Genomic DNA, 72089 nt, shown 5'->3' with positions numbered 1-72089 from the left:
TACACACGGTATCTTGAATATGCCTCCATTCCACAGTTTACGTTTGTGACCTAACACTGAATTACTTACTGCAAAATATAAACTGGATTCAACGAAAATTTGTATACCAGATGTAACAAACTCAACACTGAATAAAATAATGGTTGACACTAACTTGTAGCACCCGTCACTTAAGCTCCTGATCAAAAGCACTAAGAATGAAGCCTCGAACACAGTAGGTTATAGGTGTTTAATCAGTAAGTGCGTTAAGGGGCTTTCACACATTCAAGAGTCGGATGAAGAATCATTGCAAGTTGCTACTCTTGAGACACTCTTGCACTCTACTCCTGACAATTCCTCTATAGTCCTATGGACTCTCGGCAGTGTCTCGGAACTCCTCACGCACTCCTGATGTTTTTCATAAGTTCAAAATTTATCAAGAACCGCTACAATTTATAAAAAATCCTAGCACATACCTAAGACATTCATGACTACTCTTAGCGACTCGTAGCGACTCATAGCTACACTCAACGGATTCTTGTATCAAAAAACCTTTGCGAGTTGCTAACTCCTAAAGTACTAAGCTCGTCAATCGAGCTTTTTGCTCAATTTCTTAAAAGGACGAGCAACGTCGATCGTGCAACATCCACAAAGAACTGGCGGCAGCTGGCTCCACCCCAGCTGTGACGTAGATGGCTTCTAATCAGTCAGAAGTAAGTGTTGGACACACCGGAGGGGGGACCCAGGCCCTAACCCAGGCGGTGGGGGGTGTACCCCCACCTCCCTCTCACCACGTCCCTCTACCACACTACCTTGTTACTACCCTACCTCCCACAGTTCTTACCACCACCGCCACCCCTCCCACACCCTCCTCAGGCATTCCCCCCTCTTCCATGTGGATCCCCCCATGTCCCCCCCCCCGTTATCTGGGGGGAGGGTATTTCCCCCCTACCCTCCCTCCATGTCCCTGTACTCCACTGGGGCCCTTCCTTTGTGTCTGGTGGTTGTCTCCTCCCATCCCTCCATCCCCATACACCCCCTTCTGGCCTTCCCACCTCCAACCACCCCCATCCCCACCCCCTAGCACCCAGTATCTTTACCTCTCCGACCTCGAATATTTTGCGTATTTTTTACGCTTTATGGCGCGTGTTTTTGAATCATTACCTGTAATTTATTCATATTCTTGCATACAGATACGCACACCACAATTGTTTTAGCTATCTCTATTCGAAACACACTCGAAAATGAAATTTTATACTATGCCGACGCATGCAAGGATGTTGGAGCCTTCAAAAATGGAACGAAACGAAACGAAAACTAGCTAGATTTGACAGTTCGGAGGGGAGGTAATGAGGGAGGGGTGGTTAGGCGAGGGGAGGGGAGGGAAGGGGAAAGAGGGGACTGGAGGTATGGGGAGGGGAGTGGAGGGGAAGAATTTACTATTTATCATATTTTTATTGGGGGGGTTCATGATCATTTTCCCTAGCTAGATTTGACAGCTCTGCGAGGAGGGGAGGGTGGAGGGGATAGGGGGAGGGGAGGTAAGGCGAGGGGGGAGTAGGGGAGGGGAGGGGAGGGGAGGGGAGGGGAGAGGAGGGGAGGGAAGGGAAGGGAAGGGGGGGAGGGAGGGGATTGGAGGTATGAGGAGAGGAGAGGAGGGGAGGATAATTTTTACTATTTATCATATTTGTTTGAAGGTTTGTCACCATTGTATTTTTTTCTAAGCATATTACAATAGTTTATAACATCTGTACACACTCCAAAAAACTGATTTTGGTGATTTTTGTACGTATTTATGTGAAAAAAACAGGTGCGAGAGGCCTATTTTCTTTCTCGCCGGGGCTGTGACGGGTAACTATTATCAACTTTGACAGGCCATAGCTCGGTAACTATTGGGTCTAGGAGGGTGGGGTTTGCGTTTTCAGGTGTGTAAATTAAAGCTCTATAAATCAGGCATAAAACTTTTAACCTTTGACTTCAATTGTAAAGAGGTGAACTGGGAGGGATGGGACTCAGGAGGCAGCGAAGATTCGTGAGGCGCTATATTATTAAATATAACAATGAACAATGTGATGGCACAATGGGTCAAAGAAGAGACACGGTTCCGAGGGGAGGACACACCAGCAAGACTGGATTTACTGTTTACCAAAGACCCCGATGTAATAGAATCTTTGAAATATCTGCATCCTATTGGAAAAAGTAATCATGTGGTCATTGAGGTCCAGATGATAACAGGGAACGTGGAGCCAAGAGACGAGCTTTATACGCAAGGAAGATACAACTTTGGGAAAGCAAACTTTACAGGATTGAGAAAATTTTTCGAAAATGCAGATTGGAGAAAATTCAGAGAAACAAGAGAGATACAGAGGAAGTGGGATAGTTTTTCTAGACCTCTATAATTCGGGAGTGGAAAAATTTGTGCCAAGAGTAAGGAGGAAAGAAAACAGGAAAAAGGAGTGGTTTAATAGAAAGTGTATGATGACAAAAAGAGAGAGACACGGCGTGGAACAAATGGGGAAAGAGAGGTAACAACAGAACGAAAGAAGATTATAAAAGAACTAGAAATGAATACACAAGAATACGCAGACCAGTAAACTATGCCTCATGCTACCATAATCATAATTAGATCCCAGTGCCTTACACCCTCCCCTAGTGAGAATCATTTCTAACCTCTCCACGCGCTTAGAGACCTTGGGGGAGGTGGAGGAAATTGAAAAAGGTATAACAGACAAATGTAAGGATGAACCCAACCTGTTTTATAGATTTTTAATGGTAGACTGTAACAAAAGGAAGGAATCACCAAATCGAAAGTAGAAGGAGAGGTCTATAAAGGTGCAGTAATGCAAGCAGAAATAATGAACAAATGTTTCCAATCAGTTTTTACTAATGAAAAGGAGTTTGTGGAAGGGGAGGGAGTGACTAGAAATGTATTGATGAAAGATTTAAAAGTGGAGGTACAGGAAGTGTATAAATTACTGGAAACTCAAGATGTAGGGAAAGCCCCAGGACTAGATGGAATCTCCAATTGGGTACTGAAGGAATGCAGAGAACAACTTGCGGATAAGATTCACAGATTAACTGTGTGTTCTCTGGAAGAGGGGAAAGTGCCTCAAGAATGGAATAGGGCAAATGTGGTACCAGTTTATAAGGGAGGAAACAGGGAAGAACCCCTGAATTATAGACCAGTGTCTCTAACTGTAATGTCAGGTGTTTTAGGCTCGGCTTCCCGTTCCTTAAACGCCTAATGTGTAGCGGGGTTCTCTTTTGAGACCGGCGCTTAGGATAAATAAGAGAGAGGCAGGACACAAAAACTCCAGGCAATAACCTTACACGTGTATTACTCAGTCAGACAAGGGAAACAGCAGATGTTACAAACACAATATTCTGGTCGATTATAAACACTTATATCTACTGTAGATAATGTTATTAGTATCTCACAGGATACTATTGGAGAATAGTGTGAAATTACACTTCAGGCAGAGTATTCTGGATTAGTATTTTTTTTTTTTTTGTAACTGACTCTGGGAATAGGCTTCACAGCCTGATTTCAAGGCCCAGTAGTCCTCCTACGTACCGCACACCTCTACATGTCACCACTTCGGCGCTAACACCCATCGTCCATACTGAATACATGCTAGGGCTGTCTCATATAGGACTGATGTATTGGTATTAGCGGGGGTATTTTTACGACATGTCGGCGGGTCTTCTGGTAGATCAGTAAAGTCTGATTTTTTATGAAATTCAAATCCTTAAACTGTTCCCTGCCTCTAAGGGATTTGAACCCGGGTCCGTCAGGACTGCAGGCCAACTCTCTACCGATTGAACCACCACCTCCCCCAAGGTCTCTAAGCGCGTGGAGAGGTTAGAAATGATTCTCACTAGGGGAGGGTGTAAGGCACTGGGATTTAATTATGATTATGGTAGCATGAGGCATAGTTTACTGGTAGCGTGTTCACTTTGTTATTTTCTAGTTGCAAGGGACTTTTGGTTAATCATTATTACAAACTCCATGGCTTGGTATTGCTCTTATTGCTGTATGATGATTAGACTGTGTTGGACTTTCTCACTAGCACTTAGGTTCGTGAATAACAATTCACTGTTCCACCTTGTCACTAATAGACCATTATTATTCCACTGTGTCTATTCTACTTAGAAACACTTGGGTCCATTACTATTAATTCACTGTTCTGCCTCGTCACTGTTTCACTACAATACTGGTACAGTCACTGTCACTATGGGTCATTGGGCAGCAAGAGTGTGGCGGAGAGGCAACCCAGCTTTACTTCTGCCGGGGCTGGGGCACCACCAGGGGAGGCCATGCCGAGGGGGCATGGGATCACATGCAGGGGCATCTGCTCTCGTCCAGGGCTGCAGGTGGCGAAGGGGCTCATACTCTTTGGGCTGGGGACAGGAGTGTGGCCCTCAGGACTGGGGCCAAACAACTGCCTGAATTCGTCCAGGCTCCTGACAGAGGTGGAGGTCCTCTGCCGTCGAGGAGTAGGGAGTTCCTGCCCGGGCGTTCTAGGGAGGGTCTGGGGTTCCCGAGGGCTGTGGTCCCCAGGGCTGGGTGGCGCCGACAGGGAGGGGCTGTGGCACCGGTCTGCGTTGGAGTCCGTCAGGTGGGTCTCCTCCAGAGCCAGTTGTAGGGAGCAGAGGCTGGGGGAAGCTGTTGGGCCTCTCCAGTACTCCTCTACGCCCTCTGCGTCGGAGGTCGGGGAACTCGTGTCAAGCTGGGGCGGTGGGGCAGCTCTCTGCTGCTTCCGGCCGTGGGGCCCGGCTACTGGCGGTGGCTTCCCAGGGGCGCGACTACAAGGTGCCAAGGCCCGGCTACTGGCCATGGCCTGAGAGGGAGAATAACTGCCAGTGAACCCAGAGGCACCTTCGGAGTGGCTACTGGGCTTCTGACAAAGGCGGGAGCGGCTACAGGCCGACTCCGGCAGAAGAAGCGTGGAGCAGCTACAGGCCGACTCAGGGGCAACACCTTCGGAGCGGCTACCGGCTGTCTGACGAAGGCGGGAGCGGCTACAGGCCAACTCCTTCTGGAGGGGTGTAGAGAGGCTACAGGCCAACTCAGGGGCAACACCTTCGGAGCGGCTACCGGCCATCTGATGAAGGCGGGAGTAGCTACAGGCCAACTCCTGCAGGAGGGGTGTGGAGCAGCTACAGGCCGACTCAGGGGCAACACCGGAGCAGCTAGCGGCCGTCTGACGAAGGCGGGAGTGGCTACAGGCCAACTCATTCAGGAGGGGGTTTGGAGTGGCTGCTGGCCGTCTCCGGAAGGACACCTTCTGACGAAGGTGGGAGCGGCTACCGGCCGTCTCCTCGTTACCCTCAGGACGGCTACAGGGCGCTTCCTTAGCGAGGGGCAAGCGGCTACTGGCCATCTCAAGAAAGAAGACACCTTCAGAGAAGCTACCAGCCGTCTCCTGACGAAGGTGGGAGCGGCTACAGGCCGACTCCTCTGGGGTGCTGGCAGGAGCTGGACAGACAGCTCCACCCCTAAGCTGGTTGGTGGAGGCTCGCCTGGAAGGTAGTGCAGTATTCCTACTATGGCGACAGCGGGCGGGCTCCGGGTCATAGGGGCATGCGGCCCGGGCTGACTTAGGCCATTGTTGCACCGAGTCTCGGTGTGCTGCTGCTGCTCCTCCGTGGGCTCCTTGTAGGGGTGTCCAGGAGTTCACGCGGGCACTATGCTGTATTCCTTGTGAAGGTGGCTGGATATTCCAGGGGGCACTATGCTGTATTTCACTAACCAGCATGGTCGCGAAATTGTGCGAGAGAATTCTGAAAGATAATTGGATAAAATATCTGGAAGAGATGAATATTCTGGCTGATAGTCAGTTTGGATTCAGAAATGGAAGGTCATGTGTTTCCAACTTGTTGAGCTTTTACACAAGAGCGATTGACATGCTACGGGAGAGAGATGGTTGGGTGGATTGTGTGTATTTAGAGTTGGAGAAGGCCTTCGACAAGGTACCCCATAAGAGACTAATGTGGAAACTAGGGCATATAGGAGGACTGAAGGGGAATCTCCTGGAATGGATGAGAGACTTTTTGAGAGACAGACAAATGAGGACAGTAATAAAAGATAAGATGTCTAGATGGAGGGAAGTAACAAGTGGCGTCCCACTGGGCTCGGTGTTGGCGGCAGTAATGTTCCTGATTTACGTAAATGATATGGTAGATGGAGTGAACAGTTTTGCTAGTCTATTTGCTGATGATGCAAAGATTTTGAGAAAGGTAGAGGTTGAGGAGGATTGTAAAATGTTGCAGAAGGATCTGGATAGGATACACGACTGGAGTCGGATGTGGGAAATGAAATTCAATGCAAAGAAATGTAAAATATTGGAAATGGGTAAAAGTACCAAAAGGCCATCACTGAAATATTTGATGGGTAATGAACCAATCACAAAATTGAGAGAAGAGAAAGATTTGAGAGTGCTGGTCCAGGACAGTTTGTCACCTGAAAAACATATTAACAAGACAGTTAGAGACGTATAAACTCTTGACGAACATAAGAGTAGCTTTTCATTATATGGATGAGGAGATGATGAAAAAAATTGATAGTGGCCATGATCCGGCCAGGTTAGAATAGGCAGCAGTAGTGTGGTCCCCACACAAAAAGAAAAATATAAACAAGATTGAGGGAATACAAGGAACAGCAACCAAAATGGTCCTCAGTTTGGCAGATCTGTCGTACAGAGAGAGGCTGGAAATGTTGGATTTGCCTTCCTTAGAGGAAAGCAGGAAGAGAGGCGACATGATTGCAGTGTTCAAAACCATAATGGGAGTAGATAAATTTGACAAAGAAGATCTGTTTGTATGGGATAAGAGAGTAACAAGAGGACACGGAGTGAAACTGAAGAAACCAAGCTGTTTGAAGGATATCAAGAAATGTAGTTTTCCTTATAGATGTATAGAACTGTGGAATAGCCTGGACAAAGAGATCGTCCAGTCAAAAAAATTAAACGAGTTTAAAGCTAAATTTGACTTACTGAGAAACAGAGACGGGACCCCATGAGCGTAGCTCATTTCCTGTATATCACAATTAGGTAAACACACACACACACACACACACACACACACACACACACACACACACATACACACACACAAGGACGCTCGCACAAACAGGGAATGCGGCTTTTATTGCATAAACAGCTTGTGAATCACCCAAATGATATGAGAGAATGGGGGATATGACTGGGCAGTCGGGGATCTGTTGAAATTAGCAATATCTATGCATCACAGATACTTTTGATAAAAATCACACAGATGAAAATGATACGGAGCTTTGCATCCCAAGATGCACAGCAAGATTCATATCTGTTGCTGGGCAGACAATAATGTGGTGCAAAATAAAGGCTACTTGCAACCATATACTTAATTTCGAGTTCCAGTTTGCTTCATAAAATAAGGTTTTTCCAAGTGGTAAATAGGCCATAAGAAAATGCAACTACCAATCATTCAATCCCCCTACCCCCGTACACACACACACACAAAGGCAAATTATTGCAATAGCAGTTCATAGGTGTTGGAATGTTTTCAAATATTAATTAATCAGCGGTAGATGGCAATGAGATCTTCATCACTCAGCTAAGAGTACCTCCCCCTACAACTAGTTAAACGTAACTAGAATAAATTAACTCAACAAAATATATTTATAGGACGGCACATATACAAGATGCCAGGCTGATGGAGATCTGAAGCATCATGGGAGGCAAACAGGATGCATAATGCTCTGAGTGCCGAGCAGAGTGTGAAAAGTAAAAGGAATATTAGAAAGCAGGAGTACAGAAAACAGAGGAAAATTAAGTGGACAAAGGAATGGACCGCAAATATAACATTAATTTCGTAAGTTTAACCCCTCCCGTCTGGCAGATGTTTTCGTGAGCGCTCCCCACAGCCAGGCATTCCCAACAAAAATCAGCAAAATCGTCTATCTTTAAACCTTCATATCTCTGTTAATACTTAACCAGTTGCAACAAATAAGATTTCACGTTACTCACCAATCCTTTGACTTCAAGGTGATGGCATCAGATGGTCCGAGAAATGCAGATAGGGAGAGTGAGTGAGTGGGGAATGAGGGTAATTTTTGGTGTTTTTTGCCGGTGTCCGTATGCGTGGAGGAGGTACAGTGACACAACAAAGGCAAACACTAGCCCAGCACACTGATATCACTTCGATGACATTTCCAGGATACCAAAATCCACTACAAACACTGTTTCCATGAATATTTTTTCATAATCGGTCATACTGGGTGAATGAAGGTCAGTCATAGTAGCAACGACCTTGAACTCACGCTGCTCGTCTTCCTCGTTACAGGCAAACAGACAGACTCTCTCTCTCTCTCACACTAGGCACCGAAGAGATCAGAAGCACGCCGCCACCGCTCCATGTCTGGCCAACTTGGCCAGTGGCATTACCTAAATTAGCATCTTTATATGAATCAAGCTCTGTACCAGGTTAGACTAAATGGTATTTTAATATAAAAAAGAAGAAGTTTTAAGTAAGACTTGTTATAACAGAAAAAACAAAGTAGCGCAAGAATGCGCACAATCAGCTGATCATTTTAGTCTACAACTGCACCAGGGAATGTAAGTACATTATGTGCTTTTAGTACTGCACAGTGACTACATACTTTAGTAAAGCAAATTTGGAAAAGAAAAGGGATAAAGGTAGAAAGCAGGATGATGATTTCTATCAAGAACTAGTTGAAATGGAGACTCACAATAAACTGGTGGACCGAGTACACAGACTAGAGATGGCTTTTCAAAATGAGATTGATGAAAATAAGAAACAGATGCACTTGCAAAAGGAAGAAATAGAAAAATTAGGAAAGGAAGTCAACAAGAAAGACACAATCATAGATGAGTTAACAGTAGAAGTGGGTACACTTAGGAGGAAAATTAGTGAAATGGCAAGTGCAGTAGTCAACCATGAGAGTAATATGGAAGAGTTCAAAGATGATACAGAGACAATTAGGCAAGTAAGCAGTCTGATAGACAAGAGCAATGATAATGAGGAGAAGACAACACAGGTGAATGAAGCTGTGCAAAGTTACAAAAATGATGTGGAAACCACTTATGCTGAAATGGTGAAAGTAAAGAAAGACTTAGAAACAAGGGTGGAAGAAAAAAACATTAAAAAGGAAGTGAAAAGAATAATCCAAAACAATCCTAAGTTAGTCAGAGATTCAGTGGATATCAACAAATCTATAGTAATCACTGGTATAGAAGAGGAAGAAATAAAAAACAAGATCTCAAGAGACAAAAAGGAGATGGCAAAAGTACTGAGCATATTGAAAGAAGTATCAGATGAAATCTGTTGTAAAGGCATAGAGGAACACAAAAGGTTAGGGATATATGAGAGAGGCAAGTCAAGACCTCTAAAAGTAACCTTTCAGAGTGTAAACACCGTGGAGGAGATACTAAAAAATGCAAAAAAATCTTATGGAAAAAGAGGAGTTCAAAAATGTATGGATAAAAAGATGCCTAACACAAGAGGAACTGGAATTACTGAAAGAGAGGAGGGAGGAAGCAAAAACAAAAAATGAGGGAGATCAGAGGAGAAGAAGAATACATTTTTTTTTACAAAATAATTGGATTGCAGGTATGAAAGTGGTACATAAACAGGAGGGAATAGAAAAGAGGAAGGTAGTAGGACCAAGTCATGACAAGTATATAAACAAGATGATTAAGTTGATGTACTCAAATGTGGATGGAATGGTATCTAAATTATAAGAGATGAATGATTATGTCAGAGAAAATGAACCACATATAATATGCCTAACTGAAACAAAATTAACACCAAGGATATCAAATGACACCCTAAACTTAGAGGAATATAATATATGGAGAAGAGATAGAAACTTAAAAAAAAGGAGGAGGAAATTTAATATTAACCAAGAAAAATCTAAAAGTCAAAGAAATAGAACTAGATGTACCCTCACAAGTAGAACTGATTGCAGTAGAGATCAATACATCTGAAGGGAAAGTAATTGTAGCCAATTTGTATATGCCACCTAGATCAAACACATGGGAAAGAGACGAATATGAGGACCTGGCAGAGAGTACAATCCTGAGTTTAAGAGCATTCCTACATAAAATGGAAGAGAAATTGGAAAGAATTGTACTAACTGGAGATTTTAATACAAATATAAATTGGAATACTCTAGATATAAAAAGCCAAGAAAGTTGTTGGGACGAAAAGCTCCTGGATCTTGTGCAGAAGTTTTTCCTAATGCAACATGTAAGAGGAAGCACCAGAAAAAGAGGACTCGATGTACCCTCTGTGCTAGATCTCATAATTACTAGGCAAGAAAACGATATTGACAATTTAATATATCACCCTCCATTCGGCAAAAGCGACCATGCAGTACTAAATTGCAGCTCCAGGATTGCATATGACTTAGTTAACAGCAATGAAAGTTACAAAAAGAGCCTAAACTATAAATAGGGAAAGTACCATGACCTAAAGAAGTACTTCTTAGAAATTGATTGGGAAAAGTAGCTTAGAGGACAAGATTTAAATGCTATATATAAAATATTCTGTGAACTTTATGAAATAGAAGTCCAGAAATACATCCCACAGCACAAAGAAGCAAAAAAAGAAAATAAAGAAATGGTTCAATACAGAATGTAAAAAATCAAAAGAAAAAAGAGATTTGTTGTGGAATAGATACAGAAGACACAATAGTGAAAAGGCATATAATAATTACAAACAGGCAAAAAATGATTATACAAGAATAAGGAGGGAAGCCCAAAAACAGTTTGAGGAGGATATCATAAATAAAAGTGGTGATCAACCGAAGCTATTTTACAGCTACATCAGAAGCAAAATCAAAGTAAAAGATAAAATACAATCCATAACGGACGAGGGAATCACCTATACGCAAGAGAAGGATATTTGTGAAGCACTGAACAAGAATTTCCATTCAGTTTTTACAGATGAAAAAAAAATTGAGAGGGATTATGTGGAACATACATGCCCACACATACTACCAGATATACAAACATCAGAAAAAGTAATACAGGAGGAGCTAAGGAAAATATACAAAGGAAAAGCAAATGGTCCTGGTGAAATTTCCATGTTGGGTGCATCGTGAATGTGCAAAGGAGTTAGGTAAACCATTATTTTTAATTTTCAAGAAATCCTTGAGTTAACGTAAACTACCTGATAATTGGAGGAAATCAAACATTGTTCCCTTATTCAAGAAAGGGAATAGACAAAATCCACTCAACTACCGACCAGTATCACTAACCAGTGTTGTAAGCAAGGTATTAGAAAAGCTTATAAGAAAAGCTTGGGTAAATCATCTAGATTCTAAAAGAACACAATATGATAACAGAAAGACAGTTTGGTTTCAGAAAAGGAAAATCATGTGTTACTAATCTTTTGAGCTACTATGACAGAGTACGGTAACAGACACATTACAGGAAAGAGAAGGATGGGGGGACAGTATCTATTTAGATTTCAAGAAACCATTTGATACAGTACCACACCAAAGACTTTTATGGAAACTGCACCATCAAGGAGGAGTTCGAGGCAAACTGTATTGTTGGATGCAAGATTTTCTCATAAAAAGACAAATGAGAACAGTACTAAGGGGAAATTACTCATCGTGGAAAGAAGTGACTAGTGGAGTACCACAGGGCTCAGTGCTGGCACCAATCATGTCTTTAGTGTATATAAATGATATAGACAATAACACTGGAAATGAATGCTATCTAAATATGTTTGCAGATGATGCAAAAATACAAAGGAAAATTACTAACATAGACTCTTGTAAAGAGCTGCAAGAAGAATTAAATAAACTTCATGAATGGATAATACCTGTACATGGCAAATGGAATTTAATGTGGACAAGTGTCATGTAATCAAGTTTGGTAAAAGTGGAAAAAGACCTGATTGGAATTATACGTTAGGAAATAAAACCCTACACACATCAGAAAGAGAGAAGGACCTAGGTGTGATTATCAATAACAGACTATCTCCGGCTGACCACATCAGTGAGAAGGCACGGAACATGCATACACTGCTTGCAAATATGAGAATAGCGTTCACATACATAAATGAAGACATGCTAAGAAGGATAATAACAATATTCATCAGACCAACCATGGAGTATGCATCAGTAGTCTGGAGTCCTCATCTCAAAAAGCACATAGACAAGATTGAAAAAGTTCAAAGGGCCGCTGCAAGATGGGTACCAAGCTTAAGGGATCTAAGCTACGAAGAAAGACTAAATAAACTGAATCTACCAACACTACAGGAGAGAAGGAAAAGAGGCGACATGATTATGCTATATAAATGCATATCAGGGAAGGAGAAAATAGATATAAATGATTACTTAACTTATGGAGAAGCATCAGCAAGAGGACACTGCAAAAAACTGCATAAGAAAAGAGGTGATAAAGACGTAAAGAAATTTAGTTTCCAAATGGAGCAATTGATCAGTGAATGCACTACCGAATGAAATAGTGTGTGCCAAAATAATTCACAAATTTAAGGATATGTACGATAAATATGGTTTAAGACACGGGACAGTATGAGCTTGACTCATTCCTGTAAAGATACAATTAGGTAAGATTTAGGTAAGAACACACACACACACACACACACACACACACACACACACACACCCACACCCACACACACAGAAATGTATGTTAGGCTAGGATTGTTGCTCGATTCTGGCATTGGTGAGCGAGTAGAAGTCTGGGTATTGTATCTCCTAGAAATAACGATATTACTACTAGAAGTACAAGTACAACTACCACTACAACAACTAATACTAATACTACAACTACCACTACTACAAGTAAGACTACCACTAGCACAACTACTATTACAACTACCACATCTTCTACAATTACAACCACACAACTACCACAACAATTACTACTGAAAAAAAAAAAAAAATGTGAACCAAGTACTGGTAGTCATTTACTTCCCACAAACAGAAACACTTATCACTGTGTCTTTCTCTTTCCTTTGAGTTATACTTTTTTCATCATAAGAAATATGTATAAACAAATGGTTTCCAAATAAAATAAGGCTGCGAGTTTATCATGAAACATTACTACTGCCCCCGTTATTCACATAAATATACGCAGAGCAGTGAAATCATATTTTCTGTTTCAACAAAAAACAACATACCGGTATGTACAAAACTAACTTATTCATAATACTCAGACTCCTACCACTCGGTCTTGGCGTGGAAATCAAATAAACAGTCTGTACATGGTGCAACCTCACATTTAGCACACCACCACCCCATCATACGGCATTGCTGTGGTTGGCGATATGAATTGGCGCAAACATAGCAATGCCGGAAGGTTTCTCTGCCTGCAGGTGTGCGATGTAATATTTCCGTGAAATGCCTGCTGAGGTAGTCCCTGCACTGCAGGCAATGAGGAAGCATTGGCCATCCTTTCCCAAAGGCACTGCGAAGGTGGAGTGCAGGACCTTGTACACTGTACACTGTGCCTGTTTCACGGAAGGATTGACCTCCCCATACCCTCCAGAAGGCCGTAAATTACATCCTTCTTGAACTGTTTGAGGGATGTGCTGGTCTTTGTAACATCCTTGCACAGAATGCAGGCATTCAGTACACAGATGTCCAGTACATGTAAGAATACCTTCTCATACCACTTACACCTCCTCAGACAGTCGATTGTGCCGATCTGCATATATGATTTATGACGAGTCGCATGTTCACATTATAGTCCATAACAGCATCAGGGTTGAAGACTGTCTGCCTTGTTCTGTCTGCCTGTGCCAATCAACTTACCTTTTGGACCGTGGAGAGGACATTCATCTTTCTCTTATCATGCCAGTGAATTGCCAGGAATTTACCTGATTGCAAGGTCCTGCACTCCACCTTCGCAGTGCCTTTGGGAAAGGATGGCCAATGCTTCCTCATTGCACGGACAGTGCCACACGATCCAATTTGGTGTTCTTGCAGGGACTCTGCAAGACTTGGTGCCGTGTAAATATTATTAGTGTAAAGGATATGGTTGCCACCGAAGTACCTGTCCATTAGTTTCCTGACCACAGAGCCAAAGAAACCATTGAGATCGTCCTTCGACAACACCGCATCACTCTCTGTATGCACAATGAAATCAAGCACATATTCAGTCTTGCAATCACACAAGACAAAAAACTTTATTCCAAAACGATGTCTCTTTGATGGAATGTACTGAATGAAGGCAAGACGTCCCCTGCACAAAACAAACGACTCGTCAATAACAACCTTCTGAAATGGCCTGAAGAAGGATTGAAATTTTTCCTTCATCATCTCCAGAATCGAGCGAATTTTCCACAGCCTATCGTTTGGATGTGGGCCCATATTCATGGAAAAATGTAAGTACCTCAGGATGTCAAGATATCGGTCACGTGGCATATACTTACCGAATACTGGTGTCGCAGCAATATCGTCCACGAGCCAATAATCGTGTATGTTATGTTTTCTAACATGAGGCATCAACAACGTCAATGCTAGCCAAACATACATTTCTCTAACACTTGTTGCACTCCATTCCTTCATTTTCGCACTCTCTCTCAGGTGTGAGGTTTCAGCCCAATTGCAGCAGAAATCCCTGAAACTGTTCACTTCTTTCACAATGAACTCCATCACTGCTGTTGTGAAAAAAGCAAGGAAGAAGTCCACTGCAGAAGAAGCTCTGTTGCAGGGAAATTCTGGCTGCACACCTGCGTTTGTGTCATCAAACACTGGTACTTCACGCTGAAACCCCGTCCCTTCCTCCTATACAAAGGTTTCTAACCTACCAGTCCGTGGCTCCTGTCGTGTCTGCCGTGCACGTGACCTGCCCCGTCCCCTGCCACAGCCCCTAGCATGGCGGCGTGGTAGCGATTCCGCTGACTCACCACTAGATGAGGCAGGTGATGATGCTGGTGACAGTGATCATGATGGTGATGGTGTTGGTGAAAGGTGTCGGCGGGCACGTGCCTGCCAGTGTGCACCTGCACCAACAACCAGTTGGGCCAGGTCGTGGTGAAGTGGCACGTGGTGAGGCAGGCCGGCGTGGTGAGGATTGTGGTGAGGCCTGAAGTGAGGCAGGTAGGCATGGTGATGCACGTGGTGAGGCTGAAGTGAGGCAGGTTGGCGTGGTGATGCACGTGGTGAGGCAGGTCGGCGTGGTGAGGCCTGTAATGATGCAGGCCGGCGTGGTGAGGCCTAAAGTAAGGCAGGTCAGCATGGTGATGCACGTGGTGAGACCTGGAGTGAGGCAGGTTGGCATGGTGATGCACGAGGTGAGGCAGGTCGGCGTGGTGAGGCATGTGGTGAGGCCTGGAGTGATGCAGGCCTGGAGTGATGCAGGCCTGTGTGGTGATGCACGTGGTGATGCATAAAGTGATGCAGGCCGTGTGGGTGAAGGCGGTAGTGATGGTGTATGGGTGGAAAATTCCACCCTATGCCGCTCTCGTGGCCGGCGGCTCGTTTTCTCCTCCTGCCAGCCTCCTCGCTTCCTTCACTCTCTACCTCCCCCACCACTTTCTCCACTTTGCGTATATCACCCTCTGCAGGATCATCAACTACACCTGATCCTTCATCATCAGAAAAGACTGATGATCATGCAGACGGAAAATATCGCCGCACAGTGGAGAATTCATGGTCACTCTCCTCCTCTGACACATGTTTTTCACTAAATCTGGTTCTTCAGAGGAGGAGCCACTTTCCCCACTCACAGTTGGTGATAATGGTACATCTAACTCCCTCCCTATTGCACTATCACTTAGGCCTTTCCTCTGAGGGCCTTTGGACTTCATAGAAGTGGAAGTCGGAGGGCGTGGGCAGTCGGCTGAAGGTCGGGACATGGGAATATCTTTATTCATAGGCCAATCCATCTCAGAAGTACACAGCAACATGAATGTGACTGGGATGCGTGCAGGAGGATTGCCAGCGGGTGTGGGTGGTGAGAATAACCAGCTGAGCGGTGACTCAATCGGTACAGAGGTGGTCTGCAGTCCTAACGGACCCAGGTTCAAATCCCTGCTGAGAAAAGTTTAAGGATCTGAATTTCATTAAATCAGACTTTACTGATCTACCAGAAGACCCGCCGACATGTCGTAAAAATACCCCCGCTAATACCAATACGCATCCTGCCTGTGACAGCCTTAGCATGTATTCAATATAGACAGTGGGTGTTAGTGCCAAAGTGGTGACATGTACTGTAGAGGCGTATGGTGCGTAGGAGAACTACTGGGCCTTGATAGCAGGCTGTGAAGCCTATGCCCAGAGTCAGACACATAAAAAAAATAAATGGCGCAAGTTACTAGATCACATATACATGACCCCCGGACGGCCCTGGAAAGACATGTATACATGTCATCCAGACGGGGTGGGTTAACAGAATATTGCATAATACTTAATCGACAGACATACAGGTCAAGATATGTTCACTTATGACAATGTAACATTTATTTAATGGTACACTACCCCTGAGGGTAGGGGGGTTTTCAAGAACATTCCCCCAGTATCCCTGCTTGTATGAGGTGACTAAAAGGGTTGGCAGAGGGTTAGTGCCCCTCCCCGGAAAACAACTAACTAAAAAGATGAACAAGAAGCCTCAGACAAGGACTGACCAAAAGATGACGACCAAGGACTGGACAAAGGACATGGTACGGATCACGACGTGGAATGTAAGGGGTGCGAATGATGAGGTGAAAGAGAGAGAGAGATTGTCCAGGTGCTTGAAGGTGCAAAAGTGGATGTATTAGGAGTAACTGAAACTAAATGGGGAGGAGAGAGTGTGAGAGAATGGGAGTATGGATGGGGTATATGTGCACGAGTAGGTGAAAATGAGAGAGCAAAAGAAGGAGTGTGTATTGTTGTGAGTAAAAGATGGAAGAAGAACTTAAGAGAGTATGGATCAGTTGGCTCAAGGATTGTGTAAGATTGAAAGTTGGAATACAAATGTGGATGATTGTGTGCGTGTATGCGCCAATGCAAGATCGTGCAAGCAGAGTGAGAGAAGAGTTCTGGACAAATGAGGAAGTGTGAATGGAAACGTTTAGAAGGAATGAGTGTTTTTTATTGGTCATAAGAATGATAGAGTGGGGAATGTGAAGGTAGATTGAATAGTTGGTGAGTGGGGTGTGCCTGCTGAGATAGATGAGAATGGCAGTGCATTAGTGGACATTTGTGCCGGGAGGGGGTTGATGATAGCCATTACCCTCTTCAGGCACGAAATGATCCACAGGTATACATGGTGAGTGACGAGAAGGGTGGGTGGTAAACTGAATGAAGGGAAGGCAATGATTGATTATGTGTGTGTGGATGAAAGGATGCGAAGATGTGTAATGGATGCAAGAGCATATAGAGGTTGGGGGGGTTGACTTTCTGACCACTACTTTGTGGTGGCCAGACTCAAGATGTAAGTGAGATGGAGAAATAGAAGAAGGGAAGGACAGGAGGAAGGAGTAGTTGCAAGGAGAGAGGAAAGGTTACAAGAGGATGAGAAAAAGGCAGAATATAAGAGAGAAGTGGAGGAACGATTGGGTAAATATGAACTGGAGCAGATGGAGGACATGGAAGATGTGTACAAGATATTCACAGAAGAAATACATGCAGCATGTGATGTGGTGTGTGGGGTGAAGGGAAGGCGGAAGGGGGGTGCAAGGAACACCATCATGGAATGAAGAGGTGAGACAGGCTGTTGCACAATAGAAGAAAGCATACAATGAATGGATGAGAAATAGGGGCGTGGAAGAAGTTGAGAGGCGGAAGAGAGAATTATATGTAGAAAGGAAGAGAGAGGTGAAAAGATTAGTAGGAGAAAGAAGAGAGTGGATGAGGAATTTGGAAGGAATTTGAGTGTAAAGTTAAGGGACTGTAAGAAAATGTTCTGGAAAGTGGTGAAGAGAGTAAGACAGGGTGGCAGTGAAGTTAGTAGGGGAGTTAAAGATAAAAATGGTAGATTACTAGTGGAGAAGGAAGAAAAAGTTAGCAGATGGATAGAACACTTAAAGGAATTGTTGAACATAGAGAATGGAAGTAATGCGAGTGTATGTGGCTAGGGAATGGCTGGGAGAAGGAGGGAGGTGAGAAGACAGGAAGAAATCAGTAGGATAGAAGTTGTGGAAGAAATGAAGAATGTCAAATTGGGGAAAGCCCCAGGAATTGATGGAGTGTGTGGTGAAATGCTAAAGCATCGGGGAGAGATAGTAGTAGAATGGATGTGGAAGATGTGCAGATTGGCCTGGGAGGAAGGCAGAGTCTTGGAGGACTGGAAGTCAGGTATAATTATTCCCTTGTACATAGGAAATGGGGAAAAAGAAGTGTGTGGTAATCATAGGGGCATTTGTCTTCTTAGTGTAATAGGAAAAATGTATGGTATGATACTTGTTGACAGAGTTAGGGAAATAACAGAGGATTAGTTGGAGAAGAACAGGAAGGCTTTAGGAAGGGAAGAGGTTGTGTAGATCAGATATTCATTCTTAGATCTTTAGTGGAAAAGTTTCTAGAGAAGGGAAAGAAGTTGTATGTGGCCTTCATGGATTTGGAGAAAGCATATGACAGGGTGGATAGACAAGGATTGTGGAAAGTATTAAGAATATATGGCGTAGATAGGAAGTTGTTGAAAGTTGTGAAGAGTATGTATGATGGTGGTAAGGCTGTAGTACGTGTGGATGGTGAACTGAGTGAATTTTTCTCTTTGAAGGTTGGGTTGAAACAGGGATTAGTAAGAGAGGGTAGTGTTTGGAAACTCCCTGTACTGTTGTTTGCAGATGATACTGTGTTGTTAAGTGAAGACGAAGAGGAGTTGCAAGGCTTGGTGGCTGAGTTTAGGAGAGTGTGTAAGAAACGGAATCTAAAGGTGAATGTAGGGAAGAGTTAAGGGATGGGCTTCGAGAGGGGTGAAGTCAGTGAATGTACAGTGAGGTTGGATGGTGAGGAAATGGAAAATGTGGGTACGTTTAAGTGCTTGGGGAGTGTGATGAGTAAGGATGGAGATTTGGAGGGTGAAGTGCTTGAAAGGGTACAACAAGGAAGAAAGGTTGCTGGTTCCTTGAAAGCAGTGGCAAGAAACAGGAAAGTGAGCATGGAAGTGAAATTATTCTATCTATCTATCTATATACCTAGGCTGCTTCCCCCAAGGAAAGGGAGGTAGCCGAGACAGGACGACACACTCCCCATTTACTCATCCATTCAAACACATTCATTCACATCTTAGCCCCAAAGGGGAGAATGAACAGATCCTCACCGCACCACACCGCACAAGGGTCAACTGCGCAATGCAATCAGTGACATCCGCAACAGGGCCCGACAGCAGAACTGGTTTACCCCTGCCACATCATAACAGACCCATCCCCTTACCCGCACCTGACCTGACTAGCTGATCAGTTATTACATGACAGTATTGTGATACCAACTCTAACGTATGGAAGTGAAGCTTGGACGTTGTTGGAAGTACACAAGTCAAGAGTGAGAGCAGTGGAAATGAGTTATTTAAGAGATGCCTGTGGAGTCACATGGAGAGACAGGCTGACAAATGAGGGTATAAAGAAGCGTTGTGGTGTGGATGTGGATGTGATAGGAAGAGTTAGGAGGAACACACTGAGGTGGTTTGGCCATGTGGAGAGGAAGGAGGGTGAGAGACTGACGAGGAGAGTGTATGTGAGTGAGGTGGAAAGGGGGAGAGGATGGAGGAGGCCGAGGATGAGATGGAGGGATGGAGTGGAGAGGTATATGAGAGAGGGAGGTGTGAGTTGGGAGCATGATAGTGAAATGACGGCTGACAGGGCGACGTGGAGGCGATTTGTTTGTGGCCACCCCGTACGGGATTAAGGCGTCTGGCAATAGATAGATAGACAGATTAATGCTTACGACATTTTTATTTAAAAGATGCTGATCTAACGACTATTGTGGATTAGTTTGTTTCATTGTGTGTGTGTGTGTGTGTGTGTGTGTGTGTGTGTGTGTGTGTGTGTGTGTAGATGCCGGTGCACACTCTTTATGCACATCAGGATGTCTCATCGAGGTTATCATATGATTTACTTTCCCTTTACGTGTGCAGTCTCTTCAATTGAATTTATGTAATTCACAGTTTTACAAAGAGCTGCATATCTTTGCCTACAAAATTCCCAGCTAAATTTGCACTGAAGGACTAACACACATTAATTCAACAGCTATACTGTGTTCGAGGCTTCGTTTTTAACGCTGCTGATCAAGAGCTTATGTAACGGGTGCTACAAGTGCCAACGATTATTTTAGCCAGTGGTGTGTTTGTTACTTATGGTATAAATATTTCCGTTCAATCCATTTTATATTTTGCAGAAAGTACTTAGTGTTAGTTTTTTTTTTTTTTTTTTTTTATAACAGAACAGAGGAAGGAAAAACAAATGAAAAAAAAAAAATCCATACACCAGATTACTGGTGTCCTCTGTTTATGAAATATCTGTAACGGTTAGACTTGAACAGCAGTAGGTTGAAGTTTGGAGGGAAACAACTCTGGGGAAGCGAGTTCCAGAGAGATGTAGTTCGGGGAATGAAAGAATTCTGATAGACAGAAGTTCTGCAATATGGCTGAGTGACATTCAAGTCTTGAGTGCTAGCAGATGTCCGTGTAGCATGAGAGAAGGCATGGAGAGGTGGCACCATGGACGCAACTTCGTCTGAGCATTTGCCATAAAAATATCTGTAAGATAATGGAAGGGAGGCAACATTCCCTTCTTACTGTTAGGGGAGATAGTTTTTTTTGTAATGGCAGGGTTGTTAATGTTCTGAATTTTTTAGGTGTTTTAATGCAACCTCTCCACATCCATTCCACAAGGTTGAGCAATATTCGAGCTGAGAGTGCACATGACTCTTATAAATTGCTAATTGCTTGCTCGTCAGTGAAGAAGTTATCTACTCTGTATAATAATCCAAGTTTCTTTGAGGCGGTTTTAGCAAGTGATCTAACATGAGAGGTCCAGCTGAGGGCATTGTTAAGTGAGACACCGAGAATTTGGAGATGGGAATATTAGTAGCACTGAAGGTAATATACGAATCTGGCAATCTCTGTCTATTAGTAAATTGTATATACAGGTATTTAGTTTTACAAGCATTAAATGCGACAAGGTTCTTTTAAAACCATTCACTGATTGTAGATAGGTCTTGATTTATGGAGATGGCTGTACTGAGTTGAGAGGTAATGATATTAGCCTTTGTAAATGGGTGTCTGAGTGTGAATGAACTATGTAGTGTTGAGTCATCTGCATATGACTGGATGGAATTGTGGGTGACAGATAAGAGATCATTAATATGAACCAGGAACAGGGTTGGTGCCAGAACTGATCCCTGCAGCATGCTGGCATTAATTGAGTGGAAATTGGAATATACATCATCTACTTTTACTCTTATTTTCCTGTCACTGAGATATGAGGAAATCAAAGGAACAAAAGACGTTAGTCCATAGCAAGGGAGTTTTGACAGCAGGGAACTCTGTCGAAAACTTTAGAAATATCAAGGGCTACTGCATGAGTTTCTCCATGTAGGTCAGTTGATTGATGGATGGTATGAGTTAGGAGACTGAGTATGTCAATGGTGGATATTTCGTGGCGAAAACCATATTGTCTATCATTAATTAAGTTGCTGGATTCAAGATGTTTAACAATGTTCATATTAATTAAAGTTTCAAATACCTTACCAAGAGAAGATGTGACAGCTATTGGTCTGTAATAAGAGGGGTCAGAGGAACTTCCTTTCTTCGGAACTGGGTGGATATTGGCTTCTTTCCATGAATTTGGGAATGAAGAAGTACATATGCATTGTCTGAATAATTTAGCTAGAACAGAGGCAAGTTCAGGGGAACACTTTTTCAACACAATTGGCGGAATTCCATCTGCGCCTGGAGCTTTGTTGGAAGGTAAATTGTCTTGGATGGATTTTACGTATCTGGCCTGTATTTTAAGTGGAACAATTTCGGGAGAGTCAAGTTCTAGTACTGGAATGTTCTGGCTGGCATCCTCTATGGTAGAATTTCAGGCAAATGTACAGGCAGAAATATATGCTTTCCCACTCGGGTCATTTGTAATGTTGCCATCTGAAGATTTTAGTGGGGGAATGGATGATGACTTGTTAAAGTTGTTATCGAAAGAATTAAGAGTTGACCAGAATATTCTGTTGTCATTAAGGTTGCTTGCTTTTGAAGAAAGTTTGATTTAGCTAGATTTATTACAGGTTTTGCATGATTTCCAGCAATTTTAAACTGAGGGAGTGATTCAGATGTTTCTGATTTTAAGTAACAGTTATATGCTAATGACTTTTGGGCTGTTGCTCTGGAACAATTGCCATCAAATTATTTTGGAGAGTTCGATCTTTTAGTGAACTGTTGACTTGTTATGAATAAATCCATACCAGCAAGCAATAAGTTGCAAATGTGGGACTGGGTAGAATTGGGATCACCAGAGAAGAAAGACTGCCATGGAATTTCAGCAACACAATTTCTAAATTCATCCCAGTTTGCCCTATCAAAGTGCCATCGGGTCACCCTGACAGGTTCAGAACGGGAAGTGTGGGGGGGGGGGGTTAACTTATGAGGCTTTGATGAGATTGTGGTCAGAGGATCCATGTGGTGACAGTACCTCTATCCTGTAGGCCTATTGATCTGGATTATTTGTCAAGAATAAATCCAAGAGATGGGCATTGTGGTCAGGATTATCAGGTATTCTGGTTGGTTGCTTTACCAGCTGGGTGAGATTAAACGATTCGGCAAACAGCTTGCACTCTAGACCAACGTCGTCAGTTCTGCAGAATGCAATAACCATTCAACATTAAGTATGTTAAAATCACCCAAAATGGTACTTTCGGTGCTAAGGGCAAGATTAAGATTACTCAACTGTGTGGATATGGAATCAAATACACTGGGTTCTGAAGAAGCACTGGGGAAGAGACAGGCTACACAGATGTATTTGGTAATATTTTGACAATTTCGTTTATGCAATGAGTAATCAAAACTGGATGAAATGAAGTTTGAAATAGTGTCAACTGCATATTGGGATTTGATACGGAAGTTTGTGAGGAAATGATAACCAGGAAAACAAAATGGGGATATATCAGTAGAGGGTGAGAATTGTGGTTCTGTGAGGAAAAGGGCCAAAGGGGATGTGGACTGAAGGAAAAAATTAACTGAGTTTAATTTTGTGCTAAGGCCTCGGATGTTGGTGCAGAATAAGGCCGAATTTTCACTTCTCCACTGACGAGCATTACTGGGAATTGCAACAGTCGCTGCCGGCACAGTCACTTGGTGGTGACCAGAAGGACCCTGTGCCGCCAGCCCTACCCTGCCGGTGGTGGCAATCCGAGGTATCACCTCATTTGATAGTAACATTGCAGCAGCCATTGCTAAAGAAAGTGAACAGAAGGTGTGTTATGTTATGCGCATGTAGTGTGGTGTAGACAGTTGAAGGTAGAGGTATTAAAAGAGCATGCTGGCCTACTCTCTGTGTAAATGAATGCACTGAAAATGTTCAGCAAAGGGAGATGGTAAGGATCAAGTCCTGAGGGCTGGTGAAACGGGAGCTCCAGCTCTCCATATCACCAACTTGCTATCCACCTCAGGAGTTCTGCCCTGTTCGACTGGTGCTACAGTCTACTCCTCACAAACGTAAACTATGGAACTGTGGCATATTCAAGATACGGAGTGTAACTATTATATATTGCAGAAACAGACCCTTGTGTGTCAGCCAGTCATCATCTGTGTCATAAGCCCATTTAATGAGTGGTGGGAGACTCATTTATAAAAGAATACTATCTCGTAGTAGGGGATGCCGTAAGTCGCAAACTTCCACATCCCTAGGAATTGTGTACCCTTTTCACTGTGGCCCACTGTACATTGCACCTCATTATCCTTTCTGTGTTGCTAAAACAAATTTGTTAATATCTTAGAAAAGAATGTTGAAGTGCAATGTAGAACATAAATACTGAGAAAAACGTGTTACGAGGCCTCCTATGCCACCCAGAATATGGCCCATGAAACAGCCGCCCAACAATCATACCTGAGACCAACTGAAAATCTGTTACCAAAGATTACAGGCATACTTGATACCTTATAAGAAGCTTGATTAACTGAATGTGTTAGACATAGACCTCACTTGCCCCTTTATAGGTAGGAAGTTCTTCTAAGCTGTATAAAATCATATAGTAGTAACAAGCACAAAATATAAATTGTAACCTAAGGATGAAAGAGATAATTTGCACATAGCCAGTCTGCAGGTACCACAACATAGCATAAACACACCTCAGTTCATAATTCAAATTTCATTTCGTCTGGTGATAGCAGGAATTAAGTACTCGTGTTAGCGTTAGCATAACACCACCAGCAAATACCGAACAACAAAATTCAGCTAGTTTCTGGCACCAAAAAATGTTCGTGTGAAGCCATTATACGATATGATTTACCTCTAGAGAGACTTTTTAAACAAGAAGAGTTAACAACTGGAATCTGAATTCTTGGATGAAATGTTAACCAGGATTAATATCAATATCGAATATCACAGTTAAAAGGATAATTTTACATTGTCTTCATTATAACATCATGTTATACCACTAACAATGTTTACTGAGTACCGTTCAACACCTTTTACATTCTTTAGTACCCGAGGCCCACTGATAGATTAGTGCTTGGCGTCCCTCTCAGTACCACACTATTAATCAGTCAAGTGGTAGCAAGGAATGAGTACTCTGATTTTGTACGTACCCATTTCAACAATCTTACGCAACAAGAGACAGGTTGCACGTAGTAAGTATGTAGGCACTGTAGCATGAAAAAAATAAAAAAAAAAAAAAAAAAAAAAAAAAAACGCCAAAAACATGCAGTTATTCACAACCCCGTTCGCCTGGTGGAAGCAAGAACAAATTAATGGTGCTTACATTGCGGCATAAAAATCTATCTATCTATCTATATACCTAGGCTGCTTCCCCCAAGGAAAGGGAGGTAGCCGAAACAGGACGACACACTCCCCAGTTACTCATCCATTCAAACACATTCATTCGCATCTTAGCCCCAAGGGGAGAACGGACAGATCCTCACCGCACCACACCACACAAGGGTCAACTGCGCAATGCAATCAGTGACATCCGCAGCAGGGCCCGACAGCAGAGCTGGTTTTCCCCTGCTACATCATAACAGACCCATCCCCTTACCCGCACTTGACCTGACTAGCTGATCCGACCAAATGCGGGAGAATATCCCCTCAGGGCTGCGTCATCACTTATTCATTCACAAATTCTCTCCATTTATTTCTGTCACGCACAGCCACTCTTCCTTGCTCAACAGACATCCCTCTCGCATCCAGTGCTCTCTTCACACTGTCCATCCATCCTATTCGTGGTCTTCCTCTCAGCCTTACACCTCTCACATCAGATCTAGTTATCTTTTTCACCAATCGCTCATTATCCATTCTCTCCATATGCCCAAACCATCGCAACACCCTCTGCTCAACTCTACCAGCCATCTCCCGAACAACTCCAGTTCTCCTTCGCACTTCATCATTTCCCTGCACCTCGATCCATACGCGTCACTCCACACATACTCCTCAGACACCTCATCTCCATTACATTCAAACTTTTCCTCTCTGCTACACCCATATTCCATGTTTCAGCCCCATATAATGCAGTCGGTACCACAACACCCTCATACAACCTTCTCTTTACATACATTCTAAGCGAACGACATTTAAACACTTTTTTCATTCCTCCCAGCACCTTTCCTACTTCATTTATTCTAAACTTCACTTCTGCATCTATTCCTCCATCCACAGCAACATGTGACCTTAGATATTTAAAACACTCTACCTCCTCAAGCAACTCACCATTCAAAGCTATATTCATCCCCCTACCATCTACCAACCTCATACACTTCATCACTTTACTCTTATTCTCATTTACTTTCAATTTCCTCCTTTCACACACCCTTCCAAACTCCTCTACCAACTGTCTCAATCTCTCCTCTGAATCAGCCACCAGTGCAGTATCATCTGCAAACAGCAGCTGCTTCAGATTCCACTCTCCACCATCAACATTCACCAGACTCAGACCTCAACCTAAAACTCTTGCATTCACCTACCTTACAACACCATCCATGTAAATATTAAACAACCAAGGCGACATCACACATCCCTGTCGCAGCCCCACTCTCACAGGAAACCAGTCACGCACAGCATTTCCCACTCTTACACATGCTCTACTATTTACATAAAAACTTTTCACCCCTTTTAGTAACCTACCATCAAGACCATACAATCTTAAAACAGTCCACAAAGCCTCCCTATCAATTCTATCATACGCTTTCTCTAAATCCATGAATGCCCAAAACACATCCTTGCCTTTCGCTAAATACTTTACACACACTTGTCTCACAGCAAACACCTGATCCACGCATCCCCTCCCCCTCCTAAAGCCACACTGCTCATCACCAATCACTCCCTCTGTACCCTCTCTAACTCTCATAATTAACACTCTACCATAAACCTTACCTACAACACTCAACAGACTTATACCCCTAAATCTAGTACATTCATACTTATCACCCTTGCCTTTATACAACGGGACCACACAAGCACTTGCCCAGTCAATTGGCACCATACCTTTCACAAAGCACACATTCAGCAATCTTACTAACCACTCAACAATGGTCACTCCACCACTCTTCAGGCATTCAACAGCACACCCATCCATAGCTGCAGCTTTCCCTGTTTTCATCTCCTTTACTGCCTTCTCCACTTCCTCCTTCGTGATCAAAGAATCATTCAACTCTCCCAACACATTTATTCCTTGCACCCTTCCATCTGCCACAATCTCAGCCACCCTTTCCTCCTCTACATTTAACAATCTTTCAAAATACTCTGCCCATCTCTTCCTTACTGCATCCATCTCAATTAACATCCTTCCATCCTCTGCTTTTACTCGTTTTTCCTTCCCAGACTCTCCCTTTCGCATCCTTTTCACCTCCTTCCATAACACAATCTGATTCTATTCTATTTGCAGCACTTAATGCCCAAGGCCCACTGACAATTTGTTACCCAAGATTGGTAGTGTCTGGTGCCCCTGTCAGAGCCACACTACCATGTTTGCAGAGAAAGAACCTTGCATGCGAATCGTCTTAATTCCTGATGAGTCACGGATGAATATTAGCAAAGATAATTGTCACACACTATTGTTTTCCGGCAGGGTACTTTTCATGTGGTGACATTCAGTGATGGTGTCAAATCAGTCGAATGACTTTTACTGGAGGTTATATTAAACATGCAACTTCATTAACTCTGAAGGAATCTACTCTCATTCTGTTATTGCCTGACGAGTTTAGTTGCTTTGAGGGAGACATCGAACTGGATAGATTTAGCCTTCATTACAATTTTATTATAAGAGTTTCCCTAATTTCCGCAAAATATTATGTTTTTTAGCCAGAATAAAGAAAAGTTAAACATAAACGTGTTGAGCACATTAATTTGCTCGCATGAGAAAGAATGCTGCATAAACCACACACACACACACACACACACACACACACACACACACACACACACACACGCACGCACGCACGCACGCGCGACCATATTACTGGGGAATTAAAAGTGCAATTATTATTCACTTACCATAGAAATTCTGAACAACCATTATTAGCACAGTATTAATGCTCACATAATTTTTAAAAGGGGCGTTCGATGATAGGATAAGCACAAGGTTAAAGTTTTATTACAGGCAATTATTAAACCCTTCTGCCCAAGAGCGTTATTGATATTAGATTCTTTCTGCCACCATACAATTCTAAGATTTTTTCATGAATGAAAAGGAAAATATAACTTTCATTTACCCCGTCAGCTCAAGAGGTCTCTTCAAAACTGAACTGAATCGTATGGCGTCAGTCGGATTAGAATACTAGGGTTGTCCCATTCAGTACAGAATTAACGGCGACCATATTCACACTCATGGGCTCGTTTACTCAACTCTCAGTTGAACACAGTCTTTACGTGTTAACCGGAAGAGAATTCTAGAGTTGGTACATTCATAAGATTGTTACTGTCTGTTTTATGAGCATGGGTTGTGGTATACAGCATATAAGAGAACATCATTCGAGCTTTACAGTACGATAAACTGGAAATGAAAAGCTGCTATAGCACGCGTCCTAACCTCATTTAGTTAGCTTAGTGGGGAAATGAATTCAGATTTTTTTTTTTTTTTTTAAGATGAACGGAGGAAGGAAAAATAAGTGAATAAAAAATAACCCATACACCAAATTACAGGAGTCTTCCATTCTTAAAAAATCTGTAACACTTTCACTTTGACAGCCATAGGTTGAAGTTTGGGGGAAAACCACTTTAGGAAGCGAGTTCCAAAGAGATGCAGTTCGGGAAATAAAAGAATTCTGATACGCAAAAGTTCTGCAATATGGCAGTGTGACAGCATACTCATGAGCGCTACCAGATGCCCGTGTAGTGCTGGGAAAGGCGTAGAGAAGTGGCACAATGGATGGAACTTCCTATGAGAATTTGCCATAAAAGTATCTGTAAAATAAAGCAAAGGAGGAAACATACCTTCTTGTAGGGGAGGTCGTTCATTTGTAAGATCAGGGTTAAATCTAATAGCTTTGTTCAGAATTTTTGCCACTTGTTTTAGTGCAACCTCTCCACATCATTCCACAAGGGTGAGCAATATTCCAGCTGAGAGTGCGCATGACTGTTGTAAATTATAGCCAACTGCACGTCAGTAAAATAGTTGTGGAGTCTATGCAATAATTCATGTTTCTGTGGCGTGGTTTTAGCAAATGATCTAACATGAGCGGTCCAGTTGAGGGTATCGTTGAGTGAAACACCAAGAATTTCAATACTTTTAGAGATAGGATTATATACTTTCAGAGACAGAAACCGGAATACTAGTACCATTTTGAATGTAACACAGGAATCAGGAATATCTCTCTATAGGTAAACTGTATACATCTGGTTTTCCTAAGGTTAAATGAGACAACATTATTTTGTCCCCATTCAGTGAAAATAGATAAGTCTTGATTTTTGGAGAGTTGTACTAAGCTGCGAGTTAGAGATATTGAACTTTTTTAACGGGTGTTTAAGTGTGAATAAACCGTGGTGTTGAGCCATCTGCGTATGAGTGAATGGGATTATGGGTGACAGATAACAGTTCATTAATATGAATTAGAAATAGGGTTGGAACCAAGACTTTTCCCTGTGGCACGACAGCACTGATCGAGTGGAAATTGGAATATACATCATCTACTTTTATCTTTCTGTTGCTGAGATATGAGGAAATCAATAGAACAAAAGATGATAGGTCATAGCAAGAGAGGTCGGATAGCATGGAACGGTGCCACACTGTTAAATCTCTAGAAATATCAAGGGCTACTGCATGGATTTCTCATTGTTGGTCAATTGACTGATGGATGATGTGAGTCAGGAGACTGAGTATTTCAACAGCGGATCTTTCATGGTGAAAACCATACTGTCTCAAACTAACCAAGTTGTTGGATTCAAGATGTTTAACAATGTGCTTAGTAATTACAGGCTCTAATACTTTACCAAGAGAAGATGTGATAGCTCTTCATCTGTAATCAGAGGGTTCAGAGGAACTTCCTTTCCTCATAATAAAGAAGTACGTATGCATAGTCCGAATAATTTTGCTAGAACAGCAGCAAGGGAAACACTTTTTCAATACAATTGGAGGAATTTCATCTAGACCTGGAGCTTTGTTGGCTAGTAAATTGTAAAGGATGGATTTTTGTATCTGTGTCTTAAGTAGAGTATCGGGAGAGTCCAGTTCTAATAAAGAGACGTTCTGGCTGTCTTCATCTAAGGTAAAATTTTTGGCAAACATACTGGCAAGGATGTTCGCTTTTCCACGCAGGTCATTTATAGTGTTACCGTCTGAAGATTAAAGCTGGGGAATGGGTGATGAATTGTTAAAGTTATTATTGAAAGAACTGATAGTTGAACAGAATATTCTATTGTTTTTTAGGATTATTTAATATTTTGGATGCTTGGTTATGAAGAAAGTGTTATTTAGCAAGATTTAGTACTTCGTTTACATGTTTTTTGGCAATATTAAACTGACTGAGGGATTCAGATGGTTTTGATTTTAATTAAAGTCATATGCTAAAGACTTTTGGGTCGTTGCTGTGGCACAATTGCTGTCAAACCATTTTGGGAAGTTCGATCTTTTAATAAACTGTTGACTGGGTATGAACAGTTTCATACCAGTTTGTATTAAATCATTAATGTGGGACTGGGTAGAATTGATGTCAGTAGAGAAGGAAGACTGCCATGGAGTATCAGCAATAACATTTAGAAATCCATCCCAGTCTGCCTTACCAAAGTGCCATTTGGTCACCCTGACAAGTTCAGAACGGAAAGGTTTGGGGCAACTGATTAATGAGGCTTTGATGAGATCGTGGTCAGAGGATCCAAGTGGTGACATTACTTCTATCCCGTATGGATCTGGTTTATTTGTCAGGAATAGGTCCATGAGATAGGCGTAATGGTCAGGATTATCTGGTATTCTGGTTGGTTACCTTACCAATTGAATAAGATTAGCCTAAACGAATCTGCAAACAGCTGGCACTTTAGACAGTCTGGACCAGTATCGTCAGTCCTGGCAGCATGCATTAGCCATTCTACATTATGGACATTAAAATCGCCCATAACCGTAATTTCAGTGGTAAGGGTGAGGTTAGAGTTGGTCAGCTGTGTGGATATGGTATCAAATATGCTGGATTCTGAAGAAGCATTGAGTGAGCGATAAACTATACAGACTTAGTAGATATTGTTTAGGTAATTTAGTTTGTATAATGAATGATCAGAGTTAGCTGAAGTGAAGTTCAAAATAGTGTCAACTGCAAATTCGGATTTGATATAACAGCAGGTGCCAACTTAGTTACAGAAGTTTGTAAGGAGATGATAACCAGGAAAACTAAATGGGAATATATCAGTTGAGGAAGAGATTTGGGTTTCTGTTTGACTAGGGCTAAAGGAGATACAGACTGGAGGAAAAAGTGAACCGAATTCAGACTGGTACTAAGACCACGGATATTAGTGAAATATAAGGCTGAACCCGCACTATTCCACTGACGAGCATAAACGGTGTCTGCAACAACTGCTCTCGGTACAGTTGCTTGATTGCGACTTGGAGGACCCTGTGCTGCCAGCCCTACTCTGCCGTTGGTGGTAATCGATGTGTCACCGAGTATGCTGATGATACTGCAGCGGCCATTGCAAAGGGAGAATGAAAATAGAAAGTGTGATGTCTAATGTGAATGTAGTGGGGTGTAGACAGTTGGAGGTAGACATATTACGCGAGTATACTTGCCTACCCTCTGGTTTGATGAAAACACTAAAAGTATTCAACAAAGGGAGATGGAATGGAACAGATCCTGAGGGCTGGTGAGATGAAGGAAGCTCATTCCTACCTCGTAACCAAGGTCCATCAAATTTCATGCAATTATGACTTAGTATTTAATTTGTAGAAATGCTTTGGTTTTGAGTACAATAACGTAAAAAAGGTCAAAGGACAGGGTCAACTCATGCATTTTTAATTTAATTTTAAGCTTGGTAGAAATAGTAGAGGTCTGGAAAGAGTGAAGTAATTGAGTTTTAGAGTTAGTGTCAGATATTCGGCCTCTACACCAATTGATGGTTGCAGGTGTTGCAGTTTTTGAGCACTTTTCTATTTTTTAACATTTTTGCTGAGAAAATTTCTAGGCTGATGGTAAGAAAATGCACCATATCATTGCCATGCTAGACAACTTTTTAAAAAATAATTTTAAGAAAATCATTAGAAGAATTTGTACACACAATAAAATCAGTGTTAGTCAAAATGCATAACTTTTGTATCGCCCTGTAAATAAAATAAAGAAAAACGTCAGGTTGTAGCATGCAAAGTAAATCAACAAGAAAAGCGTGCTAGGAAGCCTTCAAAGCCACACATAACCCAGGAGCATTAAAGAGATACCTGAGAAAAAAAATTTGAGAAAGCTCTTTTTTTTTTTTTCCAGGAAAGCTACAAAATCAACAAAGATTTTAAACATTCCACCTAAGCTAACCGTTTGGGACGAAAAATTCAAGATGGCCACCATCAGCATGGAGCGCATATATATACTGTATTGCTTAGTGAGTAAAATTGACACTTGGTCATATAATACCACATTCTATGGGTTTTAAGGAGTGATAAATTCATTTCTGCTATTATTCTAAGAATTCTGACAGTGATATACACAAAAAACGTACACCAACCGCAAAAAATCGGATATCTATATTGATAATGTTGCTATGAATTTATAAACTAGAGAATACTTTGTCAGATGTTTTTATTTTTCAGGTTGGATACAGATTGAAGTGTAGAGGCAGAACTACATAGATGGATAGAAGACAATGTGAAAGGAACAAGATGGCAGCACAAGAACAGTGTGGTATTTGTGATTTTTGTGATAAGCCAATTATGTCTGACCGAAGTGCTCTCAGAAAGAGGCCTACCTAGTATACAAAACATTTGTGCTTATCTGAGGGATGAACTTGACGAAAAGTTATTATCTAAAGTGTAGCAAGTTCCGGCTCATGAATGGTGCAAAGAACATTACATCATATCATCATCGGGAGCATAGCTAGAAAGTTCACAAGGGGGGGGGGAGAAATATGTCTATAGATTCTTGAAAAGGTGGTGGAAGGCGAGTGAAGAGATCCTTTGCAGCTGGGGGGTCTGGGGGGGGGGTGCTGTGAGTCGCCCCAGGAAAATTTTTGAAAATTAAGTATTTTTAGGGGCTCTGAGGCCTATGAAAGTATGTATTGCAATATTTAAATGATAGCTCATTATAATGAAAATGGCGAAAAATAGAGCAAGAAGATGATTTTGGCAGAAAAAAGTAGCTTTTTTAATGATCCTTATGGAATAAAAGAACAGTAATGCATCTGGGAGTCTCATGTGCAATTTCCTCGTCTTTGAGAGCATAATAATCATAGCTAAGTTAGCTGAAACCTGGAAATGTCAAAATTAATCTGGCAAAAGTTGATAACAAAAACATATTATTCTGTTCTAAAGGACAGCAATATAATTTTAAATATTTCACAAATCTCTTGGTACCTCAAGACTCAAGTATCACATATTAAGAACCACTTTCATAGTCCATACATCATCCTCTATAACTGTACATGTGCCATACATTGGAAGTCTACCCATTGGGTTAAACTAAAAGGGTAAGCCTTTAAAATATGCTAAATTACTCAGACTTATTTGCTATTTTTAATGGAATGTTCTAAGAAAAAAAATATTTAATACATTATATATATATATATATATATATATATATATATATATATATATATATATATTTGCAGAGACTTCACCGTGAAGATATGTATGCAAACTAACCATCTGAAGATGTAATATACCTAAGTACTCACTGTCGCTCCTTTCATTTCTCCTGTGGTTAGTTTGCCTATATATATATATATATATATATATATATATAGTTATGGGGGGTGTATATTATAGTGCACTCTTAGCCCTTAATTAATCACAAAAGGGATAAGATAAAGCTTACAAGAAAACTAACTTAACTTTACTGTACACTATAACAAACACAACAAAGAAGAAACCAGGATTCGTTTTACAAAAGGAGGGTTCATATAGGCCTCAGAATACAAATATAAGAACAAGTTAATTCTTTTTTTTCATTCATTCATTGCCAGACGCCATGTATCCCAGACAGGGTGGCCAAGGGCTTAGAGTTAGTTGTTTTACAGGGAGGGGCACTAATCCTCCACCAACCCCACTTGACGTAGGGATGCCAACAGCAACTGGTGTTCCCAGGCGGTCACCCATCCAAGTACTAACCAGACCCAACGTTGCTTAACTTCGCTGATCGAACGGGAAGCGGTGTACTCAACGTGGCATGGCCGTTGGCAGTTAATTCTTACCTAACCATAATACACTCAGTGGAGGCTAAAAACTCACAAAGCTCGATGAAACGTGGAGACTTCGAAGGTTTAATCCAGTTATAATTCACACACTAGTGTAAATGGAGGAGTGAACCAAAAATGGGAAATGGTGCACAAACAGTGTGTTTTGTAATCAAAGTCACGTATTGAGTAATGTTGGGGAAAAGTGCAACACAATGTAACAAAAGTGTGCCGACAGTACATGTGAACAAATGTGCACAAATGAGAAAATGCATACAGGAATGTATGTACAAGAAAAAAATGAGACAAAATGCGTACAGGGATGTGTGTACAAAATGAGACAAAATGTGTCTCTTCACATTTTCCTTGAGCTTATAAAAGCAGACTTACTCCGCCTGTCTCAGCTAATTAACCACTAGGCTGTCTTATGAACTATCTAGAGCTACTCACCAAGTATAGAGGCACCTGCTACGAAGGGGAGCCATTGGTGAAGTTACACAAATTACACAAGACCACTGACGTGCCATTAAAAAGGCAGAGCAAACGTTATTTAGGCTTCTATTTGCATATACTCTGTTTTAGCTCCTCCTACACTATAAGTTACACCCAGTTCAAGGACAAGAGGGATTTTCTGCTTACCTTGTGAGAAAAACATCTGGTGTGTTATCAGTCCAGTGACCACTAAGTAATCGCAGCTGGGAACAAGGGTTACCCTAACAGCCTGCAAAACTGATAAGGAAAAGAATTTATCTTCTTGATGGCCCGTTTGTTTCCTTACGTTATCACTTATTTTCTGTTTCACCCATTCACTACTGGGGTTAGTTATGCCAGTAACACCTGGCATTAATAACACCTTTTACATGTCTTACATCCAGGGAGAATTCTTGCAAAAATAGGGCCCAGCAGGTCAATCTAAGATTTGTGTCCTTAAATCGGGACAAAAATGTCAGAGGGTGGTGATCAATGTACACATCACCTGACCCTGGACCAACATACACAGAGAAGTGTTGAAGGGCAACTATGAGTGCAAGGAGTTCTTTCTCAATAGTTGAATAATTTCTCTGGGCCTTACTGATTTTTTTGGCTAAAATATCACACAGGCATCTCAAAGCCTTGATCATTATCCTGAAGCAAAACTGCACCAGCTCCTAGGCCACTGGCATCAGCAGCTAATTTAAAGGGTTTATCAAAATTTGGAGCTTGAAGCACTGGGTGACTTGACAGGATGGCTTTGACTTTAGAATAGGCTTCCTAACATTCTGGTTTCCACTCATACTTGACTTCTTTTCTTAACAAATCAGTGAGGGGAGCTACAAGATCAGAGAAGTTCAGGATAAAACGTCTGTAGTACCCTACCATACCCAAGAATCGTTGCAACTCTCTCTTATTTTTGGGTTGTGGGGAACTGACAATGGCCTGAACTTTAACATCAGGCCCAAACCGACCACATAACCTAGGTACTACACTCGAACCCTCACAAATTCACATTTAGTTAAATTAAGCACTAAATTAGCAGAAGATAGTCTCTGCAGCAAGGGATCTAGTTAGCTCAAGTGTTCCTAGGTGTAACTAAAAATAACATCATCATCAGTTTAAGTAACACAACCTTTAACATCCTCGGTAAGATCATTCATCAGCCTTTGGAAGGTGGTAGGAGCATTTTTCATACCATAGGGCATGACCTTACATTTATAAGTATTGTCACTGACCACAAAACAGGAAATTTCTTGGGCCCTTTCTGTGAGTGGGACTTGCCAATATCCCTTCATCAAATCTAATTTTGTGATAAACTTAGCACTGCCTATTGCATCCACACAATCATCTACTCTAGGAAGTGGGTAAGTATCAGTCTTGGCAAAGGAGTTGACTTTATGATAATCAATACAAAAGCGATGTGACCCATCGGGTTTTGGAACCACTATGACCGGGGAGCACCACTCACTTTGACAGGACTCGATTAACCCCTGCTGCAACATGTACTTCAGTTCCTCTTGAATGATGATCTGCTTCTGAGGACTAGCCCGGTAGGGGGACTGCTTTACAGGGCTGGCATCTCCAACGTCCACGTTGTGCTGTTGCCCTGAGAAGGGCAACAAGCTCAGCAGATCGCTCTGCAGTCAAGTGAGAGAGTTTATCAGTCAATGTACTCCAAGCTTCCTGGTTTTCTCTTCAACTGGTCATCTGGTCCAAAGTCAAAGGGCACCCTCGTCCTCTGCCAGCTCGACAGCTGACACCACACATGCAGCACTAGGGGGGTCCACCAACTCGACAGCCGACACCACACATGCAGCACTAGGGGGTCCACGTCTCCCCTGTGCTACTCCTTCAACATATTTACATGGGCACAATCTCCATTCCTTCCTCCCGTCTGGGGTTAAAATGACATAATTTACTTCACCTACCCTCTTCTCCGCTACATAAAGGCCTGCAAAACTTGCCTGCAGAGGCTGACCATGAATGGGAAGCAAGACAAGAACTTGATCACCTGGGTGAATCACTCTATGCCTATCTTTCTTAGAGTGGTCATACCACCTTTTCATCTTCTCCTGAGAGGACTCTAAGTGTGCCCTGGCTACTTGCATACTATTGGCCAGTCTTTCTTTAAATTTTGACACATAGTCTAGCAAGTTAATTTGGTCATCATTCTTGATCCATTGTTCGTTGAGGAGTTTAAGAGGACCTCTTACTTCATGGCCAAAGATTAACTGAAATCGGGAGTAGCCCAAGGACTCGCTCAGTGCCTCTTTGGTTGCAAAAAGTAGGAAGGACAAGCACTTGTCCCATTCCTTTTCATCATCACATAGCTTTTTCAGCATACTCTTTAAAGTTTGGTGATACCTCTCTAATGTACCCTGACTCTGAGGATGATATGCTGAGGAAGTGATCTGTGAGATTCCTAACTCTTTAAGGGTTTGCCTAAACAGTTTGGAATTAAAATTTCTGCCTTGATCTGACTGAACTTCCTTAGGGAGACCAAAATGAGTAAGGAAGGTCAGCATCTCCTTTACAACCAATTTAGCAGAAATATTTCTCAAGGGAATGGCTTCAGGATATCTAGTAGCCATGTCTAACATTGTAAGGATGTACTGGTCGCCTGAAGAGGTTTTAGGCAAAGTGCCAACAATGTCCACAAGGACTCTAGTGAATGGGGCCTCAAACACAGGTAGAGGAATCATAGGAGCTGCAGGAATGGCTTATTGGTCTTACCGACTAGCTGACAGGTGTGACATAACCTATATAACCGGGATATATCTCGACGGATTCCAGGCCAATAAAAATGTTGCCAGATGCGAGAGTCTTCCTCACCCTGAGTGACCTGCTAAAGAAGAGTCATGAGCAATGGACATAATTTTTTGCCTATAGGGTCCTGGAACCACCACCTGACGTACAGTCTCCCACTCGTTATCATGAACAACATTAGGAAGTCTCCATCTTTGCATTACCACGTTGTTTGGCCTTAAATAATAACACTCTGACAGTTCAGACTCACATTCATCTTCTTTAACTGCTGAGTCAATTAAAGCGACAATCCCTGGGTCAGATTTTTGCACATCAGCTAACTTTGTACTTACATCAGTCTGGGGAGAATCATCAACCCCTGAGTCATTTAACTGGGCAAAAAAGGTATCACCAAGCCCAATATCACCATCAGCATTGCCAGTGCCTTTACTGTCAACATTCTCATGGCTGGCTTTAGCCGTCATAGCTCTAGTTACAGTACATGCAGGAAACAATTTAGCATCCAACTCTTTAGTCCTATCTTCACTCAGGGGAGTTTTTGACACGCAGGGAACAGCACTCACTTGTCCTCCCCCCCAAGTCATAACCCAAAAGGAAAGTGACCCCTTGTACAGGAAGCTAGTCAACAACATCCACATGCACTGAACCAGTAACTACCTCTGACTGGAGCTTCACCTCAACTAGGGGAGCAGATACAAACTCAGCTATACCCTGCAACAAGACACGTTTATTAGGGTCAGCTACAACAACAATCCCCATCAACAATTGTGACTGTGAAGCTCCTGTGTCTCTTAGTACAGTATAGTGACTTCCTTACCACCTTTTCCATCAAGTCAAACGAACCCCTTAGATGTAAAATTAGCAAATAAATGATCTGGGGGGGAGTCACTTTGTGTACTGCTTGGGGGGGGGGGACACTCTGATGGAGTCTTCTTACCACTCTCACCAGAACCTGATGGCTGCATTTCTCCAGTTTTACTAGTGTCTAACAGTAGCTCTACAGGAGTCTGTCTATCCACCACTGACAGTTCCACTCTGGCCTTATCAACAATATGCACCTGCTGGGGTTGTGTCTGAGTACCGGTAATAATATCTGTGGGTGGCTGCTCTCTGTTGGTGTCAAAAGATCTTCAAGAGTTTTCCAAAGTGATAGGTTTTACAGAGGAATTATTCCCTCGTTTTTTCCAGCACCAATCCTGCAAGTGCCCCATTTTCTGGCAATACTGGCAAAACCTGACACTTTTCCTTGGCCCTCTGGCAACACTGTCCTCACTTTCTTTCGTAGAACTAACATGCCTAGGGTTGCAGTGTTCCCACTAGTGTCACTTGACATTAACTTGCCTTTACCAGAAGAAGGGTTCACAAAAATTGGTTGGTTCACTCTCCTACCCTTAACAAATAACTGAGGCTTACGTTCATGCTTTTGAATTATACTATAGTTATCTGCTACAACAGCAGCCCCAGCTAGGGTATCTAAATCTTTTTCCACTAGGTACGTAGCCACATCCCTATCTATCTTTCCAGTGAAGTTCTCCAAGATCATTAATTCTTTAAGGTTACAGAAATCATCAACTTTCTTAGAATGCAACCATTGATCAAATTAGTCTGTGAGTACTCTAGCATATTCCACATGAGTCTGATCTTTCTGCTGAAAGGTAGATCTATATTTAAGCCTATATGCCTCTGGCACGAGTTCATATGCTTTGAGAATGGCATCTTTTAAACAATCATAGTTAACACTTTGATCAACAGATAAAGAAATATAAGCCTCTTGAGCCTTTCCTTTCAAAACACTCTGCAGCAGTACTGTCCAAGAGTCTTTTGGCCACAAGAGACGACCTGCCACCTTTTCAAACATATGGAAGTACTTAGTGAAGTCTTGCTCATCATAGGGAGGTACTAGCTTAATGTTCCTAGCAACATCAAAAGATTCTCTGGCAGATGAACTGTTAGCTCTAGGTAAACTATCAGGGTGCTTCAGTCTGAATTCATGATCCATTTCCTTTTGTCTCATTTAAGCCTGTAATTCTATTTCCTTCATTTTAGCATTCCATTCTTGTTCTCTCATTTTTGCTTGCACTTCTAGTTCCCTCAGCTTAATTCTGGCTAACTCAAGTTGCACATTGTCAGCAGTATGATGAGCAGAAAAATCACTAGGGCCAGGTATCTCCAATGCCAAAGGCTCAGGGTCAACTCCTTGTGCAGTATCATATGGCTCAGAACTAGCTATACTGTAGAGGACTCACTTTGCTCAAACATGGTGTCCAGTATCAAATCAAGTAACTTAGTCTTAATGACTGAGGCAGGAAATCTCAACAGTAAGGCCTGGGCAAGCAATATGAGCTCGTGTGTTGTGAGTGTTTTCACTGTGTTTGGGGAAGGCTTAGAATCCAAAATGCTTTCACATCACTATCACTCATTAGGGCCATGATTACTTATTATAGTTAAGTAGGTAAGAGTAATCACTCCCAGTATTATGTCACAGAGCTATCCTGGCCAGGAGGTCGCCAAATTGTTATGGGGTTATATATTACAGTGCACTCTTAGCCCTTCATTAATCACCAAAAGGGATAAGGTAAAGCTTATAAGAAAACTAACTTAACTTTACTGTACACCATAACATTCACAACCAAAGAAGAAACCAGGGTTCGTTTTACAAAAGGAGGGCTCATATAGACCTCAGAATACAAATATAAAAACAAGTTAATTCTTACCTAACAAGAATACACTCAGCGAAGGCTAAGTACTCGCTAAGCTCGAGGAAACGTGGAGACTTCGAAGGTTTAATCCAGTTATAATTCACACACTAGTGTAACTGGAGGAGTGAACCAAAAATGGGACATGGTGCACAAACAGTGTGTTTTGTAATCAAAGTCACGTATTGAGTAATGTTGGGGAAAAGTGCAACACAATGTGACAGAAGTGTACCGACAGTAAATGTGAACAAATGTGCACAAATGACAAAATGTGTACAAAAAATGAGACAAAATGTGTGCAGGGATGTGTGTACAGAATGAGACAAAATGTGTCTTCACATTTTCCTTGAGCTTATAAAAGCAGACTTACTCCGCCTGTCTCAGCTAATTAATCATTAGGCTGTCTTATGGAATATCTAGAGCTACTCACCAAGTATAGAGGCACCTGCTACGAAGGGGAGCCATTGGTGAAGTTACACAAATTACACAAGACCACTGATGTGCCATTAGTAGGCAGAACAAACGTTATTTAGGCTTCTATTTGTATATACTCTGTTTTGGCTCCTCCCACACTGTAAATTACACCCACAGTTCATGGACAAGAGGGATTTTCTGTGTAATTTGTGAGAAAAACATCTGGTGTGTTATCAGTCCAGTGACCGCTAAGTACAGTCCACTAAACTGATAAGGAAAAGAATTTATCTTCATGATGGCTTGTCTGTCTCCTTACGCTATCACTTATTTTCTATTTCACCCATTCGCTACTGGGGTTAACTAAGCCAGTAACAATATTAATATATATATATATATATATATATATATATATATATATATATATATATATATATATATATATATATATATATATATATATATATATACTGTTACATAGCCTATGATTTCATCATCCTTTGTGTAATTTTAACGCACAGTTGCTGCATGTTTGATCACGAGCGTGTTCTGCCTCAGTCCCCCCCTTCTACCGTTATAGTAGAGTAAGTCGTTCTCTCTGTTATACTTTGCGGGATTTTCAGCTCTTTGTCCCCATGGCTTCATTTGCGCGTCCTTCTTACAAGTTGTATCAGGCTCTGCTAGCCCCTATATAATGAGCTCAGTCTCTGCATCATGGCCACTTAGATCTGCTCCTCATTTTGTTCACATCTCTGTCCTCCCCTGTACAGATATTATTATTGTGAGTGCTCAAGAAATCTCCAACCATCTAGCAGCTGTGTGTAATTTGAGTATGACTGTTGTTGCATTTTTTCTTGTACTGTATAGCATAAGTTTAATTTGTAGGCCTAGTGAAGTTTTTGTAATTCGTGTGGGGTTCTTTATGTCAGTCATTTTTGATAATAGTTTGTATCTGTAATTATTTATCTGGCATTCACTGAGTATTATCTGGTATCTCATTTTATCAGGGCTGACTTAGATAAATTTACTCTTGCTAATTTCGTGTTAATAGAGGCTATTGCAGTTAACCATATATTTAACCTGTTTTTGCCATTACATTATCCTTATGATTTCTGAATGTTTTGTTGTTAGTTTGAGCATTAAACTTTAACTTGTAATTTTACCTAACTCTTTTGTTTTGAACCTGGAACTTTACGGGACAGTAGTGATTTTTAGCATTCTCACTTAAAGTGTACGTTATCTTTCTCTGTTCCGTAACATAAATTTGGCGACCTCATATCAGGATATTCAGGATATTATCATAAGGATATTGTTTGATATTTTGTGACTGTGATATATTCATGATGGCTACTATTTCTACACTTGATGAAGCCAAAGATTTTTGTCAAATGTGCAAACAGTGTGTGATATAGAAAACAGAACAAAGAATGAACTTAAGCTTGTTGCTCAACAATTGGGAATTGCTGTTCGCTCTCATCATTCTAAAGATCAAATTGTTGACATGATTAATGAAAGCTTGTTTAATGTAACTCCTCCAAATGAGCAAACGCAGATTGAATTAGCTAAGTTACAGCTAGCCCTGCAGGAGGCCCGTGCTAGGGAGGCTGAGGCACAAGTTGAAATTGCTAGGATTCAGGCAGACCATGAGTATCGCATGAAACAAGGTGGAACTGGATCATCTAGCTCTGATGATTTTGATGTGGCTAAAAATGTTAAACTTGTCCCTCCTTTTAATGAATCTGATTTAACAAAGTATTTTCAGTTGTTTGAGAGGGTAGCTACAGGTTTTAATTGGCCTAAGGAGTATTGGCCAGTACTCCTTCAAACTGTTCTCACCGGTAAAGCTCAAGTAACTTATGCATCTTTGCCTCAGGATCAGTCTGATAATTATGATGTAGTTAAGAGCTTGATTCTTAAGGCCTATGAGCTTGTTCCTGAAGCTTATAGAGTAAAATTTAGGACAACTTACAAGCAAGATAAGCAATCCCATGTTGAGTATGCAAGAATCAAAGAAGATTTGTTAGAGCAGTGGTTAAATTCTAAGAATGTGGATTCTGATTTTGACAAATTTAAGCAGATGATTTTGCTGGAGGACTTCAAAAGGTGTATTTATAAAGATGTAAGCCTATATCTTGATGAGAGAAGAATAGATAATTTGTCTGATGCTGCAGTTTTAGCTGATGAGTATCTTCTCACTCACAAGAGATGTTCTAGAGAAAAAGGGAAAGCTGAGAGTAAGTACGTTGCCTCTACTCAGAGTACAGGTAACAGGAAAGAGAATAAGGATGATGTTTCTCAGGAAGTAAATACCAGCTTCACCTCTAGATTTCAGAAAAGTAAATGTACTTATTGTAGTAAGCTTGGTCATACTACGGAGAGATGTTTCAGGAGACAGCGTGATGTGAACAAAAAGGAGTCTTTAAATATTCAGTCAATTGGTCTAGTGTCCACTCTTGAGAGTTCCCAGAATTCTTTAACTGAGTTAACTGAACCTGCTTTGAGGGGTAACTTAAATTCTCAGGATGGAGCTCCTCTTTTGAGCAGTAACGTGGGTGACACTCTCAAGAGTTCATGTGCTAATTTCCTGTCTGATGGTTTTGTCAGTCCTCTGGACAGTAATGACAGGAAATCAGTTAAAATATATCGTGATACAGGTGCTTGCCAATCCCTTATGCTGACCAGTGTTCTAGGCTCTAATTTTAATTCCTCTGATAAAACTGTAATCTTACAAGGTGTAGGGAATAATTACTTCTCTGTTCCTCTGTGCAGAGTGACTTTAGAGTCTGGTTTTGTTAATGGTTCCGTTATGGTTGGGTTGGTTGAGACACTCCCAATGTCAGGTGTAACTTTCTTACTTGGAAATGATATTGGTGGAAGTCAAGTGTGTCCAGCTCCTCAGTTGTCTAGTGAGCCAGTGGCTGCGTTCCAGGATTGTGATGTCCCTGATGTGTTCCCTGCATGTGCTGTCACTAGGGCTAAGTCTAAAGTTACTGGTGATTTAGAGGATAATGATGATGATGATGTTATCCTAGCTGACACTTTTTTGCTAATTTGGACCACTCACCAGATGAGGCAGTACCCCGTAGTGTTGATAATTTGTCTCGTCAAGAGTTGGTTGAGTTGCAGGTTGCTGACCCTGAGTTGAAAGGTCTAGCTAACTCTGCTTACAGTGAAGAAGAGTCAGCCGGTGCTTCTACTTGTTATTATGTAAAGTCAGGAGTACTTATGAGGAAGTGGAGACCCCCAACAGCATCAGCCGACTGTGAATGGGAGGTTGTACATCAAGTTGTCATCCCTCGTGTTTGTAGGCAGGATATCATTAGAGTGGCTCATGATTCCAGTTTGGCAGGACACCTTGGAGTGAGGAAGACTGTGGCACGCATTTTGAAACATTTCTACTGGCCAGGTATTTTCAGGGATGTTTCCTGGTATTGTAAGTCTTGTCACACCTGCCAAGTTGTGGGGAAGTGTAATCAGACCGAAAAGGTTGCACCTCTAGTTCCCATTCCTCCTTTTGAGGCGCCTTTCACCCGTGTGTTGGTGGATATTGTGGGCCCTCTTCCTAAGACTTCTTCAGGATTTTCTTATGTGTTGACCATGATTGATATGGCTACTCGTTATCCTGAAGCCATTCCACTTAGAAACATCTCAGCAAAGAACGTGGTTAAGGAAATGCTAGGGTTCTTCACAAAGTTTGGTCTGCCCAAGGAGGTACAGTCAGACCGAGGAAGTAATTTCATGTCAAATATTTTCAAACAGTCTCTGAAAGAGTTGGGCATCACCCAGATCACGTCTTCAGCTTACCATCCCCAGACCCAAGGAGCGTTGGAGAGATATCATCAAACACTCAAATCGATGCTCAAGAAATACTGTTTGGAACATCAGAAAGACTGGGATAAAGGTCTTCCATTCGTTGTGTTTGCTGCAAGAGAATCTCCAAATGAATCACTGGGCTTCTCACCTTTTGAACTACTGTTTGGCCATGAAGTAAGAGGACCCCTTAAGCTACTCAAGGAATGCTGGCTGTCGGAGGAAGATGACGTCAACCTGCTGGAGTATGTGATGAATTTCAAAGAACGGCTGTCCACTGCTTTACAGCTGGCGAGAGAGAATTTAGGAGCTGCTCAGGAGAAGATGAAGACTTGGTATGATAAGAAGTCCAGGTTACGCCACTTTCAGCCAGGAGATCAGGTTTTGATTCTGCTACCAGTTCATGGGCAACCTCTTCAAGCCAAGTTTAGTGGCCCTTATTTCGTGGAGAAGAAACTCAGTGATGTCAGCTATGTCATCGCCACACCAGATCGTAGAAAGAGCAAGCAACTATGTCACATCAACATGCTAAAGTTATATCACAGGCGGGACGAAAATAATCCAGTCTGCACTGTAACTGTTCCACCCGAGTCTGCAAGTGAAGCTCTCCCATGCAGTATGAGCCTGAGTGATAGTTTGGGGAAGAATCCTGATATCATGAATGATCTCCAGACTAAGCTTTCTCATCTACCACCCAAGGAAAGGCAGGAGTTTTCGGCATTACTGCAGGAGTACCCGCAAGTGTTCCGTGCCACTCCAGGAAGAACCACTGTGTTGATGCATGATGTCGATGTTGAAGACGCAAAGCCAATTAAATTGCCTCCTTACCGTGTGAACCCAGTGAAAGTTCCTCTCATCCAGAAGGAGCTTGGCTACCTGTTGGACCACAAGATGATTGAGCCCTGTCAGAGCGAGTGGAGTTCTCCTGTCACTCTAGTCCCTAAGCCAGGTGGGTCACAGAGGCTTTGCATCGACTACAGACGTGTTAATCAGATAACCAAAACAGACACTTACCCTCTCCCTCGTGTGGAAGATTGCATAGACAAGATCGGAAAGGCTAGGTACATAAGTAAGTTTGATTTGTTAAAGGGATACTGGCAAGTACCTATGACTGAACGTGCTAGGGAGATCTCATGTTTTGTAACACTAGGAAAGGCTTTTGCATGTTCTGTAATGCCGTATGGTATGAAGAATGCACCAGCCACATTTCAGAAGCTCATGAATGTTGTAACAGAGGGTTTGGCAGGGTGTGTTGTTTATATTGATGATGTATTAATCTTCAGTGACAACTGGAAAGATCACCTATGCCATGTCAGTAAATTTCTTGACCGTTTAGTTCATGCTAATCTTGTAGCTAATTTATCAAAGTGTGAGTTTGGTCAAGCTAAAGTTCAGTACCTTGGGTATGTAATTGGTGATGGACATGTTGCACCACCAGGAGCTAAGGTTCAGGTTATAAGTGATCTTCCCAGACCTAAAAGTAGGAAAGAGCTACAAAGATTTTTGGGAATGGTAGGTTATTACAGGAGATTTGTTCTTAACTTTTCTATTCTTGTATCACCACTTACAGACCTACTGAAAAAGGGAGTTGAATTTGTCTGGACCGATAACTGTGAATCCTCTTTCAACAAACTTAAAGTTATTCTATTAAGTCAGCCAGTGCTCGCTACTCCAAATTTTGCTAAGCCTTTTAAGATGGCTGTTGATGCAAGTGATACAGGAGCTGGGGATGTTTTGCCGCAAGAGGATGATCAGGGTATTGAACATCCTGTATCTTATTACAGTAAGAAGTTCACTCCACCTCAAAAGAACTACTCAACTATTGAGAAAGAGCTTTTGGCCTTGATTTTGGGTTTACAGCATTTCTCATTTTATTTGTGTTCTGGTTTTGACCCCATAGTCATTTATACCGATCATAACCCACTGAAATTCCTTAGTAAGTTTAAAGATAAAAATCAGAGATTGACAAGATGGAGTCTACTTCTTCAGGAGTATTCATTAGACATACAACATGTCAAGGGGAAAGAAAATGTTATTGCAGATTGCTTATCTAGACTTTAGACAGATTGTTTTAGAGTAATAAGAAATTTCCTTTGTAAATTTCTTTTTCTTTGTGGGGAGGTGTTACATAGCCTATGATTTCATCATCCTTTGTGTAATTTTAACGCACAGTTGCTGCATGTTTGATCACGAGCGTGTTCTGCCTCAGTCCCCCCCTTCTACCGTTATAGTAGAGTAAGTCGTTCTCTCTGTTATACTTTGCGGGATTTTCAGCTCTTTGTCCCCATGGCTTCATTTGCGCGTCCTTCTTACAAGTTGTATCAGGCTCTGCTAGCCCCTATATAATGAGCTCAGTCTCTGCATCATGGCCACTTAGATCTGCTCCTCATTTTGTTCACATCTCTGTCCTCCCCTGTACAGATATTATTGTGAGTGCTCAAGAAATCTCCAACCATCTAGCAGCTGTGTGTAATTTGAGTATGACTGTTGTTGCATTTTTTCTTGTACTGTATAGCATAAGTTTAATTTGTAGGCCTAGTGAAGTTTTTGTAATTCGTGTGGGGTTCTTTATGTCAGTCATTTTTGATAATAGTTTGTATCTGTAATTATTTATCTGGCATTCACTGAGTATTATCTGGTATCTCATTTTATCAGGGCTGACTTAGATAAATTTACTCTTGCTAATTTCGTGTTAATAGAGGCTATTGCAGTTAACCATATATTTAACCTGTTTTTGCCATTACATTATCCTTATGAGTCCTGAATGTTTTGTTGTTAGTTTGAGCATTAAACTTTAACTTGTAATTTTACCTAACTCTTTTGTTTTGAACCTGGAACTTTACGGGACAGTAGTGATTTTTAGCATTCTCACTTAAAGTGTACGTTATCTTTCTCTGTTCCGTAACAATACACACACCTGATTCCTACTTTGATCACAGGCAGTAACAGTTCTAACACTCATTCGAGCTGATCGTTTTCATACTTTGATCGATATTGCTTAAGAAATCATAGTTCCGATTAATTAAATTAGAAGGAAACACTAATTAACATAAACATAAGATATTGTCGAACTCAGACTATTAAATGTACTTTCATTCATACTGGTATTTTGTAACCTCTATATCAACTAAAATGAAAAAAAACAACAACGCCGATTCTAGATACACATATATGCTCTCAGCAATTTTGCATGCCATGACAATACTGTATATTCAGAAAAGATGATACAGTCTTCTTGCTTTTCTCTTTGAGAACTGATCCAAAATTATGTCTGCATGGTGCTGACTCACCATCAGGGATGGGGTCAATTATGAATTGAATTGGAATTGAATTGGAATTGATGCGAAAAATGCATGAATTGGAATTGAATTGAATTGAAAAAAATATTTTCAAAATAATTGAATTGATTTGGAATTGATATCGAAATAATTAGAATTGAATTGGAATTGATACCAATTAATAGCATGAATTGATATGAATTGATACCAATTAATAGCAATGAATTGATATGAATTGATTGATGTTACTAAAAATAAATATTGTGATCAGACATTATAAAATACTGTATAGTTTACTGGCAACTTGGCAAGTGCCAACAATGTATGCATAACATAGCTTAATTTCAATTATATTGTGATGTTTGGCAACATTATTCATGTAATCATATCACAGTAAGCCTGGTAAACTTAAACTATGTTCTTTACATATAGCCTATGTTTTAATAATATAGGCTATTTCAGAATGTGTTCTTTTCCTTATAATTGTCTCTACAATTATTTAAAAAAAAATTTGTATGATGTCATGTTCAAGAATGGCAGGTTTGAATCCTGTCAGTTTGCCTGGATGAGCTGGTGTGTACATGTCCAGTACATGTCCTGCCTAACCTGCCATACCCTGTTGGCCAGTGTGCAAAGTTCAGTAGTGTGGTGGAAACCACTGGCAGCTGGTCTATGATAAGTGGCTTACTCTGCTTTAAAAAACAAATTCTGTGACAAAAATGCCACTAAAATCAAATGTACATAGCCATTTCAACATGCCTTCTAGTTCTAGTGAATGTAAACCAGGAAACCTTAAAGCTGTTTGCCGTCACTGTAACCAGCCTGTTGGTGGATCTACCAAAGCAACATCAAACTTCAGGAGGCATTTAGAGGTGAGCATTTGGTTACTGCCAACGGCCATACCACGTTGAGTACACCGCTTCCCGTCCGATCAGCGAAGTTAAGCAACGTTGGGTCTGGTTAGTACTTGGATGGGTGACCGCCTGGGAACACCAGATGCTGTTGGCATCCCTACGTGTCAAGTGGGGTTGGTGGAGGATTAGTGCCCCTCCCTGTAAAACAATTAACTCTGAGCCCTTGGCCACTCCGTTTGGGATACATGGCGTCTGGCAATGAATGAATGAATTTGGTTACTTTAGTAGTACCTGATTAGTATTTTAGACAGAAGAAATTAAGAAGAATTTCTTTAGATATTCAGTACACTATGGCTACTACTGTATGAGAGAGAGAGAGAGAGAATTTTATTACCCTCTTTCTTTACACTTTTTCAGTGTACTTAGTACTTACAGTATTTGTTCATTTGGTTTAAGTCAACACATTTGATATTTATAGTTATTAGTGCAGTTGCAGTCATTCATAAACTATACTGTACTGTAATATCTTTTTGTGCTTTTGGGTTTGGTATTGTACCTAACTAGAACCTAGCCTAACCTCTTGAAAGCTGAACAAAAACAGGCTGAAATAGGGTTATTAGTTGTAAGGTATGTATTAGCTGTATGAAAAAGAAAAGGGAAGACAGGTGTTTGTTAAAATATACTGTAATATTGTCTTTTTGTGCCTTTGGGTTTGGTAATGTACTGGTACCTAATTAACCTAACCTAACCTCTTAGAAGCTGAACCAAAACAGGTTGAGATAGGGTTATTAGTTGTAAGGCATGTATTAGCTGTATAAAAAAGAAAACAGGAAAAACTGGTTTTCAATAAAATATGCTGTAATGCAGCCTCTTTTGTGTGCTTTTGGTTTTGGTACTGTACCTATCTAACCTAGCCTAACTCTTTAAAAGCTGAACCAAAACAGATTGAGACAGAGTTATTTGTTGTAAGATATGTATTAGTTGTATAAAAAAAAGAAAAAGGAAAAACAGTTTTTTTTATATAAAATATACTGTGGCCAGTAGTGGATTCGGACTGCCGACCATCAGATCAGTTGCTGAGTGCTCAACCAACCGAGCGGATTTTGAACTATTACCATCAGGTCTGTCACCAAACGCTCTACCAACCGAGCTGGGGCTCTGGGTAGCTCGGCTGGTGGAGCGCTTGGCTACTGATCTGATGGTCGGTAGTTCGAATCCATCGCTGGCCAGTGGCCACCTTTGGAGGGAAGTAGTGTAGCAGTCTCCTGTAATTCTAGCGAGGCTACATAGTAATATGGCTTAGCTCTATGGATTAATTTCCATTTTTATATCAGTCAAGCCACCTGGATCCCCTAACAGTATTATATGTAAACTCTGTACATGGGTGGGAAGTTTTGTTCAGAGCCTTGTAAAACTAAATAATTTATTTTCCCTTGTTTTTCTTTTCAGAAGAACCACCCAGAAATCTATGAAAAGCTCGATATTCCACCAGCAGATCCACAACAGCCCTCAATGGTTAACTTCATGAAAGGCAGTACCAAAGGAAGCAAGTGGACATCCACCAACTCACGGCAGATTGAACTTACTAACTGTATTGTGAACTTTATTGCACATGATCTCCTTCCTCTATCCCTGGTTGATAGTGAGCGATTCCGCATGCTCATGGTGACTGCAGAGCCAAAGTTTTCAATGCCTAGTCGTAAGCATCTGAGTAGTGTACTTCTACCACAAAAGTCAAACAGTGTTCAGTCCCGGTTGAAGACCAAGTTACAGAAAGCCCAGAGTTTATGTGTGACAGTTGATTTGTGGTCCAGTAGGGATATGAGGTCCTTTATAGGTGTAACTAGACATTTCATACTTGACTACAACATGAATAGTGTTATGCTGGCATGCCGTCGCTTTAAAGGCACCCATACTTCAGAAAATATCTATGAGCTTTATCAAGAAACAATGGCCCTCTATAATGTTGGGAGTAAGGTAACTACCATTGTTACAGATAATGCAGCAAATATGGTGAAGGCATTTACTCTTTTCCCAATGGAGCAACTTGAAGATGATGACGATGGTGATGATTTTGGTGTCAATGTCTGTGATACCCTTCCATCTGATGATACAGCACCTACAAAGTCTACAGTGTATGAATATCTACCCCCAAATCGCAGTCCATGCTTTGCTCATACTTTGCGGCTTGTGGTAAAAGATGGCTTGGAGAACGATAGTCAGATCAAGCAATTTCTGGCAAAAGTAGCAAAGCTAGTTAGTTTTTGTAGGAAATCAACAACTGCTACAGAAGTTCTATCAAATGAATTAAAGCTCCAGATGGCAACATGTACACGCTGGAATAGCCAGCTGATGATGATAAGGTCAGTGCTACGTGTTTCATCTGATGTGTGGGACAAACTTGACACTCCTTACAAGTTGAAACAGTATGAGCTGAACACCATAAAAGAGCTTTGTGATATACTTGAGCCATTTGAGTATGTGACACATCAGATTCAGGGACAAAACATGGTGACATCTAGTTTGGTAATTAACTGTGTCCGTGGCCTTCGGGCTGCTTTGGCTAATCTTCATGAAGTGCATAAGTGCAAACTTGTTTCTACACTGCAGGCCTCTACAGAAACTCGCCTGAGTAAGTTTGAGTCTATGGAGGATTTCCAGCTAGCTGCCACCTTAGACCCACGTTACAAGCTGGATTGGTGCCATGACAATGAAGTCGAAGACATTCGTGACCTTCTGACTAGGAAATACGATGCACTGAATGCAGCATGCAGTGGGTGTGGGGCCTCTTCATCTACTGCCCCTGAAGAACCACCACCGATGAAAAGGAACAAATTCTTTGCTTTGGTGAACCGGTCCTCTACACCAACAGCAAGACCATCAGAAACCGAGGTTTCACTCTACCTCAGCCAACCATGTATACAAGAAGACAGTGATCCCCTTGGCTACTGGAAGGCCAAACAAAGTGAGCTTCCCATCCTCACTATACTTGCAACAAAGTACCTAGCCATTCCTGCTACATCGGCTCCTGTTGAAAGACTGTTTTCTGTTGCTGGCAAGCTTTTCAGGCCTGAAAGGTGCAATTTAGGTGACAAAAAATTTGAAGAATTGATGATGATCAGATGTAATTCTGAGTAACATTTTTCCAGGGCCAATTTTGAAATTCTAATTTTTGTTCCAAAAAAAGAAGTAAGTTTTATGTTAAGGATATTGGATAGTATTGCGACTTGCAACAGTGTTGTTGATTTAAAGGAAGTTCTTTGTCAACTACCGACCAGTATCACTACGCACTGTTGTAAGTAAGATACTGGAAAAGCTGATGAGAAAAGTTTGGGTAAACCATCTAGAAGAACATAGTATGATAACAGAAAAGCAATTTGGTTTCAGAAAGGAAAAATCATGTGTTACTAATCTATTAAGCTACTATGACAGAGTTGCAGAAACATTACAGAAAAGAGAAGGATGGGTGGACAGCATCTATCTAGATTTCAAGAAAGCTTTTGACAGAGTACCGCACAAAAGACTTTCATGGAAACTGTACCATCAAAGAGGAATCCGAGGCATCAATAGTACTGTTGGATGCAAGATTTTCTCAGAAAAGGGGAAATGAGAACAGTATTAAGAGGAAATTACTCATCATGGAGGGAAGTGACTAGCGGAGTTCCACAGGGCTCAGTGCTGGCACCAATTATGTTTTTAGTGTATATTAATGACATAGATAGTAACACTGGAAATGAAAGCTATCTAAATATGTTTGTGAATGATGCAAAAATACAAAGGAGAAGTACTTAGACTTTTGTAAAGAGCTACAAGAAAAATTAAACTTCACGAATGGAGTAATAAATGGCAAATGGAATTCAATGTGGACAAGTGTCATGTAATCAAGCTTGGTAAAAATGGAAAAAGACCAGATTGGGATTATAAGTTAGGAAGTAAAACCCTACACATATGAGAAAGAGAGAAGGACTTACTGTAGGTGTGATTATCAATAACAGAGTATCTTCGGCTGACCACATCAATGAAAAGGTACGGAATATGTATACACTGCTTGGAAGTATGAGAATAGCATTCATATACATTAATGAAGACATGCTGATGAAGATAATAACATCTTTCATCAGACCAACCCTGGGGTATGCATCAGTAGTCTGGAATCCTCATCTCAAGAAACGCATAGATAAGATTGAAAAAGTTCAAAGGGCCACTACAAGATGGGTACCAAGCTTAAGGGATCTAAGCTATGAAGAAAGACTAGAAAAACAGAATCTGCCAACACTACAGGAGAGAAGGAAAAGAGGAAACATGATTATGCTCTATAAATGTATATCAGGGAAGGAGAAAATAGACATAAATGAATATATAACGTATGGGGAAGCATCAGCAAGAAGACACTGCAAAAAACTGCATAAAAAGAGAGACGATGAAGACGTAAGGAAATTTAGTTTCCCAAATAGGGCATTTGATCAGTGGAATGCACTACCGAATGAAACAGTGTGCAAAAGCAATTCACAAATTTAAGGAGATGTATGATAAAAATCGTTTAAAACATGGGACAGTACGAACTTGACTCGTTCCTGTGAAGATACAATTAGGTAAGAACAGAGACAGACAAACAGACAGACAGACAGACAGACAGACGGACAGACAGATAGAGATATTGATATATAGATATATAAATATATGTTTCTGTAAATTCTTATAAATTTGTTTATTTATCCGCTTGCAAACATTTTCAGTGTTATTCTGGTAATTACTTATCTCGAACGTAGAGCCTAGGGTAGTGTGTAATAAAAAAAAAAAAAATCTATATGAGCGATTACCAGACTTTTCGTTTTTTTTTTAGACAGAATGACATGGGACGTCCTAATTATAAGATCAGTCTCTGTAACTATCATTACAAAACGAAGGCAAGGATGCATACCTTTGAGAGTAAACATGTTTTATATATCCAGTAATGCTGACGGACTCAGAGAACAGTGTGATGCCATACAAACAACATACCACTTTTGGACTTTGAGAATATGTCGGACGCATTATCATTGGCTATTGATACTGTGACGTGAGCAACTCTCCAAACCCTCCCACCTCCGGCCACGCTCCCTTCCATTCACAGTTACCAGACATGTGGGGTCTGGCTGCTGCTTCGTGACTATTCATCGACCACCAATGCTCCGAACAGTGGGTAATGCGGAACTTTCCCTGACTGTACAACACATGATGAGCTGAGATTTGTGCAGTATATGCAGAGGACGAGCATCCAGCAGCTTCCCACATCCTCAGCTGCAAAGTACCACTCATATCGCACCTACTTTGTAGTTCAGGAGTGGTTGGGCAATGTTAAGGATCTAAATCCTATTGACTGGGGTTGTGAGCTTCAAGGTGGAATGCTCAATCCCATTTTGACTGACAGACCAGTAGCAACAGAGCATGCTCTTCTCAGTGTGTCATGTGGGTGTAAATAAATTGTTGCAAGAGATGCAAGTGTCAGAAAGCAGGACTCTACCGTACACCTATGTGTTCCTCATGTATTGACCAATCTTGTTCTAATTCATCCCCACCTGATGGTGAAGTTACTGAATCCCCATGCTTTAACTGTGACCATAACTAGTTATGATACTAATAAAATGTTTTATTTAGAGATAGTTCAGTAACTGCTGCTGGCAAAAGTTAGTGCTGGTTGTTGACTTTAAATGTGTTGACTTTTCCCTTTTTTGTTTAGTATAGTTCATTACCTTAATCATCTCTTGAACGCATGTCAATAAATCATTGAAATAATGGTAAAAATGTTTCCTTATATCCAAAAACCCTTAAAAAACGTATTGGCCATCTTGGATTTAATCCCACATGGCTAGCTCATGTGAAATGTTTAGAATGTTTGTGGATTTCAACTTAGCGTGCTTTCAAGTAGCTTTCTGAAAGATCACCTTTCTCGTTTTTTTTTTTTTTTTTTTTTTTTCATGTTCCCTTCGAATTTGAGCTAATGCTTCTGGCCTGGTCTAAATTTGTGATATTTCGGAACAAGTCCCTGACTCGTATTGGTCCTTGGATGACACTCAGTCACTGCCTGACCAATGACACAGTCTGAGCAGCTGCACTGTTGGCAACCAATGTCCTGTTGCTTCTTCAGCTATTTTTCTCGAATGGCTTTGAAAATTAGGCAAGTGTTTGAGGCGGCATAATCGTCTTCGTAGTAACTCTCTTTTGGCGAATTACTTTGCACTTGTTATCTTAACAATCATTTGAATGTTATTATACTGTTTCAGTATCGAAAGAAGGTGTATCATTATCAGGCAGGAACATATTCAGGTGTATGTGCTGAAATAATCGCTACGGAAGAGGTGCACGAAATCTCCAAAAGGTATTTGTACTACGAACATTGCCTGGTGGATGCTAAACAGATGACGCTAATGATACTGATGCCAAATCACCTTCAGTGGCTGGGGACACATGCGGTTGATTGTCAGAGTCTATGGAAAAAGAAGCAAGAAAAGTGACTGGATATTGCTGCCAACTGCACGTCAGAATTACAGTGTAGTGAATGAGAACTTCATAAATTCGAATATTGCGTTGTTTAGGCTGAGGGGTTGGGAGGGGAGGGAATGGGAGGGCATGAAAAGAGAAGGTTGGACAGCAGGGGAAGGAGTTGGAGGTTCACGGGGTGGGGGTGAGAGGGGCAGCTGGGGAGTGGAGGGTAGATATGGGGAGAGCAAGAGGGGAAGATGGGGGAGAGTTGAATTAGGTGGATGGCACGCGAGGGAAGAGTATTAGTTGGGAGGAACAATTGAGAGGGATGGATGAGGGAACGGTGGTTAAGAGGTGTGAATGGAAGGGAGAGGAATTGGGGAGTTACGAGAGCAAAGGATGGGCAGGGGGGGGGGGAGAAGAATGAAGAGGGAGAAAGGGTGAAGGGTGTAGAGAAAATGACAGGAAGAGTGTGGAGAGAGAAGCAGGAGGGGAGGGTACAGGGGGAAGAAAGAGGGAATGGTGAGGGTCGATAATATACCTTTCCAGCAAAGTTTTTATTATTATTATTATTATTATTATTATTATTATTATTATTGTTATTATTATTATTATTATTATTATTATTATTATACTTTTATTATTATTATTATTATTATTATTATTATTATTATTATTATTAAAAGTTCTCACATCCTTGTGGAAAATTTTCTTGGGTTTGTAAATATTCTTTAGTACCGGTATTATTATACTTTCTTTTTAATAAGTAATCTGCGATTACTCAGTGACTATTTGACCTACAGTATTGAAGCTTGGTCAAATTATTTGGACAGCTGTTCGCGTCTTACAGTCAACTACTCCTATGAAGGCAATCCGTTCACCAGATCTCCGGATATTAATCGAAAGGCACTTAACATTCTGTTCATTCTTTCTGAGGAATTGCCTAAGGTAGAGAGGTGAAACTTTACTACAATATAGCCTTAAAATGGCCGTAGGTCTGAAGGGAGCATGGTCTTACAGTAACTGAAAGAATATCCTTCGAGATCCCGTGGGGTAAAAAAATATAACTTTTCTGGATATTCCGGATGCCATCTAATGTTCCATGAAAACTTAAAACCGGAGCCACCAACTTTGGCGACTGTGATGACCTAACGTGATATGCACAAGATCTGTGACCTTGACATCAAGTTCCCTTTACAGTATAGCTCGGCTTCTACTAGGCAATGGCTGTGGGAAGTTTTTCTTTAACAATATCGTCCTTGGACAGTTTTACAGTGTTGTACTTAATATTTTTATTGCTTACCTTTAGAAGGCGGAACGATAATATTTTACCTGCTTGCTTGTGTGTGTGTGTGTGTGTGTGTGTGTGTGTGTGTGTGTGTGTGTGTGTGTGTGTGTGAATAGCTGTTCCCATTAAATCCCATGAACAGCTTGAGCTATCAATATGAAACCTTCAGGGTATCAAGATATGGCCGAAATCTTGGCCGAGTTCGAAAATGGGCACTCGGGGTCAAGGTCAAGGTCACCAAAATAGCTGCCAAAGGTCAACTAGTTTTTATCGCCCGCCTTTAGCACCATTGTATCTCACGAACGGATTGAGCTATCAACATGAAACGTTCAGGGTGTGAAGATATGGCCTAAACCTTGGACTTGGCCACCAGAATATTCTGGCTAGCGATGAGCACTCGGCTCCAGAATGTTTTTTTTATCATTATTATTATCTGTAGTAATAGTACTGGTAGTAGTAGTAGTAGTAGTAGTAGTAGCAGTAGTAGTTCTAGTGGTAGTGATGTGAAGGACCGTCAGGTGAGTAATCCTCAGCAACATCATGACTGGGGAGGCAGCAACTGTGTAACACCATTGCCTCACTAGCAAGGAAGCTGGCTTCAAGTCAGTGCAACAACACTGAAGCACTACCACTAACTGTTTGCAGACTCATACCTCTTGATAAGAATCCAGGATGTAGGCCCGTCGGGGAGGGTGTAGTCTTAAGACGGATTATGGGAAAATGCATCATGAAGGTGGTGAAAGTTGATTTGAAGCAGGCCGTTGGAAACCTACAAGTGTGTGCAGGCCAGCGGGCCGGAAGCGAGGCAGCAGTTCATTCCATGAGGAAAATATATGAGGAAGAGGACTGTCAGGCAGTATTACCAGTTGATCCCTCAGACACATTCAGTTCCATCAACCGAGAGGCAATGCTGCACAACATCAAGGTTAAATGCCGAGATATTGCGCAACATGTGGAAAACACCTGCAAAGAACCAGCAGACTTCTACATTGTGAGAAAGACAGCTACTTATAATGTCGGTATAATCCAGTCCATGGATGGAAATACCATGGGGGACCCCATTGTCATGGCTATTTACGCCCAGGCTATGACAGTGCTGCAACAACAGATCAAACACGAGGCCACCAATGTAAAATAAGTAGCCTATGCAGGTGATCTCACAGGTGCTGGCAAGATGGAAGATGTGAGGAAATGGTGGGACCTTGTAGCATCTCATGGCCCTGAAATAGGTTACACCTTAATTCAAGTAAGTCCACCTCGATCGTGAAACCTGCTTACTATCAAGATGAACAGGAGGCCTTTAAAGGCACAAACGTGACAGCCAGTAAAGAAGATCAGAGGCATCTAGGTGCTGTGACTGGAACTAAGGAGTTCAAAGACCAATGTGTAAGTGATAAAGTAAAAACATGGATAGAAGAAAAAATACATGTACTATCCAGTCACACAAAAATAGAACCCTATGCAGCATACAACGCATTTATATATGGTGTAAAGCCCAGCTGACTTTCGTGATGCAGACCATCCCAGACATCGAGTTGCTGCTACAACCAATGGAGGATGCTATTAGGGATTCATTCCTCCCGTCACTGACCAGTGGCCACATCCCCACACCAGAAAAGAGACACCTTCTAGCGCTACCACCCAGGATGGGAAACTTTGGCACTGTAAATCCAGCAGCTGTGGCAAGCTACGAACATAGAAATTCACTTAGGCTCACCGAATCCCTGTTACAGAAGATTTGTGCCCAGGCTTAGACGAGTGAGATCGACCATCAAAGTCAGAAAGATATAAAGACACAGATAAGCAAACAGTGAGAAGCAAGACAAAAGGAAGAGCTGCAGCACATAACCTACTGTCTTAATCCAGAACCCTGCAGAAGACTTGAATTGGCAAAGGAGGCTGGGGCATCAAACAGGCTGACAACCCTGCCTCTCAAGGTAAAAGGCTTCCACTTCAACAAACAAGAATTTATTGATGCCATAACCTTGAGATATGGGTAGCCAATAAAGAACCTACCTCAACAATGTGCCTGTGACACTAATTGCAAGAAGGGAGGCTTTGTTTGCATTCAACACGATGAAGTACGCGACCTCACTGTGAAAATGCTACAGGAAATATACCATGATGTCGCTATAGAGCCAGCTCTACTATCACTAGTCTGCGAACATTTCACCCACAGAACAGAAAATACTTCAAATGTTGCAAGAGTGGATATTAGTGCTCGAGGTTTCTGGACACATGGGTAGAGGGCTTTCTTCAACATTACGATATTTGATCCTATGGCAGCACGTCAACGTAAACTGTCTCTTGAGGCTGCAAACAAAAAGGATGAACAAGAGAAAAACAGAGCCTATCAAGAAAGGATCCAACACGTGGACCGCAGTCGATTCACTCCCCTTGTGTTCATACCATCAGGAGGGATGGGTCCAGTGGCGGTGAGATTCTACTCAAGACTTTCAAAGATTCATTCTGAGAAGAAGCGTCAACCGCAGAGTTCTTTTATGGCCTGGATGAGATATCTACTGTCATTCTCCATCGTCAGGTGTGCACTTGTATGCCTCAGGGGATAAGATCATCAGCCCTCAGGCCTGTCTCTGGCGGCTGTGGATTACGAAGCTACTGTGGTCGAGAGTCGCATAGACCAGCGACTCCAATATTTTAATGTCATATTAACAGTATAAGGTTAATGAATTAAAATAATAAAAGTAGCAGTATCTGGTTGGTAACCACAGTCGTTGGCGTGCATGGTGCCAACGGATTGTAATATAAGGTTTAGTGTTAACCTTCACACTACAGCTCTAAATGATGAATTCCAATATGAAGGTTGGTTTTGATCTTCACAATATAATTCCGAAACGGATGGAGGTGTAGTTAACAAAAAGTATTATTAGTAATAGTAGTAGTAGTAGTAGTAGTAACAGTAGTGGTAACAGTAGTAATAAAGTTTTGGGTTGAAGCGGGGTAGATGGAAAGGGGAGGAGACAGTGTGGAAAGAGAATAGCGGGAGAGAGAGAGTAAAGGGGGGAAGCGAGAGGAACATATGAAGCCCGTGACTAAGTGCATGAGCAGCAGAGGCACTGGGACAGCAGACGGGAAACGTGTTGAGGTAAAAAGTAGAGGGTGACGGTGTTTGATAGACGGCGAGGAGGAGGAGGAGGAAGGTGATGGTAGGAGATGGAAGGTGTGGGAGACGACAAAGAAGAGGAAGAAGAGGAGGGGAGTGTTGATTGAGTCGAGCCCCGGAGGAGAGGGGAAATGGAGTAACAAAAAAGAGGAGGGGAGAGGGAAGAGCAAAAAAGAAAGAGGAGGGGAGAGGATTGAACAAAGAGGAGGAAGGGAGAATGAAAAAAGAAGTTGGGGATGATGGTTGTGGGGAGGAGGCGGGGGGAGGGGCAGTGAGGAGGAAGAAGAGGAAATCGATAAAAGAATAGGAGGGGAGATGTGCTCGAGAGAATTGAGGAGGAGGAGGAGGAGGAGGAGGAGGAGGAATGGGAGGAGCGATAACGAAGGAAAGTTTTTTGAGAACAGGTGATGATGAGGGGAAAGGAGGAGAGGAAGTGTTTGAGAGAAGATGGAAGGAGGAAAGGAGACGAGGGAAGGGACATTAAAGAGGTCACGAAAGGGGAGGGAAGAAACTGGAGGAGTGGGAAAGAGAAAGTAGGCGGACGAGGAGGAGGAGGAGGAAAGAAAACGAAGGGAAGAATTGTCTGGGGAGGAGTGGAGTGGAAAAAGGGTGGGTGAAAAGAAGAGGACGAGAGAGAACTGTGTTTACAGACATATCCTCCCATACCTCTATGACTTGGGAGGAGGTGAGGAGAGGTAAGTTAGGGAAGACTAGAGGAGGAGTAGGAGGAGGATGGGATGAAACAAAATTTCGGAGGCAGAGAGAAGGGAAAGGGACTGAGAGGGGAAAATGGGCTGAGGGAAAGGTATTTAAGAGGTGAGGGAAAGGAAAGAGGTGTAGGTGGTAGGTAACCATCCATATCCTCTCATCTCACCGTGATTGGGTCCCTTTTGCAGCTAATTAACTTTCGCTCAAAACAATTTCCCTGCCGTGGCCCTCTTCCCCTTCCCCTCCATTTATTTTCATTTATTTTAGTTTATTCATTTTTTTGTATATTATTTCTTTTTAACTTGGGACTCGCAGTTACTGCGTTAACTATAACAGAGGTAATGATGTTGAATGTCAGGATCAATACTGCAGCGATATTTACGTCATTTTACTTTTCTTGTAATGTAATATTATTTTTTCTTGAATGAATTCATTAAGCTTTGGAGATATCTTTCCAGTATAAGGACATAAGAACATAAGAAGTGAGGATAAATGGAGGAGGCCAGTTGGCCCATGCTAGGTATCTGTTACCAGGCGAGTCTTAACTAGTGGAATACGACAAGGATAGCAAAGAGGAAGGTTCACCGAACCCTCCACCCGAAATCGGCAGGGAAGAGTGAGAAGGAACACTACACAGTACAGAAAAATTGAAGTGGAAATTTTAAGGGAAGTGAAAAAGGAAAAAAGAAGTGGTCGTTTGAGAACCTGTAAACGAAAAAATATAATTCTGTAAGAAGAATATATATATATATATATATATATATATATATATATATATATATATATATATATATATATATATATATATATATCCAACATTTGTCATCCATATGTTTATCCAATCTGTGATTGGAATTCTCGATGGAAGGGGCAGACTATGACTTGCAAGCTTATTCCATTCGTCCACAGGTCTATCGACAAACCCGTTAATAGTGAAGTTATGGATCTTATGCCTTGCATGAAAATTGTTATCTGCGTCTCACTCAACAGTAAGCTTATGATGGTACAAAAAAAACTGAAAATGCACGAACGACAAAAATACAAACTACTCTGATAAGATGCAACACTGTAATGAACAGTCATGATGAAAATTTAGCATACCGTCAATCGTTACATTAATAATAATAATAAAAAAGAAACACTAGAGAAAAAAATACAATCATAATGTACAATACACAAAGGCAGAATCTAGAAAGCAATCAGAGAGAGCATACCTCCGCCAGTGCCATTAAAAAGGATCCGGATCCGGATCCGTGGGTTATTGTGTGGAATACATAGGATCCGGATCTGCCCTCAAATTTAATCAAGTTTTCGTGAACCATGGTCCACTCTTCCACAAAATTTTATTGAAATTCATTGAAAACTTTTGGATACAGAGGATCCCGATCTGGATCCGCCCCAAAATTTAATCAATTCCTTCCTGGCCCTTGGCCCTCCCTTCCACAAAATTTAATTAAAATTCATGGAGAACATTTGGAAATATTGCGTGAAATACTCCAGATCCGGATCCAGATCCGCTTCAAAATTTAAACAGTTCTTTCTTAGCCCTTGGCCCGCCCTATACAAAATTTCATTGAAATTCATTGAGAACTTTTGGAGATATCGTATGGACAAACAAACAAACAAAAAAGCATGGGTGAATATGTAACCTCCTCCAACTTCGTTGGCAGAGGTAAATATAATACATAAACAATTAACAGTTTTAGGAAAATCTCAAAATTGCACACTATCTAACCATAAACTGGAAAGCGGGAGAAGAGGGTGAAGGTTGGAGAAAACAAGAGTCAGTGTTCGTATAGTAAACCCAGGTTTTCCATCCCTTGCCTGGGCAAAATTTGCAGCATAAAAAATACTCTGCATCATATATATATATATATATATATATATATATATATATATATATATATATATATATATATACAGTATATATTAGTCCCGTGGAGTGAAACATGTCTCAAAATTTTTTTGCTGAATTTGAATTGTTGTGGGTGATCAAACGTTGCCAGATGGAACGTAAAAGGTGTTATAATATTATTGGTCTCTATGTCCATCTTCACTGACCCTAGGGTCTTTGAAAATTCAGTGGAGACAGATAATGTCGTATACCCTTCTATCTGTGCCATAGTCTTTAGCTTCGTTTCTGGTCGTTCTATAGCCGCTGTTGTAGACGGCCATCGTTCATCTACTAGATTTGTCAACAGTGGTGTTCCTCAGGGCTCTGTCCTATCACCAACTCTCTTCCTTTTATTCACCAATGACCTTCCGAGCTGTACATCTATCCCTATCCACTCGTACACTGATGATTCCATCCTTCACGTTTCCATTCCGTTCCCGCAACGTCCATCTCAGCAGTTAGTTCAACAAACAAGGGGTGAGGCTATGGCACACCTAATGTCTGACTTGGCTCGTATTTCTGACTGGGCTAAAAATAATCTTGTTGGTTTTAATGCATCAAAGACTCAGTTCTTGCGCCTATCAACCCAACAAAATCTTCCACAGGAGTACCCAGTAATGTTTAATAATATCCAGCTGAATCCTGCATCATCCTTCAACATGCTTTGGGTATCATTCACTCGGAACTTATCTTGGAAAAATCATATTGCATCTCTTGTAAAATCTGCTTCCAAGAGATTGGGTTTGCTAAGCCGACTCTGTCCCTTCTTTACCCACGCACAGTTGTTGACTTTATACACAAGTTTTATTCGCCCCTGTGTAGAGTACAACTCTCATGTGTGGGGAGGCTTCCCACATATAGCTCTTCTCAATAGGGTGGAGTCAAAGGCTGTTCGTCCCATTAACTCTCCTCCTCTTACTGGCTCCCTTCAACCTCTATCTCTTCACTGCACTGTTGCATCTTTATCTCTTTTCTATCGCTACTTCAGTTGTCACTGCTCCTCCTAACTTTCTGCTTGCATCCCTCCACCTCTATGATGGAAGCTTAGCACCTGTCTAGCAACAAACTCTCATCCCTTTTCTATCCAGCTATCTAATGCAAGAGTTAACTGTTACTCCCAGTCCTTCATTTATGCAACAGGTCAGCTCTGGAACTGTCTCCCTCTGTCTGTATTTCCTAATTCCTATGATCTTCAGTCTTTCAAACGCAGTGTGTCCAGGCATCTCGAAATGAACTGATCTTGAATCTGGCTCTCTTTTGTATTTTTTTTTTTTTCTTGGAAGGAACGGTTTGCGGGCTCCCGGCCTTTGGTTCCTTCTTCCTTGCATAAAAAATATATGTACAGTATTTATTTCCCTATTCATTTATTCGTCATTCATGCAGCTCTTTGCTGATTTTAAGCCAAACATTTGGCTTATAATAACCCAGAATTCACCACGAGGAGGTGGCTGCATGTCGAATTCCACCCGTGCCCACCCACCACCCAACCATATGTGAACACATTTGAGGCTTTTCTTACTCTGTGTGGTATTCAGATTTTGTATCAAAGGATGGCAATACTTCCTGGGAAGCTATCTTTGCTTTGATAAATCCATGTCTTCTCTCTTGACCATGAATTGAACCTGCGGCTTCTGTAACTGGGTTGATTCCTTTCTCAACAGCTTGTGTGTGGCAAGGAAAGCTAGAGAAGTGAAACATATTTTCTATCTGCTGTTGGAATGTTTTCCCGTATAGTATGCCGCACTGTTCCTGATATTCTTCACAATACAGGTGGCTCCAAACTAGTCTCTTCTTGCCAACCTATAATCATATCAGTGTAGTCGGTGGCCTTAAAGTTGATTTCAGGTGGCTTGAACTGCCTGACCGTAGAAGTCAGAGTGAAGGATGATCTTGCAAGAAGTAGTCTGCGGACAGCCACTTCCCGAATTGATGGGCGCTCATCTTCTAACTCTGTCAGTGGAATGTTCTCCTTGTGAGCAAAAAGCCATTGTGACTGATTGCCTTACTGACAAGGTCACGAAGGAGATCTGGTAGATATCTAGTTGATGAGCAAAGTTTCCAAAGATAGCGAGGGCCTTCAGAGCACTATGGTTTTGATTTGATAGCGAACCATACTGGAACATACACCTGCACAACATAATCAACTAATGTGACTTAATTAGCTAAAGGATTCTTGGTTCCGATATACAGGCGCATCAATCTACAAGCAGTTGTTAACCACTGTGAATGAACTAGAGGACCAGGACAATGGTTTGCTAGATCTTCGTTACAACAGCCAGTAGTGACTGCTCCATACATTTCATACATGTGCTTCTAGTCTGTACTCAACTGAAACAGATCTATTTATGGAAGTTTGGGGCCAGGTATTGACTCAAAATCTATGACTGAAGCATTTCATTTCATTAGCAAGGTGCCAATAGGTCCCGAGAATGCCCTTGGTCCATGTGTCACTCCATCAGACTTGGTGAGTAGGTGGCGAAGAGGCAGTTCGTTAGTATGCAGGAAGCAGATGAACCACTGTAAAGGCTTCTGGAAATGTTGCTCGATTAATTTTATAATACCTCCTTTGGCTTCAGTGTTCACTGTTGTTCCTTCACACCCAATCGCAGTCACTTTGTCTTGGTCAATACTGGAAGAAGATAGGTGGCTGGTAATACACTCAACAATATCAACAGCTTTACTTGACATTGGTATAACATGACCAATGTAAGTTGATCAAGACTCGGTCAACAAAACAATGTGCTGCTCCTTTAGTCTGGTAGAGTAGATTTTATTGCCTCTCTTTTCCATAACACAAGTAAGGTCAATTCTACCATCAAAATAAAGGCCAACACCCAAATCAAGTGGTGAATTGTCCTTTTTTGAGAGCTGTCTTATGTTTTCCCTTTGTCGTCTAATTTTGCTACGATCTACTACTGCAGATGAGTCAGTATGATCAATAATCCTCAGATTCTGCAATACGGATGAACAAATGGCAGCACCTGCTCGATCTGATAATTCTCTTCTGTCACATTCTCTTACCACTGCTCGAAGCTTCAGTCTCATCTGATTACTGACTGGTTTGTTTATTTCTTTTCTAGGAGGAGCATCAGTTTCCAACTTTTCAAGTGGATTGCCATCTGAGCCATCCTCTGAGTCAGTGTCGTTCTCAAAATAAGCACATGGCTGATCCACTGTAACCTCTGATGCCAGTGCTGAAAGGCGCTGTTTTTTATTTTGTTCTCTCTTCTCCCTTACAGTTAGCCCCTTAGTTACTGTCACATCGAGTGCACCAATTATCATCTTCCTTGTTGATGGCTGCTCAGTCAAAAATTCCTGCTCGTGCTTAGAGTTGAGCATTCTTTTCCTTTTCACAGTGGCACTTGGAAAAGTCTACAAATTTACAAGAAGTTATGTCAAAAAGTTTCATTGCTTCCTTCCTGAACTGATCTAACAAGTCCTCATATGAGTCTGTTCCCTTTCTTCCTTCCTTTGGTTTCAATCTTCTAAGGCACTTCTAGTAGTATTCTTTGACTCGAGTGATGATGCGGTAATGATGACATGTAGGAATGCTGGCCTTTTTCCAAATATCTTTTACTTGTACTGCTACATTGGAAACGGTATTATTCACTTGAGGATGTTTTACTCCTTCTTGACTTGGTTGGCATCTTTTGTGCAATAAAGCTCAAACAATAATCTCATAAGTAGGCACTGTATTATGAGTAAGCTCTTTTGGTGGGCCAAGTATGGGGCTCTCAGTACTTCTCCGTGTTTTAAATTTTCCTTTACTTTTCAGTGACATCATATCTAGAACTTGAACATATGTCGACATATCAGTCTTTCAGCAAAAATAGCTTGAAAGATGCCTGCGTTAAGAGTTGTATCAACCATGAAAATACAAAAAATGAAAATATTCAGTGCTCCTGGGGCCAGTGAAGATTTTAAGATAGAGTTGATATTTTTTATGAAAAGCTTATTTTATCATGCCACAACTTTTGAGCACCCGTGGCAATTTATATCTAAAAATGTAATTTTTCACTCCACCTTATATATATATATATATATATATATATATATATATATATATATATATATATATATATATATATATATATATATATATATCATCATCAGCCGTTTGAGTATCCAATGCAGGACCGGCCTATCCCGACCAAAGTCGGGACGATACAGCCAAAGAATCTCTACCAAGTGGCTTAGGCTGTCCGGTAGAGCTTGTATGTAGGGTGAGAAGTGCTTGTACAGTAAGTGTAAATGTAGTGTTGGAGTGTCTTTGGATGTGTGTGTAGTCTGTGAACCAAGTGTAATCGGCCCGCGCAAGCAGACTGGGTGCAAGCATACTTTATAGTAAGCGACACTGGTTCAATCACAGCACACCTTGTATCCACCAATGCAATACGTGGCCGGGTGAACACTCCCAAAGTTTATTACCTTGGCGGTGTGCGAACCCTGGCTTACCTGTGTACGAAATGCACACCCTACCACTGTACCACAGAGGCTCCATATATATATATATATATATATATATATATATATATATATATATATATATATATATATATATATATATATATATATATATATAATCATAATCATCATGAGCCGTTTCAGTATCCACTGCAGGACCAGCCTATCCTGACCGAAGTAGGGCCGATACAGCCTATATATCTATACCAAGTGGCTTAGGCAGTCTGGTAGAGACTGAATGTAGGGTGAGAAGTGCTTGTAAGTGTGAATGTAGTGTTGTAGTGGCTTTGGATCAGCATGTAATCTGTGAACCAATAGTAATCGGCCCGTCCAAGTCGACTGGGTGCAAACATACTTTACAGTACACGACACTGGTTCAACCGCATCACCCCTGGTGTCAGCCAAAGCAGTACATGGCCGGGAGAATGCTTCCAAAGTTTATTACTCTGGCGGGGTGGGAACCCTTGCTCTCCAGTGTACAAAAACGCACACTTTACCACTGTACCACAGAGGCTTTCTCTCTCTCCATACAATATATATATATATATATATATATATATATATATATATATATATATAATCTATCTATCTATCTATCTATATATATATTTTATATCTAATCTATCTATTTATCTATATATGTACTGTATATATATATATATATATATATATATATATATATATATATATATATATATATATATATATATATATTGTAATGCTAGGTGAAATAGGCTCGACTTCTCGGTCCTAGAACACCTAACGTGTGGCGGGGTCCTCTTTCGAGACCGGGGCTTAGTGCAATAGAGGTAGGACATAAAAACTTCAGGCAATAACCTTTACACGTATATTACCACAATCAGACACAGGACAAAGTCAGCAGATATTACAACACAATATGTAGCAAAGAAATAAAACCTTTACTGGGATATTAGTATCTCGCAGGATACTGGCTTAACTGATATTGATGCCAACACAATTAAGTCTAGTGTATAAGTGTACAGTGAATATGGGCGCGCGCGCGGCGCGGGGAGTGTCTCTCACAGAAGGGGGGGGAGGGAGGGCGAGGGGAGTGACTAGCGGCGGGTCAGAACAGAGAGGTAATACTGGGGATGAGCAAGTATTATTAATGTGAATTAAATATTTCCCGATAGCAAAGGGGTTTTGGCAATTTCTATTTCTTGTTCACATTCACACTAGTTATTGGGAAGGGGAAGTGACATAGAGAATTCACTAGTAATACAAGTGGGGGAATATTATTAACATTTTCTCTATTATTTCCTTAGAGCCGGATGTATTAGGAGTGTCTTACTACGGAGGAATTCTCAGGAGGCACAGTCTTACTTGTTTCCTACAAGGGGCGTCACTCGTGTGTCTGATTCATCAGATCTCAGTTTATACACTCGTCCTTTACTTAATCACAGTGATCTTACTTGCCCCGATATTCACACATATTAAGTCACTGTATTTTGTTACACTAGGTTCGGGCAAAGTCAAACTTTTCCTATATCACTTTCACTATTTCTAGGGCATCACCACACTTATCATGAGTCACTCACCGTGGGGGGCGGGGGAGAAACATGCCGGCGTCAATTCTGCCGGGGTAGGGTCACCGCCAAGGGGACGCGTGCCGAGAGGGCACGGGACAACTCGTAGGGCGTCCTTTCGCGTCCAGGGCTACAGGTGGCGAAGGGGCCCGCAGTCTCCGGGCTGGGCTCAGGGGTGTGGCCTTCAGGACTGGGGCCAAACAGCTCCAGAAACCTCTGGTTCAGGTCTCGACCTGAGGTGGGAGTCTTACGCCGCCTTGGGGGCGTAGGGAGATCACGCCTGGGCGTCCTGGGGAGAGTCTGGAGAGGTTGAGGGCTGCGGTCCCCAGAGTCTAGGGGCGCCGACAGGGAAGGACTGCGGCACTGGCCTACACTGGGGTCCGTGAGGTGAGTCTTCTCCAGAGCCAGGCGTAGGGAGTGGAGGCCAGGGGAGGCTGTGAGGCCTGGCTGGGGTACTCTGGTACGGGAGGTCCGGGCTCTTGTCTCCTGCTGGGGCGATGACTCACTCAGTGCCTCCTTTTGGCCATGGGGCCCGGCAATTGGCCGTGGCTGCCCAGGGGCGCAACTATCAAGCGCCAGGGCCCGGCAGTTGGCCGTGGCCTGAGTGGGGGAGCCAGCACACCTCTGTACACCTTCGGAGCGGCAGTAGGCCGTCTGACGAAGGCGGGAGCGGCAGTAGGCCGTCTCCTGCTTCAGGAGGGAGGAGCGGCAATTGGCCATCTCAGGGGCAGCACCTTCGGAGCGGCAATGGGCCGTCTGGCGAAGGCGGGAGTGGCAGTAGGCCATCTCCTTCTGCAGGAGGGAGGAGCGGCAGTAGGCCGTCTCCTTCTGCAGGAAGGAGGAGCTGCAGTAGGCCGTCTCAGGGGGAAAATCTTCAAAGCGGCAACTGGCCGTCAGACGAAGGAGGGAGCGGCAGTAAGCCGTCTCCTTCTGCAGGAGGGAGGAGCGGCAGTAGGCCGTCTCCTTCTACCGGAGGGAAGAGCGGCAGTAGACCGTCTCGAGGGCACCACCTTCGGAGCAGCAATTGGCCTTCTGACGAAGGTGGCAGTGGCAGTAAGCCGTCTCCTTCGGCCAGAGAGGGGAGCGGCAGTAGGCTGTCTCCGGGGCAGCACCTTTGGAGTGGCAGTAGGCCGTCTCCTTCTGCAGGAGGGAGGAGCGGCAGTAGGCCATCTCTGTAGGGGCACCTTCGGAGCGGCAATTGGCCGTCAGGCGAGGGCGGGAGCGGCAGTAGGCCGTCTCCTGAGGGCGCTGTCTGGAACGATGGGAGCAACTCCACCCCTACCTGATTCAGCAATCCCACTCCCTGAAGGTAGAGTCCTTCTCATGCTATGGTGACGGCGCGATAGCTAAGTGACGGGCGCACGGCCCTGGCTGACGTATGTCATTGTTGCACTGTATCCCGTCATATGGTGGCGGCTACTCCGTGGGGTCTGGATGGGGGTGTCGGTAAGTTCCCGGAGGCACTGGGCTGTACACCACTTGCCTCATTTTCGGGGGCACTATGGTATTCCTCACTTGTTTCCTTTTGGGGGGCACTACGTTGTACGTCACGCATTTTATATATATATATATATATATATATATATATATATATATATATATATATATATATATATATATATATATATATATATATATATATATATATATATATATATATATATATATATATATATATATATATATATATATATATATATATATATATATATATATATATATATATAATATATATATATACACATATACTGTAATATGTATATATATATATATATATATTTATATATATATATATATATATATATATATATATATATATATATATATATATATATATATATATATATGTATACATATATATAAATATATATATATATATATATATATATATATATATATATATATATATATATATATATACATACTGTATAGAGAGAGAGAGAGAGAGAGAGAGAGAGAGAGAGAGAGAGAGAGAGAGCCTCTGTGGTACAGTGGTAAAGTGTGCGTTTTTGTACACTGCAGAGCAGGGTTCGTGCCCTGCCAGGGTAATAAACTTTGGAAGCGTTCTGCTGGCCATGTACTGCTTTGGCGGACACCAGGGGTGCTGTGGTTGAACCAGTGTCGCATACTGTAAAGTATGATTGCACCCAGTCGACTTGGACGGGCCGATTACTCTTGGTTCACAGACTACATGCAGATCCAAAGCCACTACAACACTACAGTCACACTTACAAGCACTTCTCACCCTACATTCAATCTCTACCAGACTGCCTAAGCCACTTGGTAGAGATACATAGGCTGCACTGGCCCTACTTCGGTCAGGATAAGCCGGTCCTGCAGTGGATACTGAAACGGCTCATGATGATTATGATTATATATATATATATATATATATATATGGAGCCCCTGTGGTACAGTGGCAGAGTGTGCATTTCAAACATGGGTGAGCCAGGGTTCGCGCCCCGCCAGGGTAATAAACTTTGGGAGTGTTCACCCGGCCATGTACTGCATTGGCGGATACAATGGGAGCTGTGGTTGAACCAGTGTCGCTTACTATAAAGTATGCTTGCAACCAGTCTGCTTGCGCGGGCCGATTACACTTGGTTCACAGACTACACACACATCCAAAGCCACTCCAACACTACATATACACTTACTGTACAAGCACTTCTCACCCTACATACAAGCTCTACCGGACAGCCTAAGCCACTTGGTAGAGATACTTTGGCTGTATCATCCTGACTTTGGTCGGGATAGGCCGGTCCTACATTGGATACTCAAACGGCTGATGATGATATATATATATATATATATATATATATATATATATATATATATATATATATATATATAAGGTGGAGTGAAAAATTACATTTTTAGATATAAATTGCCACGGGTGCTCAAAAGTTGTAGCATGATAAAATAAGCTTTTCATAAAAAATATCAACTCTATCTTAAAATCTTCACTGGCCCCAGGAGCACTGAATATTTTCATTTTTTGTATTTTCATGGTTGATACAACTCTTAACGCAGGCATCTTTCAAGCTATTTTTGCTGAAAGACTGATATGTCGACATATGTTCATGTTCTAGATAATTATGATGTCACTGAAAAGTAAAGGAAAATTTTAAACACGGAGAAGTACTGAGGGCCCCATACTTGGCCCACCAAAAATTTACTCATATTACAGTGCCTACTTATATATATATATATATATATATATATATATATATATATATATATATATATATATATATATATATATATATATATATATATATATATATATATATATATATATATATATATATATATATATATATATATATATATATATATATATATATATATATATATATATATATATATATATATATATATATATATATATATATATATATATATAATAAATGTGTGGAAGAATTGAATGATTCTTTGATCACGAAGGAGGAAGTGCAGAAGGCAGTAAAGGAGATGAAAACAGGGAAAGCTGCAGGTATGGATGGGTGTGCTGTGGAATGCCTGAAGGGTGGTGGAGTGACTATTGTTGACTGGTTAGTAAGATTGTTGAATGTGTGCTTTGTGAAAGGTATGGTGCCAGTTGACTGGGCAAGTGCTTGTGTGGTCCCATTGTATAAAGGCAAGGGTGATAAGTATGAATGTACTAGCTTTAGGGGTATAAGTCTGTTGAGTGTTGTAGGTAAGGTGTATGGTCGAGTGTTAATTATGAGAGTTAGAAAGGGTACAGAGGGAGTGATTGGTGATGAGCAGTGTGGCTTTAGGAGAGGGAGGGGATGCGTGGATCAGGTGTTTGCGGTGAGACAAGTGTGTGAAAAGTATTTAGCGAAAGGCAAGGATGTGTTTTGGGCATTTATGGATTTAGAGAAAGCGTATGATAGAACTGATAGGGAGGCTTTGTGGACTGTTTTAAGATTGGATGGACTTGATGGTAGATTATTAAAAGGGGTGAAAAGTTTTTATGTAAATAGTAGAGCGTGTGTAAGAGTGGGAAATGCTGTAAGTGATTGGTTTCCTGTGAGAGTGGGGCTGCGACAGGGATGCGTGATGTCGCCTTGGTTGTTTAATATTTACATGGATGGTGTTGTAAGGGAGGTGAATGCAAGAGTTTTAGGTGGAGGTCTGAGTCTGGTGAATGTTGATGATGGAGAGTGGAATCTGAAGCAGCTGCTGTGTGAAGATGATACTGCACTGGTGGCTGATTCAGAGGAGAGATTGAGACAGTTGGTAGAGGAGTTTGGAAGGGTGTGTGAAAGGAGGATTTTGAAAGTAAATGAGAATATGAGTAAAGTCATGAAGTGTACGAGGTTGGTAGATGGTAGTGGGATGAATATAGTTTTGAATGGCGAGTTGCTTGAGGAGGTAGAGTGTTTTAAATATCTTGGGTCACATGTTGCTGTGGATGGA

General features: G+C 41.6%; 1 protein-coding gene and 2 non-coding genes across 3 annotated transcripts; 2 read left to right on the top strand and 1 right to left on the bottom strand.

The window, feature by feature from the left end:
* Positions 1-33774: 33774 nt before the first annotated feature.
* On the bottom strand, positions 33775-33893 carry LOC145390511 (5S ribosomal RNA). Its single transcript, XR_013895659.1, has one exon. It is a non-coding gene; the product is annotated as a 5S ribosomal RNA (ribosomal RNA).
* Positions 33894-48042: 14149 nt separating this feature from the next.
* Positions 48043-51315, top strand: LOC145389639 (E3 SUMO-protein ligase ZBED1-like). The gene is made up of 2 exons (XM_080264876.1): positions 48043-48195; positions 49627-51315. The coding sequence occupies exons 1-2, from the start codon at positions 48043-48045 to the stop codon at positions 51313-51315; spliced, it is 1842 nt and encodes a 613-aa protein (XP_080121002.1).
* On the top strand, positions 48213-48331 carry LOC145390527 (5S ribosomal RNA). The gene has a single exon (XR_013895674.1). It is a non-coding gene; the product is annotated as a 5S ribosomal RNA (ribosomal RNA).
* Positions 51316-72089: the final 20774 nt, after the last annotated feature.

The sequence above is a fragment of the Coenobita brevimanus genome, chromosome 14 (genome assembly GCF_032717465.1).
Source record: "Coenobita brevimanus isolate Jiangsu-jjx chromosome 14, ASM3271746v2, whole genome shotgun sequence".
In the NCBI taxonomy this organism is placed as follows: domain Eukaryota; kingdom Metazoa; phylum Arthropoda; class Malacostraca; order Decapoda; family Coenobitidae; genus Coenobita; species Coenobita brevimanus.
This window is presented reverse-complemented; position numbering and strand designations above follow the sequence as displayed.

Coding starts and splice junctions, on each gene's coding strand:
- LOC145389639 (XM_080264876.1), top strand. CDS start 48,043: ATGCCACTAAAATCAAATGTACATAGCCATTTCAACATGCCTTCTAGT. Junction 48,196..49,626: donor ACTTCAGGAGGCATTTAGAG/GTGAGCATTTGG, acceptor TTTTCTTTTCAG/AAGAACCACCCAGAAATCTA.